Source organism: Callorhinchus milii, unplaced genomic scaffold, assembly GCF_018977255.1.
Source record: "Callorhinchus milii isolate IMCB2004 unplaced genomic scaffold, IMCB_Cmil_1.0 Scaffold6, whole genome shotgun sequence".
Taxonomy (NCBI): domain Eukaryota; kingdom Metazoa; phylum Chordata; class Chondrichthyes; order Chimaeriformes; family Callorhinchidae; genus Callorhinchus; species Callorhinchus milii.
This window is the reverse complement of record NW_024704747.1, coordinates 16,008,090-16,079,056: the sequence shown is the minus strand read 5'-3', so window position 1 is coordinate 16,079,056 and position 70,967 is coordinate 16,008,090. Positions and strand designations below refer to the sequence as shown.

At 46.7% G+C, this 70,967-nt stretch overlaps 3 protein-coding genes and 1 non-coding gene across 5 annotated transcripts; 3 read left to right on the top strand and 1 right to left on the bottom strand.

Annotated features, from left to right (window-relative positions):
- Positions 1 to 5,331: 5,331 nt before the first annotated feature.
- Positions 5,332 to 8,493, top strand: LOC103176843 (frizzled-7-A; the record flags this gene model as incomplete). Its single annotated transcript, XM_007890631.2, has 1 exon — positions 5,332 to 8,493. A coding segment is annotated over one exon (1,794 nt), but the record flags the coding sequence as incomplete, so codon positions are not given.
- Positions 8,494 to 20,402: 11,909 nt separating this feature from the next.
- Positions 20,403 to 48,991, top strand: LOC103176844. The gene is made up of 20 exons (XM_042336224.1): positions 20,403 to 20,474; positions 22,248 to 22,441; positions 22,662 to 22,797; positions 23,314 to 23,468; positions 23,613 to 23,772; positions 24,364 to 24,582; positions 25,464 to 25,637; positions 28,417 to 28,545; positions 29,283 to 29,351; positions 30,712 to 30,800; positions 31,508 to 31,559; positions 34,004 to 34,117; positions 35,281 to 35,530; positions 39,174 to 39,336; positions 40,150 to 40,300; positions 40,516 to 40,796; positions 42,078 to 42,430; positions 45,678 to 45,838; positions 47,415 to 47,634; positions 48,161 to 48,991. Exons 2-20 carry the CDS (start codon positions 22,262 to 22,264, stop codon positions 48,315 to 48,317), a joined length of 3,213 nt encoding a protein of 1,070 aa, XP_042192158.1. The 5' UTR covers positions 20,403 to 20,474; positions 22,248 to 22,261; the 3' UTR covers positions 48,318 to 48,991.
- Positions 48,992 to 52,896: 3,905 nt separating this feature from the next.
- Positions 52,897 to 52,971, bottom strand: trnav-uac. The gene has a single exon. It is a non-coding gene; the product is annotated as a tRNA-Val (tRNA).
- A 603-nt stretch (positions 52,972 to 53,574) lies between these two features.
- Positions 53,575 to 68,979, top strand: sumo1 (small ubiquitin like modifier 1). Of its 2 annotated transcripts, none has more exons than XM_007890634.2 (5): positions 53,575 to 53,655; positions 65,475 to 65,549; positions 65,632 to 65,709; positions 66,796 to 66,867; positions 67,733 to 68,979. In XM_007890634.2, the coding sequence occupies exons 1-5, from the start codon at positions 53,644 to 53,646 to the stop codon at positions 67,799 to 67,801; spliced, it is 306 nt and encodes a 101-aa protein (XP_007888825.1). In that variant the 5' UTR covers positions 53,575 to 53,643; the 3' UTR covers positions 67,802 to 68,979. The 2 variants fall into 2 exon arrangements, with proteins under 2 accessions (XP_007888825.1, XP_007888824.1); XM_007890633.2 differs by lacking the exon at positions 53,575 to 53,655 and adding an exon at positions 60,713 to 60,784.
- Positions 68,980 to 70,967: the final 1,988 nt, after the last annotated feature.

Here is a 70,967-nt window from a genome sequence, read left to right as displayed (position 1 = left end):
GACTTCACAGCCTCTCTTGTCTGTTGCACAGAGGCTCCCGAGGGCTCCGAGTGCTCTCTACTCCAAAAAGCAGCCGCCAGTCCTCGGGAGAGCTTAATTGCACCAATTTAAGGCTGCCGATGAAGTGAGAGGGGTGGAAAAGACTAATGATTCTGTGCCCTTCAGCCAAGATGGACTTCAATTGCTGGGGAACAGCGGAGAGGAACAAGGTTTTGATGAAAGAATGATAGACGGAGCAGAGCTGCTGTGGACACAACTGGAATGAACAAGTGAAATCCTGCGAAGAGCTTTGAGATATCTCGACGAGTTGATCAGGCACTGCATCAAAATGCAAGGACTATTATTGTTAACAAAATGCAGCAGAAGAATGGCTTGGTGAATACACAGCACTCCTTAAAAACAACAAGGAGATCAACAAACTTCCAAGATCCCAGAGGACCCTTGCGGCAGATGATATAGAGCTTGGCTGGGAGGGGGGGGTGGGGGGGTGGGGTTCCGGCTCATTATTTTGCTATCTTTATTGCCAGTTTTTCTGCATTGTTCTATTAATTAACAGGTCAGTCTGCCTGACATGCTGAAGGGTACTCAAACCAAACCAAACTACCCAAAATTCAGAATTCCACCCACACATAGAAATTTCCATTTTCTGGAATGGTGTGCGCTCTCTCTTACTCTCCCTCCCCCCATTCCCCCCCGCTCTCTCTCCCTGCTCACCTAATACCAGAAAGTATTGAGCTAGAAGCCAAGGTGTGGAAAACCCAGAGTATGCGTTAGGGTACTGCTGGGGTTAAACCAGCTAAAATCGCTTCCAATTGCAAACTTCCTGGTGCTTTTCCAGCTGGTACTGCTCTTAGGGCTTTGACCTGCAGGGTTAACAGGAGATGAATAGGTTCGCTGTCTCGAGTGAATGGTCTGCTCCTTCAATGAGCCAGGTGGACTGGTCTACCAGCAACAGTGCCCGGGAGAACTACGGTTATGCCTGCCTCAGAAACCAAAATATTGAGACTGCGGGGTGGAGTGGGTGGGGGGAGAGTTTCAAGATTGCTGTGTACCAGATCAGATGATGCATTTGATATAATTTCTTTCACATAATTTCTTTCACATAAGGAGGACGTCTCAATGCACTCTACAAGTTTCACTTGAATTGTAGTAATTTGGGATTTTTTTTTAGGTGAAATTGGTATCAATTGCATACAGCAATGTTTTAGAAACACCGACAAAATTACCAACTTTTTTCTGGAAGGGCAAATAGTATCTTTAACGTCCACCTAAATTTGCAGATGGGCCCTTGGTTTATAATATCTCATCCAAATGATGGCATCTCTAACAATGCAGCACACCTCTAGCACTACCCTGGAGTGCCAGCCTAGACTATGACACACTCATTCTGGCACCAATTAAATGCTGGAATAATAAATTATTTAATGGAATAAAGCTCTGTCTGTCTTGGCAGCTGTGTGTGAGAAGTGACCTTGCCCAAAATTGACTACTGCGTTCGCCTGGAAAATCCTCTTTATTTCTGTGAAGCGCTTTGAGACATCCTCCTAATGTGAAAGATGCTATATCAAATGTAAAGATTATTATTATTTAACTGTAGTGCTTTGTTTAAGCACTCCGAGGTGCCATCCAGCATGAAGGGCGTTCTATAAATGCAAGATGTTTTAGTTGTGTTTTTAAGTAGCACTGTGCTACAACTATAAGCCTCTGCCCTCTTTACTCCAATACAGTCACCTGAGTGTTTTACTCAAATCTATTAACACACTATGGCAGTTCATTTAATACACAGTGCCTGAAATCAGCATGCTACTAGCTGGAGCTTGCATCCTCTCGCTATCATTGGTTCTATCATGCAGGTCCGTGTTCTGAGAGAACTATGACTAACATTGGGAACCTGCTGAGTATTGGTCAGGGTTTCTAACCCTTTTCACATTGGTCATAAATTGGTCACTTCAATTCAAGACTGTTTGTGTACGCTGCTGTGTGCAATTGGCTGCTGTGTTTTGCCTACAAATATACAGTCAATTCACTTTACAGTATATTCCGTGAAGCGCTTTGAGACGTCTAGAAGACGTGAAAAGTGTTATATCAAAATGCAAGGAAGGATTATTTTATTATTCTCACCTCACTAAACTGGCTGCTTTTTAAGCAGCCCAGTGCCCGGGCCTCTACTGCCTTTCTTGATAACTTGTTCCAATAGTTGATAACCATCTAATTAAAGCTGAGTCTAATCCTGGACTGGACAGGGTTCCACGCCTTCATGAAGACCGACTGGCAGTGCAATTTTCCAGATGTACTCACCCCTTTCCTATCTTTCCCCTCCAACCACCTTTGGTTTCCATGGGTGCCCAGCCAACAGTGCCCAGCATTTTGAGACATCCTCCTGGCTCGAAAGGTACCTGCTACATACATATATCAAATGTAAATTGCATTGCACTAAATGTATGGTGGGTGCTTGTCCCATTCTCTTTTTTTTTTGCCGGTGCGTCAGTCTGGCGCACTCTCACTTCTGTGTCAGTAGGTTGTGGGTTCAAGCCCCAGTTCAGGACTTGGAATCACAAGCTCTGAGATGACACTCCAATGCAGTGCTGTGGGTGTGTGTTGCGCTATTCGAAAAAGAGTTTTTCCTGGTGCCCTGGCCAATAAGTGCCCCAAATAAAATTGGTCACTCACCCCACCACTGTTTGTGGGACATTGCTATGCGCAAATTGGCTGCCGCATCTTGCCCACAAAATACACAGTCAATCCATTTGAAAGTACATCCTGTGAAGCGCTTTTGAGACCTCTCGGCGACGTGATAAGGCGCTGTATCAAATGCAAGGATTATTATTATTATAAATTGCTTTGCGTTGTATGGACAGCGGCGGGGGCTTACCCCCTCGCGTCTCTCTCTCTCTCTCTCTCTCTGTGTGTGTCTCTGTCTCTCTCTCCCTCTCTCTCTCTCTGTCTCTCTCTCTCTCTCTAAGTGTCTCTCTCTCTCTCCCTCTCTGTCTCTCCCTCTCTCTTTGTGTCTCTGTCTCTCTCTCTGTCTCTCTCTCTGTCTCTCTCTCTCTCTCTCTGTCTCTGTCTCTGTGTCTCCCTCTCTCTCTCTCTGTGTGATGGAGTCCGATTGCCCTTTAAAGAAAAACTTTTTGCTGCAAAGAAAAGTTTTCAAAAAGTTGTTGAACGGGTTCAGTGACGTCACGGCTCCGCGGCCAATCAGAGCGGCGCGAGGGAACACACCGTGCGATTGGTTACAGCGGGCGGTGTCTGGGCCCCCCCTCCCGCCACAGTTTTGCGGACCGGGCGGTGGGGGGGCGCCTGGAAACAGCGGGTGTAATAACCCCCGCGGGGATCGCGACCCCGCCTCTAGCCCCGCCCCCTCCCCGCGGCCCCGCCCTCCGCCCCGCGGCCCCGCCCCTCACTGTCAATCACCCGGAAACCCCTCACTGCCTTTGAAAGGTGATCGGCGCTGCAGTAACTTTTTCCTTTGCGATTTGTGACAGCCCTCCCCCCCCCCCCCCCGGATACCCCCCCACACCCCCCAACACCCCCCCCCCAACCCCCCCCCCACCCCCACACCACACCCCCCCCACCCCCCACACCCCCCCCCCCACACACAACCCCCACCACACACACACACACACCCCACCCCACACACTCCCAACACCCCCACCCCACACACAACCCCCCCCACACACACACACCCACACAACCCCCCCCACACACTCCCCCAACACCCCCCACCCCACACCCACACACACCCCCCCACACCCCCCACCCCCCCCCACACACCCCCACCCCCCCACCCACACACCCCCCACCCCACACCCCCCCCCACACCCCCCCACACACACCCCCCCACACACACCCCCCCCACACACACACCGACACACCCCCACACCCACTCACACACACACAACCCCCACACCTCCCCCCCATACACACACACAACCCCCCCCACACCACCCCCCCCCACACACACACACACATCATCCCTCACCCCCTCTCACACACACACACACACACACCCGCACACACACTCTTACACACCCCAACCTTTACACAGCCCCCCCCGCCCCCCCCACACACACACCCTCACACATACACCCCCACCCTTACACCCCCCCACACACACACCCTTACACCCCCCACACACACACCCTCACACATACACCCCCACCCTTACACCCCCCCACACACACACCCTTACACCCCCACCACACACACACCCTTACACACCCACACCCTTACACATCCCCCTCCACCCCCACACACACGACCCACCCCAACACCCCCACACCCCCACACCTCCCCCACACACACACCACGAATCGGATGCAGTTACTCCCCCCCCTCTCTCTTGCAGTTATTTAAGGTCTCCCCCTCTCCCCTCTCCCCCCCTTCTCCCCCTCTCCCCCCCCCCCCTCCCCCCCCCTCTCCCCCCCTCTTCCCCCCCCTCTCCCCCCCCCTCTCCCCCTGGGATGGCCCACACTCTGTCCATCTCTCTCCGCCTTCGGTCCGTCACTAAAAAACATACCGCGCGGATCGTGTGTTTTTTAAGGATTTGAATGTTTTCCCCCCAAAAAATCGGGCGATTTAACTTTCTGCGCCTCCCCCCCACCCCCTCCCCCCCCCCCCCCCTCTCTCTCTCTCTCTCCTCCTCCGTCTCTTTCTCCTTCTTCCTCTCCTTTCCCTCTCTCCCTCTCCCTCTCCTCTCTCTTTCGCTCGAGTTATTTTATCGTTTGATCCGCAACAAATTCTGGGGCTGCGATTTATTTTGTTCGGATTGTTCGCGAGTGCGAAATCCTCGGCTTCACTACTCCACTGAGAGAGAGAGAGAGAGAGAGAGGGATAGAAAGAGAGAGAGAGAGAAAGAGAGAGAGATAGAAAGAGAGAGAGAGATAGAAAGAGGGAGAGAGGCGAGAGAGAGAAAGAGGGATAGAAAGAGAGAGAGATAGAAAGAGAGAGAGACAGAAAGAGGGAGAGACAGAAAGAGGGAGAGAGGCGAGAGAGAGAAAGAGGGATAGAAAGAGAGAGGGAGAGAGAGAGATAGAAAGAGGAGGAGAGAGAGAAAGAGGGATAGAAAGAGAGAGGGAGAGAGAGAGATAGAAAGAGAGAGGGAGAGAGATAGAAAGAGGGAGAGAGAGAGGAGAGAGAGAGAGAAAGAGGGATAGAAAGAGAGAGGAGAGAGATAGAGGGGGAGAGAGAGAGGAGAGAGAGAGAGAAAGAGGGATAGAGAGAGGAGAGAGAGAGAGAGATAGAAAGAGGGATAGAGAGAGGAGAGAGAGAGAGATAGAAAGAGGGATAGAGAGAGGAGAGAGAGGGATAGAGAGAGGAGAGAGAGAGTGATAGAAGAAGAGGGATAGAAAGAGAGAGAGAGAAGAAAAAGAGAGAGAGAGAGAGAGGAAAGAACAGATCTGCACGGAAAACGGGAGAGCAAAGTTGATCGCTCGGGTCCGGGGCTCCGCCGGGGACGGCGGGAGGAGAGCGGCGATGGGTCGGGCGGAGCGGCTGCTGGTGTCCGGGTTGGTGCTCGCACTGACCGGCGGCGCCGCGGGGCAGTACCGGGGCGAGAAGGGCATCTCGGTGCCCGACCACGGCTTCTGCCAACCCATCTCCATCCCCCTGTGCACCGACATCGCCTACAACCAGACCATCCTCCCCAACCTCCTGGGCCACACCAACCAGGAGGACGCGGGGTTGGAGGTCCACCAGTTCTACCCTCTGGTCAAGGTCCAGTGCTCCCCGGACCTCCGCTTCTTCCTGTGCTCCATGTACGCCCCGGTGTGCACGGTGCTGGAACAGGCCATCCCGCCCTGCAGGTCCCTGTGTGAGAGGGCGAGACAGGGCTGCGAGGCTCTGATGAACAAGTTTGGCTTCCAGTGGCCGGAGCGGCTTCGCTGCGAGAACTTCCCGGTCCACGGCGCTGGCGAGATCTGCGTGGGGCAGAACAACTCGGACCTGGGCAGCCCCACCGCTGCCCACCCCACCCCTGCGGGGGACCCGGAGCCGGTGACCCGAGGGCGCCCCACCCAGGCGTTCCGGTGCCCTCGCCAGCTGCGGGTGCCGTCCTACCTCAACTACCATTTCTTGGGCGAGAAGAACTGCGGGGCGCCCTGCGAGCACACCAAGCCCAACGGCCTCATGTACTTTGGCCAAGAGGAGCTGACCTTTGCCAGGCTCTGGGTTGGCATGTGGGCCTTCCTGTGCTGCATCTCCACCTTCTTCACGGTGCTGACCTACCTGGTGGACATGAAGCGTTTCAGGTACCCGGAGAGGCCCATTGTGTTCCTGTCTGGCTGTTACCTCATGGTGTCCCTGGCCTACGTAGCCGGCTTCTTCCTGCAGGACCAGGCGGTGTGCGTGGAACGTTTTGCGGAGGACGGGTACAAGACGGTGGCGCAGGGCACCAAGAAGGAGGGCTGCACCATCTTGTTCATGGTCCTCTACTTCTTCGGCATGGCCAGCTCCATCTGGTGGGTGGTCCTCTCCCTGACCTGGTTCCTCTCGGCCGGCATGAAATGGGGCCACGAGGCCATCGAGGCCAATGCTCAGTATTTCCACCTGGCGGCCTGGGCGGTGCCCGCCGTCAAGACCATTACCATCTTGGCCATGGGGCAGGTAGACGGGGATGTGCTGAGCGGAGTCTGCTTCGTGGGCATCAGCAGCGTGGACTCACTTCGGGGCTTCGTGCTGGCCCCGCTCTTCGTCTACCTCTTCATCGGGACCTCCTTCCTCCTGGCTGGCTTCGTCTCGCTCTTCAGGATCAGGACAATCATGAAGCTGGACGGCACCAAGACGGAGAAGCTAGAGAAGCTGATGGTGAGGATCGGGATCTTCAGTGTGCTCTACACCGTGCCGGCCACCATCGTCATCGCCTGCTACTTCTATGAGCAAGCCTTCAGGGACCAGTGGCAAACCACCTGGCTCAGGCGCACTTGCAAATCTTACGCCGTGCCCTGCCCGGCCAACCTAAACCTTGCACCCATGACGCCGGACTTCACCGTCTTCATGATTAAGTACCTGATGACCATGATCGTGGGCATCACCTCCAGCTTCTGGATCTGGTCGGGAAAGACGCTGCATTCCTGGCGGAAATTTTACACAAAAATTTTCAGCGGCAAGCAGGGTGAAACGACCGTGTGATTCTTATAATTGCCATGTGTGCGTGCGATGCGTGTTTTTGTGGGTTGCTTGTGTGATTTTATAGGGAAAAANTGCAGTGTTACCTCCTCCCTACTCCCCCTCCAAGGGGTTGAACTTTTTACATCACCTAATTGATGTCTGGAGACACCTAGTCCTCTGGTCCTTTCTTGCCCGTGCGGTTCTGCCATTGGAGATCTGTCAACATTGGGGTGGTATTTGCAACTTTCTTTTTTAGTCGAGACGTCTTAATAATAATAATAATCAACCTTGCATTTGATATAGCGCCTTATCACATCTTGAGAGAGAAAGCCACGGGGATGGGCTTGTCTGTGTGTTGGCTGCCAGTTTGTATGTGGTATTTCCAGACACTGCTGGTCTAGGAACAGGAGTAGGCCAATCAGCCCCTCAAGCCTGTTCTACCATCCTATAAGATGATGGCTGGTCTGTACCTCAACTCCAATCACCCATCCTTGCCCCGTATCCCTTGATACCCTGACCTAACAAATGTCTATCCACCCCAGTCTTGAAAAATTAAGTAGACTTTGCTTTCTGACCGATGCTTTGTTATGTGAGGGAATGAAGTTGGTTCAGCACCAAACTGTACAGGAAGGGGGGGGGGGGGGGTGTTAGTCGGATATCTGACACAAGCTGAAACCCATCGCCATGCTTAAGAGTATCCAAACCAAACAGAGTTCCATGCATCCCACCTATACATGGAAATTCCAAACAAGACTGACCAACGGTTAACCCAAGATTTAACTACTGGCCAACTGACTATCCTGTTCCATGTTACACCCCTGTCCCCTGCTCTCCCCCACATGCACCTCATTTACCTGATCTGAGAGGAGAAATTAAATTTCAACCTTAAGAATTGAATAGAAGTTAAACTCTTGCCTTATAATTGTATTTCTAAAAAAAACAGTTCTGTCCCTTGGGCATGAGATAAGGAGTCCTATCCCAGCTCAGTATGATATTGCCTAAACTCCCTCAACCCCTGAAACTATCTTCCTCAAGCCCTCCGTTTCCCCCCACCCATCTGTATTCAAATCCTACCTCTTCGACTGTGCCTATGGTCACCTCCCCCCACCCCCCCGGCACCGCCTTGCCACTCTAAAACGCTCCAAGACATTACTCTGTGTGAAAGTCGCTGTATAAATGTAAGCTGTTGTTGTTTAAAGAGAGCTCCTCAGCCATATGGTCAGACCCTGCCTTTCAATGATCAGCAATTGCTCTCAAACAGTTTTAAACTCTGTAGTGTGACCTGTGTGCAGGGATCACTATGCAGTCTCAGCCCTTTTAAACACGAGTGTCTGGTGGATCTCTGGAATGCACACACTCTCGCTGGACGGAGGCATCCTTCTTACCTAATTCTGGGAAATATTAGGTGCAGGTTTGCGAGAACCAAAGTTTGGGGACCTCAGAGAATGTTTTGGGGTAACTGCTGGAGTCTCACCAGCTAAAACCACATAGCCTGCCATTGATATTGCTGTCAGGCAAGCTTTGCAATTGCAGTGAGAATAGACATTTCTGTGGTGGGAGGGGAGGTGGAGATTCATTTTGATGCGTGTGTGTGTGTGGTGGGGGTGGATGTCAAGACATTTCTCGCTCCCCCACAGAAAGTGTAGATTTTCGGCACTTTATTGGGTGCATTTTTCCACCTTTTTAGATCGATTTTTATGCGTGTGTCTATATCTATATATGTGTAAATATTTTATGCTATGTATATTCCTTGCTATGGCTTAGGTCAGTATGAATTTCAAAGAATAAGAACCCACTGCTCCAGGCAGGAAATAACTTAGTGGTGAATCATGCATGATTTGATGGTTGTTTAGTGGAATAATCTACTTTCAGTTATTTTTTACATGGTCATGAGATGGTAACGGTGAGACAAGGGCCCTCCTTCCTTTTTTGGCCATTAGTATCGCTTTGGTCGGTCTGACACAGGCAGAAAGTCATCTCCATTCTTCAGAGTATCCACCTACACTGGTGAGGGCTCTCACGTGCAGGGTTAACAGGAGCTGAGTGGGAAAACCCCAGCTCCCAGAGAATGGTCTGTACCTCCAAGTCCTGCCAATGAGCTAGACCGGCTGGTCAGTCACCAGCAGTGCCCTGAAGTACTGTGAACTCGCCTGGCTCAGGCACCAGACAACAGAGACTGTCACAGAAGGTTGGCTCAATTCTAGTATTCCATTGCCAGGCACATCAACTTGGAGCCATCTCAGCCTTCAAGGAGATTCTCCCCCGTCCACACCACCGGCCATCCCCATCCCCAAGGAGAATAGTCACTAGTTGGTCACTCCCGCTCGCCCCTGCCCCCCTCCTCCAGCCTCCATAACCGCTTTCCCCCTTTTACCACAAATCCATCTCACTGGTCTGGTCCTGGTCTTTGCTAGTTGGCTGAGGGAAAGCACTCGGCTGCCTGCCCAGAAGCTGGGAGTGATGGACAACTGTTTGGACCCACATCTTACACATCACAAGTTTATCTTCCATTGGGAGTTTGCTGTCAGTCAGTGACCCAGTGGGGTTACTAGGTTTGGGGCCGGGGTTGATTTTTCTCTCCTCTTTCCTTGCCCAGGAGCACTGAGGCTTATAGTTTGGGATCGGATAATTCATCACAGGCCAGGAATGATAGTCTGCATGGCTCAGTTTTACATTGAGGAATGAGTTTAGCAACAGAGCCATGGGAGGAGAGGTGGGTGGTGGGGCAGGAGCTCATCTCCACTCATTCAGCTAATGCCAGTTGCAGCTAGTGGGATGACTGCTGCTGCCTTGCTCTGCTCTCACTGCAGATTCTTTTTAACAGCCTCCAATTTCCCGCTTGCAAGCAAGAAACTGGATGAGCGGTGGACTTTAGCACTGTCCATTCCAGCCCATGTCTTGCAATCAGTGTGTGACTTCCCTGTGAGCTTGAGAAAAGGCCCATTTGACACTGCAAGGCACGACATTACTTTTAAAGTTCACCGTTGGTATTTGGCTGTTTTAAATTTTTAAATCTTAAAGGGGCGTTGTCGCCTTATTTGGGTAGGGAGAAGGCGAAAGAAAAAGTTGATCTCAGTACCTGGCTTTGGACACACATTTTTGACCCTTCAATGTGGAAAGAAAGCGTAATCGCATTGCAATGTGCTGTAACCACTCAAAGTTCCAGGGTCATATCGGTCATATCTTTTATGTAATATTATATTTGTGTAAGTCACTGGCTGAAGGAAAGCTCTCCGCTGCTTGGCCCGGAGCTGTGGAGTGTGGGTTTTCTACCCCGAATAATAATAAGCCTCGCTTTGATGTAGCACCTTTCACATTGTAGGGACATGTCAAAGTATTTCACAGAATACACTGTAAAGTGTAGTGGCTTGTGTGTGTGTGTGGGGGGTGGGGGGAAAAATGTGTTTTGTAGGCAAACACAGCAGTCAATTTACACACTGCAATCTCCCACAAACAGCCATGCAGCCAGGACATGAGGAGAAATCCCCTTGTGTGTCTCAAAGCACTTCACAGAATATATTGTAAAGTGGATTGACTGCATTTTGTGGGCGAAACGCGGCAGCCAATTGCGCACAGCAGTGTTGTACAGTCGTGGAATGACACCAATTTTTGGAGGGAGGGATTATTACCCCCGAAAAGTAATCCACCCAATGGACTAACAACTGGGTGCCTACTTATTTCTAGGTAAACAGAGGCAAATGCAGTAAGGAAACTTGCCTAAGTTTCACCCTGCCCGGGAATTGAACCTGGGTCCTCTCGTTTCCTTGGGAGTACTCTAACGACTGCGCTATAGGACTCCAATGGGACGATTGTCCATTTCACGAGATTAGAGGTGACTTACAGTGTTCTGTGTGTTGGAAAAAGGGCGGACATTTGGGGGGTGGGTGGGGGGTGGCGTTGGAAGCTTGAACCCCCGATGCAGTCAGAAGCATGTATATGTGGAATTGTGGGGGGGCAGGGGGGGGGGTTGGGGTGTTGGGGAGGAGGGACGGAAAGATGCAGCTACTTTCCTGTGTGAGTTGTATGCATGTGAATAGTTTGTAAAATACTGAACATAAAGTAAATTCTGTGAACCTACTTTGTAAATAATGCAACTTCCTGTAAAAATAACTCTTCTGTATTTAAAATGGACTGTTGATGTGTTTTTTCCCCTAACTCCTTTTTTATATATAAATGTGCGATGTATTCACAATGTGAGACGACCGCGCACGCTCTCCTCTTTATTTTTTAAATACAACGGCGTGGAATATAAAGGTTTAGCGTTTTAAACTGGCCTTTTTGTTTTTGCCTCTTTGTCTCCTGATTTCTTATGCTGCAGAACAGCCCAAGCACATCCGTTCCATCAGCCGCATCTGTAAATGATAACAACCTTAACATTTGATACAAGGTCTTTCAAGTCAGGAGGGCGTCTCAAAGTGCTTCACAGGATATACTGTAAGCTGTAGCGACTGTATTTTGTAGGCGAAACACGGCAGATATTTTGCTCACAGCAACATCTCACCAACAGCTGTGAAGTGAATGACTAATTTTACCTGGGACACTGGGAGAAACTCCCTGGTTTCAGTATAGCCGTGGGATCTTTTAACGTCCACCTGAACAAGCACAGACGGGATCTTGGTTTAGTGTCTCTGCAGCAGACACCTCTGACAATGCAACGCTCACTCAGGCACTGCACTGGAGTCTCAGCCTGGACTGAGTTTCAGGTCTCGACGGGCCTGAAATGAGAGTACATCCCAGCACCTGAAATACACTAAAATCGACGGCACTGCCCTTGGGGAGCACAAGCCACCCATAGAAATGCAGCAGCTAATTGTTTTAGGACAGGTTTTGGAGTAATTCAGAGTAGAGTAACAGGAGCTGTCCCTGAGACGAATTCTGGCAAACTTCAATGGGTTCAAGTTGGAACTTTAACATGTGGGTAGCATGCGCCGTCTAGTGTCCGTCTTGAGTAATACCATGTTCTAAAGCAAATCTGATCAACACGGGTTAGTACAATAAAAATTTGCATTATACAGCACCCTTCACGCGGAGCTACATCTTGGAACACTAAACAGTGGTGGAGCCTGAGGCTGAGCCAGTGAGGAGAGGGAAAGTGACCATAATAATAATCCTTGCCCTTGATTTAGCGCCTTATCACGTCTTTGAGACGTCTCAAAGCGCTTCACAGGATATACTGTAAAGTGAATTGACCATACTTTTTGAGCAAAACCCGGCTGCCAATTGGCAACAGCAGTGTCCCACAAACAGTCATGAATTGAAGTGACCAATTTTTTTTAATGAATTATTAACCCCAGAAACGCGATCAGCCAATCGACTAACAACTGGGTTCCTACTTACTACTAGGTAAACAGAAACGGTTGAAGGGGAAGGTCTTTAGGTGTGATCTGATTTGGAGGGGCAAGACAGAGGGATTGAGGCAGAGAGTTCCAAGATTTGGGGGTATAGTGGCTGAAAGCACAGCTGCTGCTGGTGGACTGGAGGGAATAAGGGATGTGCAGATGTCCGGAGCCAGCTGAGCAAAGGGGACAGGTAGTGGAGTAGGGTGTCAGCATGTCAAAGACATAGGGAGGTGCTAGGACATGAATTGATTAGTAAGTAAGTTTGAGAATCTCGAAATTTATCCATTCTGCAATAGGGAGCCAGTGGAGCCTGGCAAGGACTCGAGTGGGACAGGTGAGAATATGGACGGCAGAGTCTTAAATCAGTTGGAATTTATGGGTTGGGGAGCTGGAGAGACAGTCAAGGAGAACATTGGAAAGGGAGTGGATGAATGTGTGAATGAGACGTGCTATTACCAATAATAACAATCCTTGCATTTGTAGCACCTTACTCATCAGAAGGACGTCTCATAGGGCTTCATATGATTTCACTGTACAGCATTGGCAACTGTGTAATTTGTTGGCAAAATAGTGCAGTATGAACAGCATTACTCGAAGAGAATAACAGCAAAAGTGGCCATTTGTGGATAAAGGGCCAATCTGTGCTCTTTAGGGTTCAGCGGTTTCTCACGGGATTCCTTAATAAAGATCCAGATTTGTGGTAACTGGAGTGAGTATGTCACGCCGAACCACGGGAACTCTGGCCCGGATGTGGATTGAATTGAGTGGAGTTGGTGCAAAGTGCATCATAATAATAATTAGTAATAATAAGAAGAATATTGGCTTTTGGTATCGGGCCCTTCAGACAGGAGGACGTCTCAAAGCGTTTCAACGGATTTTACTGTGAAGTGAAGTGACTGTTATCTTGTAGGGGAACGCAGCAGCCAATTTGTGCTCCCAACGCCCCACAAACAATATCAACAATTTACACTTATATATCGCCCTTCATGTGGGGTAGCACCTTGGAATGTGGAACAATGTCGGAGTTTAACACCGAGTTGAGGAGGAGGTGACTATAGGCACAAAGAGAGAAGAAAGTCTTCAGATGCGATCTGAAGATGGGCAAAGAGGGGCAAGACAGAGGGATTGAAGCAGGGAGTTCCAGAGGTTGGGAAACAGCATGAAGGGGCATTTGGTTCCGATCCCTCTGGGTCTCTGAAGGATGATTCATTCGATACTCTGCCTGGTAGATGTAGATGTGAACAGAAGTGCAGGTGGTTGCAATGATTAAGACATCAGTCAGTGTGTAGGTGGGAGTTACACAGAAATACACAGCGTGATGGTGGGGGTGTGAGCAACACTGTTCCAAGCAGTAACATGGACACAATCTGCACTCGGAGGGGAGGGGTGGGGTTGAGAAACCCACAGTGAGGAGCAGCAGGAGTCTGTAGCTAGGAAACTGTGACCAAATTGCTTGACTCAGTTCAGCTCAGATAAGCTGAATGGAATGCTGCAGTCTGCTCTTTCCATTTAGCTGGAGACACAGACGTAGACCTTCCCCCCCCTCCCCCTCCCCTGGTCAAATGGATGATGACTTAGTGAGAAGCCACCCCCAATCCCTGTGGGTCACAGATTCAAAGAATAATAATAATAATAATCTTTGCATTCGATATAGCAGCTTATCACGTCGCTGAGACGTCTCAAAGCGCTTCCCAGGATATACTGTAAAGTGTAGTGACTGTGTATTTTGTGGCCGAAACGGGGCAGCTCATTTTTGCGCACAGCAATGTCCCGTAAACAGCCACGGAACTAGTGACCAATTTTATTTTTAGGGGTTTGGGGATTGTTGACCAGGGCATGGGGTGTGTTGGTGTGGGGGGTGGGGGTGGAGAGAGAGAGAGAGAGAGAGAGAGCGAGGGAGAGAAGGAAGGAAGATCTGGCTTTAAACAATGACAGTGAGGATCGATGGAGTGGATTTGGGGCTGAGAATTGCCGACGTTCTTTCCCTTCCATTGGTATCAACTAACCGCAAAGAGAGAAATCTGAGGCGGTCGCTTTAGGGTTGTTTCCTCGCCCCCTCCGCTCCTTTCTGTCTCTCTCTCTCTCTCGCTCTCTCTGCCTCTGCCTTTAAGTCTCTTGCTCCCAAGGCAACGGACTAACAATCTGAGTAATGAGCTGAGCTGCTGATCGCTGTGAGAGGAGATCCTCCCGAGAGAGGGATCTATCTCCCTGATCCTGGTGATCCACTGGATCTCTGAGGCTTCAGGGACATAACCCCAGCCACCGCCCCCACCCTCCCCCCCCCATACACACACACCCCACTTTGCTGCACAAATTCACAGCCAACAAGAGGAAGGAGGGAAGAGAAGGCAGGAGTCACTCATGCATCTCCTGTCCCTGTTGAGTCGGGGGTGCGGGGAAGTGGTAATTGATGCCCAACATGAGCGATTGGAGGTTTACTTTGAACCGCAGGTGAGTTTTTGTTTCATATCCCGAGGTCCATTCAGAAATCTTTCCTGCTCTGGTCTCCCCCCATCTTTGCCCCCTCTTTTACCCCCCAGCGGATCCACACTGAGACCCTCTCTCCACTTGTACCCCTTGCCCCCCCCCTTTCCTATCTCTGAGATCTCCCTCCCCACAGAACCTGCCTGCCCCCAACCACTTGTTCCGCTCCACCATCCTCATCCCCTGGTGGAAGAGCTTTCAGTCACTCAACAACAACAAAATTACATTTGTAGAGCGCCTTTCACGTTGAGAGGACATCCCGTGTTCCCCACCACAGTAATGCTCCCTCAAATCCCTCTGCCTCATGCCTTCCCTCCCCTCCCTCTCTGCATTTCAAAACCCATCACAAAACCTCTATCGTTAACTGTGCTTTGGCCACCCAGCACCCCTCACCTCTCATCCCTCACCCCGCTCGGAGACGGTCTGCGTGAAAGCCCAGATATAAATGGATCGTGTTTCTCTTCAAACTTGCTTTCGCTCTCCCTACTTCTGCGACCTAATTAAAACCTCACCAACCTGTCCTCTCCCTCCACTCTGCAGGCAAGGTCCTGCTCCATGTCCCCCGCCCTGATTAGCAGTCGAGCTTTCTACTTTCTGCCCCCATCCTCTGGAACTCCATCCTTGACTCCTTTTGCCGAGCCCTTGCCTCCTTCAAGGCCCGTCTTTTCGACCGTGCCTTCGGTCATTATCCTCCTCCACCCCGTTTGCCTTTGACCTCTCTGATCCCAACCTGCAGCTCGGGTACAAACCCTTCATTATCCAGCGCCTTGGAACAACCTCCCGGGGTAAAAGGCACTCTAGAAATGCAATTTGTTGTTGTTGTTGCCTTCAGCCATCTTTTCCCAGGCCTCCTCCACCCCTCCCCAAGCTGTTGAAGCGATGCGAAACATGCTGAATAAAAGTAAACTGTTATTGCACTGCTATGTGAGACGCTATCTAACCTAGCTGCAGGGCGTGATATAGAACTGCAAGTCTTGTTACTGCCATTTGAAACGCTATCCTCTGTGAACAGCGATAAGTACACATATCATTGTAAATTGTTGTCTGAACCATTCCTTTGGTTAGAGTTTAGTTTAAGACTTTTTTAAGTTTCACCATTGATATCATCATTCGAAGAGTCATTCACAAACACTATTATTTCCATTTTAATCGGCTGCAGGATTGCCTCCAAAACACACACACTTACTACACGTTACAGAATGTCCTGCGAAGCGCTTTGAGATTTCTTCCCTGTGCGAAAGAAGCCGTAAAGGGATATTGCTATTATTATTGTTATTATGTTATAACAGTCATGCCACGTTACATATGAATAGATTTTACTTTTCTTAATATATTTGAGCTTCCTAAAAGAGCTACCGTTTGCAGGAGGTTGATATATTGTTCACCAGGAATTATGTCAAGCTATTTTTGATGGCTCACGCCTCAGGCACTGGCAGCATCAGCATCCATGGATGCACACTCCACCTCACCAAGCCAGTCAGGAACCTGGGCCTCCTGTCCGATTCTCAACTATCCTTTCTTCTCCATATCCGTGCCAAGACCCGCTCTGCCTTCCCCCATCGCCACACATTACCAGACTCCGCCACTGCCTCACCCGTCAGGCTGCTGAAACCCTCATACATGCATTTGTCACCTAAAGGCTCAATTATGGAAACGTCCTCCTTGTCAGTCTCCCCGACTCTTCGCTCCACAAGCTGCAGATCATCCAGAACTCTGCAGCTCGTGTCCTCTTCCACACCAGGCTACATGACCCCATCAACCCCACCCTTGCCCGGCTCCACTGTCTCCCCATCTCTCAGAGGATAGAATTCAAAATCCTCATCCTCGTCCTCAAGGGCTACCTGCTACATTTCTGACCTACTGACCCCCTATCAACCTGCCCGCTCCCTCCGTTCACAAGGCTCCTGCCTGCTCTATGTCTCCGCCCAACCCACCCTACTATCAGCGGTCGGGCTTTCAGCCTCACCATCCCCACCCTTTAGAACTCCATTCAACGATCCCTTTGGCTTGCTCCCTTCCTTGCCTCCTTAAGGGCATGGCTCAAGACCCTCCTTTTCGACCATGCCTTCAGCCACCCTCCTACCTCTCTGCCCTCCCTCACGCCAACCCTGCCCCCACCCCATGCTCGGGTCCTGATCCCCGACTGTTCAGCACCTTGGGACATCCTCCCAACACGATAGGCGCTTTACAAATGTACTTTTGTTGTTGTTGTTGTTAACAGTTCCAGTTGCACCGATGATTATAGGAACTACGTTTGCTTTACATTGCCACATACGTCACATTCAATTTGTAGATGGATATATTTCCTGATTTTCTTATTTTTCACTTGTAATCACTTGGGATTGCCATAGCAATAATACTACATTATTATATTAGGATTACATTGTTATTATTTTATGTGATTCCACTTTAAATCATTCTGTAAAGGTAATTTCTAAATGGTTTTCTGTGATGGGTCAGCCAGACCAGTAACAGTGCCATTTTGCATATGAATGAATGTTACTTTACTTAATATATTTTCTTAGTATGTTGATTTTTTTTATTATATGATGTAAAGGAATATTGCTATATGCTTGGCAGCACTTTCATCTCTGAGTCAGAAGGTTGTGAGTCCAAGCCCCAAATTGGGACTTGGACTCACATAGTCTCAGCTGACACCGAATGCAGTGCATTGTCAGAGGTGCCGTTCTTCGGATGAGATGCTAAACATAGGTCCCAACTGTCTGTTCAGGTGGAATTTAAAGATTCCATGGTACTATTCAAAAAGAGGAGGGAATTTCTCCCGGACTATTTTGGCCAACAAAATAAAATTGGTCACTCAGTCCATGGCTGTTTGTAGGACACTGCTGTGCGCAACTACTGCGTTTTGCCCTCAAAATATACTTTACAGTGTATCTTGTGAAGTGCTTTGAGACGTCTTAACGATGTAATATGTTGCTATATCAAATGCAAGGATTGTTATTATGTATTATTCTTATTGTTATGTTAATCTTATGTTATATTATTCTTATGTTATATTATTATGATGGAAAATTAACTTATTCCTTTTCCTCTGCTCTTTTTCCAGGATTATTTTAATTGGAAGTCACCTCGGAACATCATGTGCGTTCCCCTAAAGCCGTCTAAATCCTGCGCTGTGGGCGCCAAGGGTCCCCCAAAGGGACATGGCATCCCGGCCCCTCCGAAGACCTTCAGCACTCGGAGAGGGGCCCTCATCCTCTACTCCGAGGACCTGGCCCATCAGTCCCGGTACCACAGGAACTGGACTAAGTGGTGGGATTGGGGTAAGATGGGGCTTCAGCGGATCAGCACACTGCGGGACTTGACCGGTGCCATCCTGTCCTATGGGAACGAACCGGTGAGTGGGCTGACATCACCAGGCCAGGCAGGTTCCCTCTACATGCTTACAATGAGAGGACATCTCACCATGAGTCCTGTAAAGTAGAGGTTAGAGCACTAGGCTCGCAAGTGAGAGTTTGATTCTCGGGCAGGGCGAAACAATAATAAATTCGTCATTTTCAATCTACGACTGTTTGTGGGACACTGCTGTGCGCAATTGGCTGCCACGTTTCACCCACAAATATACGGTCAATTCACTTTACAGTATATTCTGTGAAGCGCTTTGGGACGTCTAGAAGACGTGAAAAGCGCTATATCAAATGCAAGGATTATTATTATTATAACCTTAGTCAAGTTTTCTTACTTCACACGCCTCAGTGTGTTGAATCCTGGACTTGGGGACAGAAAGTGCTGGGTTCACATCCTGATAGATAATAATAATAATAATTATTATAATCCTTGCATTTGATAGCCAATTGCACACAGCAGTGTCCCACAAACAGCCATGGAGTGAATGACCAAATTTCTTATTTGGGGGATTTGTTGGCCAGGACACCGTAGATTCACTCAGAACAAGAGGCAGAGAACTGGGAACTCTCTGAGGCTGAGCTGGTTCCCAGTATATCCCTGGCATAAAGTGCTTGGGAAATGTGCGAGAGTAAACATGTTCTCAACGCCGCAATCTGGACAAGCATCACACGGCCTGAAGGGTAACAGTCAGTTCAGCTCAGGCAGTCGCGCTCTCATCTCTGGATCATGAAGTTGGGGGTTCAGGCCCCACTTCGGGTCTCAAGCAATCTTCCGTGTAAACCGGTCACTTCGTTTTATGTATGCGAATAGCTGCCGCGTTTACTTTCATATCCACAGTCACTACACACAGAGCATGCTGCCACTGCGCCAGGCTGAGACCCAGTGTAGGAGGTAACATCTTTTGCTTGGCTTTCAGAGCGGTGCAGGTGGGAATGAGCCCGGCCCCTACCTCCACTTCGTTGGACACAAAAGTTGCCAGGGAAACCGCAGGATACGTCCAGGGTACTCAGCCAAACGTTATTTGTCCTATCTGTCCAAGACCTGGGATCCCAACATGGTGCATCGGCTACAGCAGGCAGGTGAGGGAACTCTGCCCGAGTCTGTCACTCTCTATGGGTTGTCCTCTCTCTTCACTTCCCCGCACCCTCCACACACACGTCTCTCTCTCTGGATCACTGTCTCTGTGCCTCCTCTCCCAATCTATCTGTCTGCTGCATCGTGCATAGCCTGGCACACTCTCGCCTCACGGTCAGAAGTTTGTAGACTCAAGCCCCAGGTCAGGAATTGGAATCACACAGTCTAAGTTGACCCTCCAAAGCAGTAGTGGGGTGTGCTGCATTTTCGGAAGCACCCTCCTTCGAATGAGACATTAAATTACGGTCCCATCTGCCGGTTCACGTAAAAATCCCATGCCACTATTCGAAAAGAGAAGGCAGTTTCTCTCTGCTGATGTCCTGGCCAACAATCTCCCAAATAAAATTGATCACTCACTCCATGGCTGTTTGTGGGATATTGCTGTGCCGCGTTTCGCCTACAAAGTATACAGCCAATCCACTTTACACTGTATCCTGTGAAGCGCTTTGAGACGTCTCAATGACGTGATAAGGCTCTATATCAAATGCAACAAAAAAAATGCAAGGATTATTGTCCGTCCCTCTTTGTATCTACCTCCCTGTCTGTAGAGGGGCTGATGAGGAGATGGTCTGTACAGTACTGCACCACGGACTCTCCCCCTCCCCCCCCCCCCCCCCCCCCCCTCGTGGGCAGGGATTCCCTCCACTCCCACAGCATCCTTGTCCAGCTTTTACCACCGTTATCTGCATAATAACCTGATCCAGCTGACACCCCCGCGTCACCCCCCCCCCCACCCATAATCTCTCCTCCAAGACTGCTCCTCTCTCCCTCACTCCCCCCTTCCCTGCGAGGTACCCTGTGAACCTTGGTGCCTCTCCCTGTGTTAACCCTAAGCTTGCCATTTTGCCGCAGGCTATCTTAGCGACTCCATGCTGCCTCGGGAGAATCTGGAAGCGCAGTGGCAAGTGAAATCCGACCTGTCATCAGTGCCCAGACCCTACCGGCTCCTTCCCAATATTCCCAACGTTGGCTCGATTCCACTCTATCGTGCCTGCCTGGACTCCCCAGGGAAGGAGGGGGCCCAGGAGAGAGGACAGCAGCCAGGTACTTGTCTGGGAGAAAGTCGGAGGGGGGTGTTTGCTGGAGGCTTGATGGGAGGGCTCAGGGGAAGTGTTTTGGGGTCTCACTCCCCACTCCCACTCCCTCACCAGGGTACGGTGGGGGAGTGAGGAATATTAGAGGAAGGTGAGATTGATGGGATATCAGAGATAAAGCAGAGGAATGTGATCCCAGAAATGTGTGGAGCAGAGGAGATGGGTTCAACTCCAAATGAATTTGGGCCATCCTCTCTCTTCCGCTTATTATGTCTGAAATTCACAAGATGTCGAGAGAGTCAGACCGCAAAAACCCCTCGGCCCTCCTCGATCTCGTCCTCCAGAACACCCACTCCACCTTGTCCGGCTCAGTTGGTAGCACTCTCTCCTCTGAAGAAGAATGTTGTGAGTCAAGCCCCACATTAGGACTTTGAACTCAAGGTCTAAGTTGACCCTCCAGTGCAGTGCTAGGAGTGAGCTGTATTGTCAAAAAGTGCCGGCCTTCCGATGAGTCAAGCGGGGCGGGGGGCAAAGGTGGTGGTGCTAGGAAGATGACCAAAGGCGTGATTGAAGAGGAAAGTCTTGTGATGGACCTTGAAGGAGGCAAGGGATAGGGCGAGGCAGAGGGGCTCTGGGATGGAGTTCCAGAGGGTGGGGGCAGAAAGGCTAAAGGCCTGACCTCCAATAGTAGAGCAAGCAGGGCATGGAACGTGGAACGTGCATGTTGAGTGGAAAGAGCGGATGGGTTGGTAGGGTTTTAGGAGCGAGGGCAGAGCAAGACCGTGGAGGACAAGGATTGCAATTTATTGTTAGAAGAGTTAGCTGCTGCCGCAGTGCCCAGAGGAGTGGTGAATCTGCTCTGTGTACATACTCTACCCAGGTGTTGTCACACTGAGATGAGCCACAGGCTGTTGCTTTGCCTGAATGCTCCCTATTGTCTGAAGGGATTAAGCTGACCTCAGAACAACAGAGGCCTTAAATTATTGATGGGACGTCTCATACCAGTTTAAGGTGACACCAGTTCCTTTCACCCGGACCTAGCTGGCTGTCAGTCTCTGAACCACAGGGAGCGCGAGTTCCACCAGCTCGCCATCAACGTGCCAACCACCCAGCAACCCTCCATTCTGTGTAGCTGCCGCAAGACATTAACCACAATAATAATAATAACAATAAACCTTGTACATTCAAACCTGGTCAAGCAACCACCCGGTTCTCATTTCCATACACCAACACCCATACTCGGAGGCCACTCTTTTATAACGGCCACTTTGGTCCAATGCCTTGATCGGTTGTTTAGACAGGTTTGATCTGTATTTTAGATAGCACCTTCACTGTCTCAAATCTCCCTGTGCCTTGTCAGACTGGCTCCAGTTAACTCTCGCCCGTGAATCAGAAGCTTCTGGATTCAAACCTCAATTGGAAGCTCATAGTCTGAGTTGACATTCCATTACAGTGCTGGGAGGGTGCTGCATTGTTGGAGGTGCCATCTTTTGGATGAGACGTTAAACCGAGGATCCCTCTGCCTGTCCAGGTGGACGTTAAAGATCTCATCACACTATTCAAAAAGAGAAGGGAGTTTCTCCCAGTGTCCAGTCCAACAATCCCCCAGATAAAATTTGTCATTCATTTTATGGCTGTTTCTGGAATATTGCTGTGCACAAATTGGCTGCTGTGTTCAGCTACAAAATACACAGTCACTACACTTCACAGCAATGTCTGCAGTAAAAATGATGATTATTATTGTTGTTCAAATTTTTTTAACGTTCCTGCTTTCCATTGAAAGATGGGGCTATTGCAATGCCCAAATACAGGGAAGTGGGAAGAAATATTGTACGTTGGGGACCGGGGGGAATCCATAGTTGGCTGTACAGAGAGGCCGAGAGTGAACAGCTGGAAGTGGAGCGAGGCGCTGAACTCTACATGCTGATTGCTTTCCCACCAGACAACAAAGAGCTCCAACAGAGTCATGCCTATCAGGTACAGCCACCAGTGTTTGGGGGTGGGGCGGGGGGACAAGTACAGTATGTAACTCATGATATGTTGGAGGCAAACTCTCAGTGTGTTAGAGATTAACTTTTAGTGTGTTGGAGATTAACTCTCTGAGTGTTGGAGATTATCTCACTCTGACACTTGTGTATCTCGGAGCAGGTTTCTGAGAAAGCCATTGCCCCTATGTTCACCCTGGTTTCTCTCTCAGCCGCCGGATGGAGACTGTGTGAAGGAGGGTAGGAGGCTGGGCCAGGCTGCGATTGATTCCTCGCTCCTGGTCAGTGAAAAATCAAACCTCACCTATTACAGTGGCCCACTCGTCCGCGACAAGAAAGGCATCATTGGTGAGTAGAGGAATGCAGATCCGCACCCTACTGCACATCAACATGTCTCAGAGTTTTCAGAGAGCACAGATAATATAGATTAATAACAGAGAGTAACCCAGAGGATGACTGAGATTCTGGGAGACAGCACATTGAGATTGGTGAGGATCCCAGAGAGAGTTATAATAACAATAACTTGCATTTATATAGCACCTCAATCAGGGTAGCGCCTCAGAGTGTTTAACAGTGGCGGAGACTGGCGCTGAGCGAGGGGGAGGGAAAGAGGTGACCATAAGCAAAGTCGAAGGGGAAGGTCTTTAGGCGTGATCTGAAGATGGGGAAGGAGGGGGCAAGGCAGTGAGATTGAGAGCGTTCCAGAGTTTCCTACTTGAACTGGGATTGGTGAGTATCCCAGAGAGAGATACACTGGGATTAGTGAAGGTCTTGTGTAATGACTTTCTCGCTTTCGTTAAATTTTTTTTAATTAAAATTTTTTTAAAAAAATGTAATGTTTGTTGCCTTGCTGTGTGTTGGCAGTGAAAGCCGAGTGCGGCCAGGCCTGCAGTGGGAGTTCGGAGCTTGGACATCCAGCCACCATCCCTGGTGGTCTCCAACTGCCTTCCCTTTCGTTTGGAGTGCGTTCTCTTCAGGAAACATTTGGTGTCGACGTAAGGCTTGGGGCGATCAGAGAGGTAAGGTTTGGGGAGATAAGGGAGGTAAGGTGTGGTGAGATAAGACAGGTAAGGCTTGGGGAGATCAGGGAGTGAGGAGCCTGTCAGATATTCCTGTGGGCTCTGTGTAATTTTCTGCCTAATTTGTGTTTTGATCCTTCAAAGCCAGGAACACTGAAACTTCCAGTTATTGAGTTGGGTTCTGAGGAGAGCTCCCAGGAGACAGAGAGAGGCAGAGGAGAACCCTCAGAGGTGATGGAGATGGTTCTGCCCATGGTGAAAGGCATTGGTGACATTGGTGAAGCCCTCTGTGAGCCGGTGGCAGGTATGGTAAGCTGTTAAAGCTTAGTCTTGTTGTAGTTGCAGGCTTGTGCATAGACCTTGGGATTGACCTGTCAGTGCAAAATCAGCGGTGGAGCAACAAGTATCTAGCCTGTGCTCACCTGGGAGTGCTGTACCTAAACAGTACTCACCTGGGAGTGTTGTATCTAACCTGTACTGTCCTGGGAGTGCTGTATCTAACCTCTATTGTCTTCATCTGGATGCGCTGAAAGAGTAGATGGAGCTTTACGTTGTGTGTAGCTCACAATGAAATTGTCTGAGCTTAACATTGGCAATCCTTGCATTTGATACAGTGCTTAAATTGACCATCTCAAAGCGCTTCACAGGATATACTGAAAAGTAAATATACTTAAATACACTTAAATAAATATATTTATTTTTAAAATGCATATACTTAAATACACAAATCCATGTAGGTACTGTTGAATACACTTATCTACATACAGACAGTCGAAAAGGCTCAATTTTCAAGCGCTGCGATCGGCCGGTCACCTTAACAAATGTGAACGATTCCGGGCTGAGGTCAGGGCCCCTGTGTCCTTCAGCCTTTTCTTAACGTCCAAACGGTGCACAGAACAAGCCAAAACCTCGGGCCAAGCAAAAATCTCAGAGAATGAAGACGAGAGCCTGGCCGACTGCGAGAGCAGGAGGTGTGCTGCCGGCAGAGTGCGGACGATGGGGCTGGACGATAGAGCCGGTGGGGGCCAGATTGGAGCTCAGAAATTCAACGCGATGGAGGTGGAAGGGAAAAGGATGAGAATCAAGATGGATTTCAATGAGCGAACGGTGGAAGGTAAGGTTCAAAATAGGAGGGTGGAGAAGGAAAACCATTGGTATGGACTGGTTGAGCCGAATGGCCTATTTCCGTGCCTTCTCATCCTATGTAACTCCTTTGTGTGTTCAGGCCAGTTATTGCCTTGTCTTACCAAAAGCCTGTCGTTTTTGGCTGCACAAACTCACTTCTCCCATCCTACACGTCATCTTAAAATGCATTGCTTACAGTGAAGCAGGGGAGGTCGGCCGGAGACGTGATTCCAGTTATGCAGTGGGGGTTGCGGTGCAGGGGGTAAGGCCATGGCAGCAGTGGAGCAGTTGTGGGGCAGGTGTATGCAGGCCAGCAGGGACTACAGAAATTACTTACACTCTGTTGTTGGTATAACTTCCGAGTATAACCGGGACAACCCCATTCTCCAAGGGCGTTCATTGTCTTTGTGAACGCAGCTGATTCACATGGACAGAACAGCTGTCATCATGGATGCTCGTCTGAACTTCAGAATCTGTAGCATTTATAAAGCAACTGCTCCATCTGGTGGACCATTATCCCTTTTTTTTCCTGCAGTGCTAATCACAGCACAGGCTGGAGGGAGACCCTGTAATGTTGATACCGTGAGGGTCCATTTTCCTGAAGGGTTTATGTATATAGATCAAATAATGATATTAATTTATATTGATTGGAAGGTGCAGGGGTCAGCCTGGCTCAGAGACACCTCTGACAATGCATTGCAGTGTCAGTGTAGGTTGTGAGTTCAAAGTCCTGATTTGGGACTTGAACCCACAGCCCTCTGAACTCAGAGGTGAGAGTGCTACCAACTGAGCTAGGCTGACACCTGATGTATACACCTCTTTCTTCTCTCTGATAACCAGCTCATTAATCTCTGTCTATTTCCCATCCAGAGGGTTGTGAAGAGGGGCCAGTTTCGAGGCCGACCCTCCTGATATTGCCTCCAATAGTTGGAAGGAAGGGACCAGGCAACCAGAGCAGCATGGCCAGCTTCTGGACCCAGGCCACCAACGCAAAAGCTCCAGCCACAGGAATAGTGCGAGGCAGTTTGCCCCAGATCCTGCGAGGTAGAGTGCGGAACACCAGCCACCAGGGGCAGTCTTCCCAGTTCAGGACATTGAGTAGAGGTTTGGCCATCTCTAAACTCAGGGGACCCACTCAACACAAGACCAGGGTTGTCAACGTTAGGAGACGGAGATTTCACACCTGTCATCTCTTTAAGTAAAGATTTGCTAGTGCGCCAGGAACATTTAGGGCAACTTAGACTTGGATGTCTGACTTCAGTGTGATTTCAGTTAGATTCACCACTGGGTAAGGGACACAGAGTTAGACATACTGCTAGGTTAATCATAATGGCTGCCCTTCATATCCGAAGTTGTCCGTTCACACAATGTGAACACCTGGGTGCGTGAATTTGTTTACAATGTAGAAGCTGCTGCCCGCACAGAAACCACACTCTTAGGTAGCAAGCAGTGCAGTGTCAAGGAGTATCCAAAAACCTTGACTACAACAACAACAAAAAAAATTACATTTACAGAGCGCCTTTTACGTCGGAAGGACGTCCCAAAGCACTGAACAGTCAGGTGTCGGGGCCCGAGCATGGGGAAGGGGTGGTTAGGGGTGAGGGAAGGCAAAGAGGTGGGAGGGAGACCAAAGGCACGGTCAAAGAGAAGGGTCTTGAGACCGGCTTTGAAGGAGGCAAAGGAGAAAGCGAGGCGAAGGGACCGTGGGATGGAGTTCCAGAGTGTGGGGCCAGACAGGCTGAAAGCCCGGCTACCGATGGTAGGGTAGGTCGGGTGGGAGACATGGAGCAGGCTGGAGCCCGCTGAACGGAGGGAGCGAGCAGGTAGGTATGGAGTCAGCAGGTCAGAGAGGTAAGAAGGGGCAAGGCATGGATGGTCTTAAAGGTGAAGACGAGAATCTTGAACTCGATCCTCTGAGTGATGGGGAGCCAATGGAGTTGGGCGAGGGTGGGAGTGATGGAGTCACAGAGCCTTGTGCGTGGGAGTACACGAGCTGCATTGTTTTGGATGATCTGCAGCTTGTGAAGGGAAGAGTTGGGAAGGCCATAATCGAGCCTTGATGTGACGAATGCGTGGGTGAGGGTTTCGGCAGCCTGAGGGGTGAGGCAGTGGCGGAGTCTGGCAATGTTCCGGAGGTGGTGGTAGGCAGTGCCGGTCATGGCGCGGATGTGGGGGAGAAAGGACAGTTCAGGGTCAAACAAGATACCCAGGTTCCTGACTGGCTTAGTGAGGTTCAGTGTGCAGCTGTGAAGGCTGATGCTGCCAGCACCTGAGGTGTGGAGGCGCTGGCGCGAGCCAATCAGCAAGGCCTCGGTCTTGCTGACGTTGAATTGGAGAAAGTTGGCCCTCGTCCAGGATTTGATGTTGGAACAGGCAGTCGGTCAGGACCTCAGTAGTCTTGGAGTTCAGGATGGTGGCAGAAAGGTAGAGTTGGGTGTCATCCGCAGACATGTAGAAATTTACACCATGTCTGCGGATGATGTCCTTAAGGAGGAGCATGTAGAGGGTGAAGAGGAGGGGACCGAGGACAGAGCCCCGAGGAACACCGCACAAGACGATGCGGGGGGCTGGACGAGAAACTGTTTGCCGCGACAAAGCGGAGGCGGTGTGAAAGTTAGGACTACTTGCTAACTGCACTGGCAGAAACCATTACACCTGGAAAGCTAATCTCACAGTATGGCAGATAATTCACACACAACAGAAGATTCATCCTCGCTGAACTGGGAATCTGACAAGATCGAGTCTTCAACTCAGGGTGAGGAGCCTTGGTCATCTCTTCACCATGGCTACGTTCAAACCCAGGCCGGAGTTGAAAGTGGATTCTCAAAAGAGACAGATCTGAGATAAAGTGATTGGAAACTGGGTGTCAAAAAAAACATGGAAGCAGCTCATCCAGACCTGAAATTATTGCCTCCCCGAGACCATTTAGTCGCAACATTTAAGGTGGTGCAGAATTGTCGGACATTCTTCAAATTCAGTCTGATTATAATAATAATAATCCTTACTTTTGGTACAGTGTCTTTCACATTGGGAGGATGTCTCAAAATGCTTCACAGATATTATTGTGAAGTACAGTGACTATATTTTATGGGTAAACACTGGAGCCAATTTGCATATAGCAATACCCGCAAACAGCCACAAAGTGAAAGATCAGTTTTATCTGCGGGGTTGGTGGCCAGGTCACCGGGAGAAAGTCTCTTTTTTTTTAGAAATGCTATGGAGTCTTTAACATTCACCTGAGCTGGGAGATGGGATCTCAGTTTAACATCGCATCCAAAGGATGGCACCTCTGACAATGCAGCACACCCTAAGCACTGCATTGGAGATCAGCATAGACTGTGTGAGTTCCAAGACCTGATGTGGGGCTTGAACCTAAAACCTTCTGACTCAGAGGCAAGAGTGCTACCAACTAAGAAAGGCTGATTCATATTTTTGGAAGCCAGTTTCTTTTAAGAATCATGGAAAACGTGGCTACCTAATTAAGACAGAATCTTAAGAATTTTCCATAATTCTGCACTATATTTCCTTTGAAGAGCAAGATAGTGTCATGGGCTTAGTGAGACCTAGTGGGATCTCAGGCCTCTTCAGCCCAATGGCTTTGTTGAATGGAAGTGCAGTGTGTCCATTATAAGTTAATGAGTATGTGATGTGGGGTGGTCCCTCCGATGACTTTACAAGAGAACTGATAGTCATGGTCAATTCCGAGTCTAGCTCAGGCACCACAGAGCATGTGTCGCATCACAGGCACCTTCACACTTAAGTGCAATTTCCTATCAATTTGATACTAGCCTTACATTAACGCTGCTCTTTTTTAATGTCCTAGATGCTCACAAAGGCAGTTCAGTGGGTAGTCTGATCATGGGTCCTGATGGTCAAGTGGTTCAGCTCTCACTGTTGGGATCCATCCGAGGTCCCGGAGACACATCGCAAATTGTCTCTACTGGTACACAAGGTAAGGACTTGTCTCTTTCATGGTGAGCTGCAGGTCACATTCTCTCACTGGCCCTTTTCCCTCAGAACCCAACTCACCTACACAATCGCCGAGAGAGTTGTGCTTTTTGATTTAAAGGGGCACTGCCTTCGAGAAAGAGCATATGGCAAAACTCTTATTCTTTGGTGAGGAACAAGAGCCACAAGTATCTCTGTGAGTGAGGTGAGAATCAGTCCTCACTGTCTCTGGTACCAGTCTCGCTCCTCACTGTCTCTGATACCAGTCTAGCTCCTCACTGTCTCTGATACCAGTCTAACTCCTCACTGTCTCTGGTGCCAGTCTAGCTCCTCACTGTCTCTGGTGCCAGTCTAGCTCCTCACTGTCTCTGGTGCCAGTCTAGCTCCTCACTGTCTCTGGTACCAGTCTAGCTCCTCACTGTCTCTGGTGCCAGTCTCGCTCCTCACTGTCTCTGGTGCCAGTCTCGCTCCTCACTGTCTCTGGTACCAGTCTCGCTCCTCACTGTCTCTGGTACCAGTTTAGCTCCTCACTGTCTCTGATACCAGTCTAGCTCCTCACTGTCTCTGATACCAGTCTCGCTCCTCACTGTCTCTGGTACCAGTCTAGCTCCTCACTGTCTCTGGTACCAGTCTCGCTCCTCACTGTCTCTGGTACCAGTCTCGCTCTTCACATTCCCATCTCACCTGAGAGGTGGTCAGTTCTTTGAATGAGGCAGCAAAACCTGGTATTTTGCTTCACAGAGGACAAGCAGCAGCACTCTGGCCTCACACAAGAGGAGCCTTGGGCTGACTCAATGCAGGATCTGGAAGGTGAGAACGTCTGGCTTGGGGGCGGGTGGAGTGAGAGAGTGGATCGGGGGTGGGGGGGGGGGGGATTCTGCTGTCCACTGTCAATCAGTGCTGTAACAGTACAACAACAACGACAAATTACACTTGTATAGTTGGGGTCAGGAGGGGTTTGAGGGCAGGGCAGTGGGGGTGGAAGAGTGGACGAAAGCTCGGACAAAGAGGTATTAGCCCTCAATGGGCAGATGGCATTGTAATGGGCAGATGGCATTGTAAGCCTGCCTGCACGGCTGTAACAGTATGTCTATAGTGTGGAACCCGGGATGGTCGACGGTTAATGTTCACAATTTAACCACTGAATAACCTGTTTCCAGTTGACTTTATAGAGTGGGCTCTGTGCAGCTAAGTTTGTGTTCGTGTGCATAGATAATAACAATCCTTACATTTGATATAGCGCGTTTCACATCAGGAGGATGTTCCAAAGCATGTCCCAGGATATAACGTAAAGTGAAGTGATTTTGTTTTGTCGGTGAACATATATACAGTATTTACAATAGAATAATAGAAATTACAGCATAGGAGGAGTCATTCAGCCCATCACAGCTATGCTGGTAATAACCTATGAAGCTAAGGTAACTTACTCCAAATCTTAATTCCCTGTAACCTCAAAAGCCGAAAAGCATTCCATGTGCAAACAAACTCCTGCACGTTGAGAATGCACCTTGTTCCCTCTGCAGGCCTCTTCACTCCTCTTTATCCACCTGTAATTCCCACTTGCCGGTTCGACCACTCCTGTGGTCACTTCTCCCTTGCTTGAAGTCCGATCTCAAAGTAAAAGGTCTGAGACGCTCTCCTCCTGCCTGAAGGGCGTTATAAATGCAAGTTGTTGTTTTGGTCTGACACATGCGGAAACCCATCACCATGCTTAAAGGATCCAAACCAAACTGAGAATTCAATGCATTCCCTACAATTGGAAATTCCAGAGATAGATTGTTGGAATGCAATGCGCACTTTCTCCCTGGGGAAGCATCCTGCTTACCTAATTCCGGCAAGTATTAGACGCAGATTGGCAAGAGCCAAGGTCTGGGATTCCAGAGTGTGTGTTGGGGTACTCCTGGAGTCTAACCAGCTAAGACTAGCTGGCCATTGATATCACTGTCTTGCAAGCTTTCCCGCTGCATGTCCAGTTATGACCACCCTACCCGTTTGGGCTTCGGCTTGCAGGGTTAACAGGAGCTGAGTGTTGTTGCAACATCTGTCCTCATATACAAACTTTCCAGATGATATTTTCTTTGTAACACTATTTCCTTTATTTAATGATTCTGGGTGGCTCTCCATTGCCATGCCAACGATGACTTAGCTGATTTCCTATTCCCTTCTGCAGCCGACGCCAAAGCTTGTGGAGATAATGTAGCTCCTAACCTGTGCCGAGCACCCGAACTGCCGAACTCAGACAAAGGGTGTGAGAGGAAGGTTGGTAATGACACTGCTTCTCTGTGATACCATACGATACATTCAGCCATGATATGAATGCCCAAGTTACATGGATCGTTGTTGGTAAGGACATTGGAAATGGGATGGCGTTCCTAAGGCTGGGGGCAGAGAGGCTGACCTGCTCCACGTCCCCCGACCTGCCCATCCAATCCCACAGTGCAATGTATTTTTCCCTGGAAATAGAGACATGAACATCACAAGAGTGTGTGGGATGTGGGAGGGGAGGTATAGAGGGAATATAGGATGGACTTAAGCAGATATTTTTCTCACCCTTTGTCCTGTAATCTGAGCTGAGCTGAATCACAACTTGAGAATGTATCATGAATGTAAAACAAGAGGACACAGGTTTAACGTTGTAAAGAGCAATTTCAGGACAAACACCAGGAAGTTTTCCTTTACGTAGATGGTAATCAATGAGTGGAACAGTTTGCCAGGAAATGTGGTAGATGCCAGGATAATGGACTCAAAGCAGCTTGAAGCAATGATTGGGGGGGGAGGGGGGGGGTGAAGTGGATTTTTGAAAGAATGAGATTAAATAGGCCAAAGGCTTTCTTTACCTGGACCAATATTGTGATCTTATGACAGGTATTTGATGCTTAGCTTGTTGTCTGAAGCTGCATTGAAAGTTGAAGAAAGAAATGCTTTGACCTCCCACTGACTCCTTCAATTTCTGAATCATTCTGCAGGTGTTGAGGAAGAATGGCTCGAGACCTGTTATCCTTGATGGGGACACATCAGGTAAGGACCAGTAAAACCATCTGATTGTTCTCTGTTGTGCTTTGCTGATGAGAACATTGGAACCAAGCAAACATTTCATTTGATATTGCGCCTTATCACAGCGTTGCAATGTCTCGAAGTGCTTCACAAAATTTTACTTGCCCTGGTTAATCCTGGAACCAATGGGCAACCCCAGGCTCCTGTTCTCCACAACCAACTGGCCCCTCTGCCCTCCCCACCACACCTCGCAGATTCTTTCCTCTGACTCTCACTGCGAGAAAATACTGGACTTCCTCGAGTCCAAAATTGAGGGAATCCGTTCAGCTGCCACTGCCCTCCCAAATTCCACCCCTTCCCTACCCCCACCCCACACTCCGACAATTACCCATCCCTTCTTCCATACCTTTGAACCGGTCAACCCCTCCTCTGTCTTTACCACCATGTCCTCCATGAAGCCCACCACCTGCTCCCTGGACCCCATCCCCACCCCTCTCCTTAAATCCCAGCTCCACCTCCTTGCCCCACTACTTGGCAACATCATCAACTGCTCCCTGTCATCTGGCACTGTTCCTTCCCCCCTCAAAACAGCCATTATCACCCCCACCTTGAAGAAACCTTCCCTTGACCCATCACAGCTATCCAGCTACCGGCCCATCTCAAATCTTCCTTTCCTATCCAAGGTCCTTGAGAGAGTCGTTGCCTCTCAGCTTCGCTCTTTCCTCCCCTCCCACTCCCTCCATGAACCCCTCCAATCAGGTTTCCATGCTGCCCACAGCACGGAAACTGCTCTGGTCAAGGTCACAAACGACATCCTGACCATGTGCGACCATGGCTCCCTCTGTCTCCCATCCTCGTCGACCTTGGATCACTCAATCCTCATCCACCGCCTCCCCTCTCACCTCAACCTTCAAGGTTCTGTCCTTGACTGTTCAGGTCCTACCTTTCACACCGTCTCTACTTCGTCGCAGCAAACAGCTTCTCCTCCAGCCCCCGCATCATCTCATGCTGTGTTCCTCAGGGCTCTGTCCTTGGTCCCCTCCTCTTTACCCTCTACATGCTCCCTCTTGGTGACATCAGCCACAGACATGGGGTAAATTTCCACATGTATGCGGATGACACTCAACTCTATCTCTCTGCCTCCACCCTCAACTCCAGGACTACTGAGGTCCTGACGACTGCCTGTCTGACATCAAGTCCTGGATGAGGATCAACTTTCTCCAATTCAACATCAGCATGACCGAGGCCCTTCTGATTGGATCGCGTAGGCGCCTCCGCACCTCGGGAGCTGGCAGCATCAGCCTCCATCCCACGGTCCCTTCGTCTTGCTTCCTCCCTTGCCTCCTTCAAGGCTGGTCTCAAGACCCTTCTCTTCGATTGTGCCTTTGGTCGCCCTCCCACCTCTCTACCTTCCCTCACCCCTACACCACTCCTCCCCATGCTCGGGCCCCAACACCTGACTGTTCAGCGTTTTGCGACGTCCTCCCGACATGAAAGGTGCTCTATAAATGTCATTTTGTTGTGTACTCTAAAGTGCAGTGAGTGGATTTATAGGCCAATAGATATAATGGGCAGTGTAGTCCTCCCAATGTGGGTGGGCACAACCCTTTCCTTGCACATCAGGATTTAATTGGTAAATAAATCTCCTTGAACATTATCCACTCTCTTAAAGCATTCATTGTTCACCGATCACAATAACATCTGTCAGTGTAGCCTATTAGATGGCTGTGGTTACAAAATACTTCACAGTAAATGCACCTGATAAAATCAGTCACTCACTTCACGGTTATCTGTGGGACATTGCTGTGCACAAATTGGCTGCTGTGTTCGCCTGCAAAATAGTCACCACACCTACAGTAAAAATCCTGTGAAGCGCTTCAAGATGTCCTAATGACAGGATAAGGAGCTACATTAAATGTAAGTATTATTGTTGTTATTATGTTGTGTTCTTTGTGGGGGATTGTTTAGCAAGTGTTGATTTGACAGGAGAAGTATTGGGGTGTCAGCCAAAGGGACAAACGACAACTTGCACCAGCTGGAAATGTCAATCCATTCTGAAGTAGAATCATTTAGAGCAAAATCCCCGTCTTTGCTTTCAATGTCCTCCTACCTCTGTGACCTACTAACTCCATACTGACCCGTCCACTCCCTCTGACCTGCTCCACGTCCCCCGACCGGCCCACCCTATCGGCAGTCGGGCCTTCAGCCTCTCTGCCCCCAACCTTTGGAATTCCATCACACAGTCCCTCTGCCTCGCCCGATCCCTTGCCTCCTTCAAGGCCCATCTCAAGACCTTCCTCTTTGACCGCACCTTTGGTCTCCCTTCTACCCCTACACTCTGCCCTCCTACCCTCCTGATCCCAACTTCCAGCTTGGGTGCACATCCTTGACTGTTCAGCACTTTGAAACGTCCTCGTGATGTGAAAGGCACGATACAAACGTAATTTGTTGCTGTTGTTGTTGAATAGGGGCATTGGGTGAAGATCAAAAAGCCTCTCTGTTGCTGCAGTCCCATCAGAGTTCACATTCCAATGAAGGAAATGCAGAAGGTTCACCAGAGGAGGTGAAAGATGCTGTGGAAGGTAACCACAGGGGAGAGCAATGTCATCTTGTCACCACTCCATAACATCCTGGATTCCTACCATCTATGTCCCATTAACATGCTATTTGTGTTCTTAATGTAACATCATTTGGATGAAGGCTCAACCAGTTTGTGAATTGCGCCTGTTGCACTGACCACGCTCAGGGAGGCCATAAAGATGGTCAGAATAGAAAATGCTGGTTGACATAGTGTTCTGAGGTTGGCATTCCAGTGCATTGTTGGGGGCAGTGTAGATGGAGTTTGATGCTCCGTGTAAGTGCTTGCCGGGAGAAGATTTTAGTAAAGTGCTTGAAGGTTGAAGAAGCTTTAGTTACCTGTGGCACAATTGACCTGGGAACATATAATGGGCCTGGACTTGTATCGAGAGAAGAGAGGAGCAGAGCTTCTTTTCACACAAAGGGTAATGGAAATCTCGAACTCTCCCTCAAAAGACTGTGGATGCTGGATCAATTGAAATTTTCAAGCCTGAGGTTTATAGACATTTGTGAGATAAGGGTATTGTGGAGTCCTGTGGTTCAGTGGTTAGAGCACTCGCCTCACAAGTCAGAGACCTGGGTTTGATTCCCGGTAGAGCAAAACATTGTGCAAATTTCCTTATTCCACACTCCTCTGTTTACCTAACAGTAAATAGGAACCCAGTTGATAGTCAATTGGCGGATCGCTTTTCCGGGGGTAATAATTCCTTAAACAAAATTGGTCCCTCAATCCACGACTGTTTGTGGGACATTACTGTGTGCAATTGGCTGCTGCATTTCACCCACAAAATATACAGTCAACTCATTTTACAATATATTCTGTGAAGCACTTTGAGATAACTCGAAGGTGTGATAAGGAGTATATCAAATGCAAGGATTATTATTATCAAGGAATATGGAGCAAAGGTAGGTAGATGAAGTTGAGGTACAGATCAGCCATGATCTAATAAAATAGTGGAACAGGCTCGAGGGGCTGCATGGTCTATTTCTGTTCCTATGTAGAAAATGAATCTATTGAAAACTTGCTGTTATTTGGGTGTGGCTGTCTGATCTAGAGGCCATCTCCACTGTATAAATGTATGACCAAGTCTTGTTCTGTTGTCACACTGAAGCTTTGTAAAACAGATGAGGACTTGAGTTGCTAACGTTACTTGTTCTCTGTTCTCAGGTTTTTCTGAAGGGATGTCTAATCCACTATACACACCAACCGGTTCCACCCACACCACAGTGAGCCGGATCTCCTCCCCATTGAGCCCAGTTTACTCTCCAGCGAGCTCCCCAACTGGCTCGATCTATTCCAAGACCGACCCCTTCTCCACCCTGATTGAGCCAATCGACCCTCCAGCTGGCCAATCGCAGGGAGAAGCTGGCAAATCATCGGCAAATGCATTAGAGGTGTCGCCCACTCTCCATGAAGTGTGAGTGTGTGATTGATGCTGGTTTACCCAAGTTACTTTCAGAGGGTGAAGCTTTGGAACTCTCTCCCTCAATTCCTCCGCCTTGCCCCCTACTTCCCCTCTTTTAGATCACTACTGACCTTCCTCTTCAACTGTGCTATGGTCAACTCCTCCCTCCCCCCCGACTTGGCATCGGGCTCCACAAACTGTTAAGCATTCTGAGACGTTGCCCTGCGTGATATAACACAACTTATTGTTATTGCAAGGTGACACCCATTCACACTGATGTTTGTGAGCAATGCAGGAAGTGTGGTTCCGGTGAGCTACATTCAGTCATTCACTCTTGCACAGAGCAGTGATGGTTTGCCATACTACAATTCTGAAGATGACAGACATTTTCAGGGTAAACAGTGGCTTCCTTATCTGCTACCATCTTGATCCACAATGCTTCTTAATTGGCAGGATCGAGTGGCAAGAATTATTTTGTCATTACTGGATCATTCATTTGGTATCTACCTCCTTTTGGGGATGGGGGAAGGGGAAGAAACATGTCATGTGTTGTGATAATTGTCAAATGACGTATTGCATTTCTTTCCCTCTTGTCATAGTTAGATTAACCCAGCCAGGAGATACCATAAGGACATTGTCATTAGAAACATAGAAATCTACAACACAGAAGGAGGCCATTCGGCCTATCGAGTTTGCGTCGGCTCACAGGGCAAGGATATTGCTTCAGGCCCATTCTCCTGCCTTATCCCCACATTCCTTCAAGCCTTTCTCTTTCTTATGCCTATCTCCTTCCCTCCTGAAAGCTACAATGGACTCTGTCTCCACCACTCTACCTGGCAGGATGTCCCACATCCCAATTACTCTCTTGGTGAAGAAATTCCTCCTATGTTTTCGTTTCGCTGCTCATGTAATTCTCTTGTGACTATGGCCCCTGTCACTGATCAATGGAAATAACTGCTCCCTATTTACACTGTCAAAATCCTCGTACATTCGTACACCTCGATCAGGTCCCCACTCAATCTTCTCTGCTTCAATGAAAAGAGGTTTATAGACATTCAGAAGTTCAGAAATAAGAAGATTGTATCCACAGATGAACAGAGTTGTAGGACTGTGTTTATATTCTGTATCAACTGACTGGGAAACTCAGCCCAATGGACCAGGCCAGGACTTTCTTGATCTTTCTTTGGGACTTCTCTTGAGCTCCGTACAAAGCTTGCTTTCCTGGCCAAAATTCTGTCATAAAGCTCCTGTCCTTGGCTCTTTGCTGATGCTGATTGAGCTGCACTACCGGTAGAGGGTGCTAAAGAGGGACTAGTTCTTGTAAACCAATCTGATTTTAACTTCCTTTAACTAGGGCCAATTTGATCTCCCCTTGCAGCTTGAATGACACGAGCAAAATGAAATCGGGCTATGAACCAGTGAGGTCCGGGTCTGTAGCTCCACCAGCAGCTGAACTTTCAGCCTATCTACACAGCTTTCTAATCAAGGTCATCTCAAGACTTACCTGTTTGACCAAATCTTTGGTTATCTCTCCCCTCTCCCTGCCCCCAGCTCGGGTGCTAAACCAGGATTGATAAATTGATAAGTGCCTTGAATTACATATGTATAGTGCCTTTCATGTTGGGAGGATGCCCCAAGTGCTGTGAAAGGCCCTATACAAATGTAAATTCGTATTGAATTATAAGCTCGAGTTCTATCCTCTACACCAAGGTGGCCCAACCTTTTGGCTGCCGAGGACCGGATTCTCTATTTGAGAAAGGTCTGTGGGCCGCATGAGTAATATTTTGTGTTTCCCTTCCAGAAACATAACATTTACATAGCACCTTTTTTAAGTTGGAAGGTCATCTCAAAGCACTCGACGCTGTCGGCTGGGCACCTAAGCTGGGGGTGGCAGCCGAGAGGTGGAGGTGGGGAGAGGAAAAGATGACCGAAAGCGTGGTCAAAGAATTAGGTCTCGACTTTCCTTGAAAGATGGGAGAGGGGCAGCAAGTCGGATGGACGCCAGGAATGGAATTCCAGAGAGCAGGAACAAAATGATAATGGTGGGGCAGATGGGGTGGGACATGAAGCAAGCTGGTGTTTTCTGGATAAAGGGAATAGCTGGGTCGGGAGGTCGCAGAGGTAGGGTGGGGAGTGGAATGAAGGACGTAGAGGTGTTTCTCACTGGGGAAAAAGTGAGCTTTCTGGGAGGAAACTGCAGGGCATGTCACTCAGTGTCCGTTCTCGGTGCCCTCGTGGCGGCCGTGAGAAGCTCCGATTGTCTGTTCTGACAGTGAACCATGAAACACCGCCCTCAATTCTTTTTTCTCTTTCTGCTATCTCACTCTTTTCATTTCTCTCTCTCTCCCACTAGCCCTCATGCTCTCTCTCTCTCTCAATCACTCTCTCCCTCTCGCTCTGTCAATCACTCTCTCTACGTAATCTCTTGCACACTCTCTCAATTACTCTCACTCCCCTCTCTCTTCTCATGTTCTCACTCTCCCCTCTCTCTTTCTAACCTCTCATTCTCTCCTCTTCAATCCCTCTCTCCCTCTCAATTACTCTCTCTCTGCTCTCTCATTCTCATTCCCTCCCTCTCTCTTTCTTTCTCTCACCCTCTCCCTCAATTTTCTCTCAAACACTATCTCCATCCTCTCTGTCAATCACCTTCTCTCAATCTCTCCTCTCATTCACACTCTGACATATACTCTCCCCCTCTTTCAATCACTCTCCATCTCACTCAGTCCCTCTCCTCCCCCCACTTTCGTGACCTCTCACTCTTCTCTCTCTGTCTCTCTCTCTCTCTCTCATTACCCCCTGTCCCAATTCCTCTCTCTCCCAATCAGCCGCATGGTTCACCATTTGCAGCGTCAGGACTCGGCAGTTGCTAAGGTCGCGGTGGATAAGGAGACTCACTTGCTTTACTGACAGACTGCAGCAATGGCTGGTATTATTTCCACTGCGCTGCGTCCTCACAACCGCTGGCTCCTGCCGCTGCCATGGGTGAACGTTCACCAGGTAGGGACGGAGCGGAAGTTGGAATGTTGGAAATGGTCTCAGGCCGGATAAAATCACCCACCGGGCTGGGTGCGGCCTGTGGGCCACCTATTGGACCACTCTGCTCTACACCATCGGAGGTGGCCCTTCCCGTGCTGAACATTTTTGAATTGGGCTTTTCTTTGCGACGAAGCTCAATGGTGAGGAGGAAGCTTGTCTCCTCTGAGAGGACTCCTGGGATAAAAAGCACTGAAGCACTGATTGCCTGCTGTATGGTACTTATAGCAGAGGAAGGGGAGAGGGCCCTGCAATCTCCTCCACCAATTGACTTGGCTGAATATTATCTTATGTGAAGGGTAAACAACAGTGATTTATTCTGATGGATATGCGGGAGTTTTGGATATTAAATAGAATTATTTTATTACAATTTTAGCCCTGAGATGCTACCTCAAGTATAGAAAGTGTAGTAGAAATCTGGAATCCTCTCCCCCAGAAGGCTGTGGATGCTGGATCAATTGAAATTTGTAAGGCTGGGGTCAATAAATTTTTGTTAGGTAAAGGTATCAAGGGAGCAAAGGTGGGTAAATGGAGTTGAGGTACACATCAGCCATGATCTAATAGAATGGTGGAACAGGCTTGAAAGGCTGAATGACCTAATCCTGTTCCTACTTCATCCCAGCAATGGCAGCAGTGATCGGTGCGTCCAGCCTCCCAGTCAAAAGAGCAGCCAGCGGGTAAAGGACCAGGTGACGGCAGTGGAAGGTTGGACAGACACAAGCAGCCAGGACAAGGTGGTAGATTCAAAGGATCAACCTGGCAAAAGGACCACAGACATCAGTGCTGTAAGTTCAAGTACAATTCATTTTCCCCTCGCAAAACAAAAAATTACAACACTTATAAAAGGACTTTGTTACTGATATAAATAATGATTTGTAACTTTCGCAAAGACGGTTAAAAGAAGGGCAAGTTTAAATGTGTTGTGACGGACCATGCGTTCACTGCCCTAGTTCCTTTGGACATTGTTTCGCCCACAAATATACAGTCAATTCACTTTACAGCATACTCTGTGAAGCACTTTGAGACATCTAGAAGACACGAAAAGCTCTATATCAAATGCAAGGATTATTATTATTATTATGCCATTCTGATACCTTATACAGCACAGAAGGAGGCCATTCGGCCCATCGTGCCCATGCCGGCTCTTTGAAAGATATGTCCAAATTAATCCCACTCCCCCGCTCTCTCCCCATAGCCTTGCAAATTTGTCCTCCCCAACCTTATATGGGGAGAAATTCCACCTGGGTCGAGGTGTACTTTGTTCAGGTGGCTTTCACTGTGTCAAAAATTTGGCAAATTGTTGAATTCAGTTGCAACTTTGAAACTGATTTTCTGTAGTTTCTTACTTGCAAAAAATGGCTTCAAAAAATTAAGGCTGTGTATAAGAATTTGACAAATTCTGGATACTCTGAAATGCTACATAAGAATCGTGACCACGGTAGAATTTCTCCCCCATTAGGATTTTTTGGAGCCCGTAGTGCTGGTGTGCTTCCTTGTCTGCAAATGATGCGCGAAAGGGAGCACAAAAGAGAGAGTGAGAGAGAGAGAGGACACAAACAAAGAATAAATGGGAACATTAAACTGCTTTCATTCTATAGACAAAGAAAGACTATGGAGGGCACAAAACAATGAAGAAAGGGATAAAGGATTGGGATACCCCGAACAAGTCATCAGCTGTCAACAAGTTACCGAGGCAGCCAAGGGAGATCGAGAACAAGAAGCGCAATGACCGTGTGCAGTTTGTCGTGGGTAAGTGATATTGTCAATAATAATAATAATCCTTGTATTTGATATAGCAGCTTATCATGTTATTGAGATGTCTCAAAGCACTTCACAGAATATACTAAGTTGCGCGCAGCAATCTCTCACAAATAGCCATGGACGGAATGACCAATTTTATTTGGGGGATTGTTGGGTAGTACACCGTGAAATAACAATATTAAAAAAAATATATCTTTCTGCAGGAAAGCCCAAGGGCAAAAGAATGCAGAAACAATACCTGCTGAACATCAAAAAGCAGAAGAAGTCTTCAAAGAATGTATCCAGGGAGTTGGACGTACCTCAGGAGGAAGATGATGAAAATGGGAAGAGTATGCCTCGCAGCTCAGATGTGGATGGACTTCTAGACTCGAGTGACCAGATTGACTCTCCAACTACATCTGCTAACTTAATGTCACTCCTCTTTGACCAGTGCTCCATCTCCCAAATCGCTGTCGACATGCCTCACACAACAGTTCCAGCAATGGTAGGATCCCAGTTGTCAGAAGCAACAAAAGTAAACGTGGGGAACAAAGCACACATTGGGGTCTAAAATGCAGAATTTCTAAATGGATTCCCTGATAAGGAATCTCGTTGGAAATTCTGCAACCGAAAGCTTACATACAGGGCAAAGCTTTTACTGCTTCGCCCATTACCTACTTAAAGGACAACTACGTTAAGGACAAGCATAACGTAGGTTAAATGTAATGTAAAATTCTTACAAGTTATGTTTTGTTTTAATTCTGAACTGATATACGTAGTTTGAAATGACTACTTCTAATTTCCCCCTTGGATCAGAGAAAGGAACCTATGATCTCATCAGTCAGGGCTGTATTAAAGTTGGTTCTTGAGGTAAAAGATGAATGTTCCAACACACTGGATGTCTGACACATGGAAACTCATCACTGTGCTTAAAAGTATCCACATAGCAGATTTCCACATATGTATGGCAACCACACATGGAAATTTCCGTGACTGGAATGGAACGTGTACTCTCTCCCCGGAGGGTTGCACTTGCTTACCTAATTCTGAAGAGTATTAGGTGTAGGTTGGAAAGAACCAAGACTTGGGAACCCCAAGTGTGTTTTGGGTTACTGCTGGAGATTCACCAGATAAAGCCTCATAGCTTGCCATTGAAAGTATTGTCTGGCAAGCTTTCCCTTTGCCTGCCCAGCTTGGAGAACTCTACCGGTTAGTGCTTTGACTTGCATGGTTAACAAGAGATGGGTGGGAAGAATTGCTGCCCCATCTGCCCCTCCACGTCATGCTGATGAGCCAGGCTGGCTGGTCTGTCATCAGCTGTGCCCTGAACCAAACTGAAGCCCAGCACAAAGAGTTGACTTAAATCCAGCATTCCTTTGCCAACCATGCCACTTGAAGCAATCTCAGCTCCAAGGAGATGCTGTTTACCTCCCCATCCCTAACAAGGATAGTTATTAGGTAGACCTAATACAAAGTATTAAAGGGTAACAATAATCTTTGGGAATGCTTGCAATTGATATAGCACTTTATTGCATTGTCAAGTCATCTCAAAGTGCTTGGGAAAATGCAGAGGAATTGGATTAGAATAGATCGCTCCAGTGGAGGAGAGAGCACCAGCTCAGACAGTGGTTCAAATGAATGGCCTCTTTCTGTTCTTTGGACAGCTTTCTGCCAGGTACCTCAGGACAGTCATCTCTTATAGTTAATGCAATTGGATAACATGCCAGTATGTAGCCACATTAAGTATAACACAGGTTAAATATAGTGTAAAATTCTCTCCACTAAGGGAAGCACCACTGCCCCGACACTGGTTAAAAGCGAGAAGGTGGCAAAGCCGCAGGCTGAGAAGAGCAGCGTGAAAGGTGAGAAAAAGAAAAACATTTCTTCTGCAGAGGAGCAGAAGCTGAGAGAGCAGAAGCTGAGAGAGCAGAAAAAGAAAAACATTTCTTCTGCAGAGGAGCAGAAGCTGAGAGAGCAGAAGCTGAGAGAGCAGAAGCTGAGAGAGCAGAAGCGGAAAGAGCAGGAGCAGAGAGAACAGCAGCAGAGAGAACAGCAGAGAGAACAGGAGCAGCTAGAGAGACAGGAGCGAATTAAGAAAGAACTGGGGGATGATCTGCAGAAAAGAAAGGATAAAATCAGGTAACAACAAATTAAATTTATATAGTGCCTCTCACATCAGAAGGATGACTCAAGGGACTGGACAGTTAAGGGTTTGCACCAGAGCTGGGGGAGGGTAGGGGGATTGGGGGTGAAAGCACTGTCAAAGAGGAAAATAAGAACATACAAAGCAATGAAATGACGAAAAGGCCATCTAGCCCCGTTACTCCAACACACCAAACAATTCACTGGACATTTGCCACACTCCCCCACTCCTCACTTTATCTCCTGGGGCAAAACTCTATTCACCCACGACATAGACAGCTATTCCACTTTACAGTATGTCCTACGAAAACGCTTTGAATTGTCCTCCTGATATGAAAGGTCCAATATCAAATGTAAGAATTATCATTGCATATTTCTTGAATTTGAAAGATAACCAAGTATAATCTTCAGAAATACTCATCCATTGCCATTGACCTCCTTCCTTCACAGACAAGCTCTGTCTCATCTCCAGTGCAACCCATATCTTCCACTCTGTCCGCTTGTAGCTGTAAATCCAGCATTTATCCTCATTGTTCATCTCTGAACACTCTCCAATCTGTCAAATTTGGGTGCGTGAAACTGCTGCACACATTGGTCCAAATTTGGCCTCATCATAGGTGTGGCTGCAGAAAGCTTAGAGCACTCACCTCGCAAGTGAGAGATCTGGGTTTGATTCCCAGCAGGGCAAAATGTTGAGCAAGTTTCCTTACTCCACACACCTCTGTTTACCTAGTATTTAGTAGGAACACAGTTGTTAGTCGATTGGTGGATCGCTTTTCCCGGGGGTAATAATTCCTTCAAAAAAATAAATAAATTGGTCACTCAATCCATGACTGTTTGTGGGACACTGCTGAGCGCAATTGGCTTCCACGTTTCACTTACAGAATACAGTCAATTCACTTTACAAAGTCTGAAGCACTTTTGAGATGTCATAATGAATGATAAGACACTATATTAAGTGCAAGTATTGTTATTATCCTGTAAAGTAATAACAATCTTTGCATTTGATATAGCGTATTATCACTATCTCACTTTGTGACGTTCTCTCTGCTTGAAATACGCATGGAATCTGTGACAGCTGAATGTGACGTATTCAAAGCTTTGCTCTCTTCTCCCTTTAAAGGGTCTGTTCCCCAAGGTTGAAGTATTTTATGTCCTATTACAAGGTACTTGCGATTGGGCAGATGACTGCCGACCTCACTGTGCAGGCTTGTTAATTAAAGAAACTGTGGAAAGTTGAGCCCTGATTGTTAGGGCTGATGAGGGAGGTCAGCAGCTGTCTAAAAAGAGCTGTGCCCTGGCATGGGAGGTGTGACATCAAATTGGAGATTGAAAGAAAACACACTGTGGGATGCAACATATTTAATACATTTTGGTGTGTCCAGAATTTGTCAAATTCTTTTTTAAAAAGTTTTAATTTTAAAGCGGGGTTTCTGTACATTTCTTTAAAGCTTCAGAAAGCCAACTTCTAAATTAAGACAAAATTCAAAATTTGCTGTTTTCTGAACATTCTAAAATACTATAGAAATGGAGTATATCTAGATCCAGGTGGAATTTCTTGTGTGTGTATGCTTTGCTATAAGGGGCTTTTATGTTTTGCTATTATTCATTTGGTAGTGGTTTGTTTTAATTTGTGTGAAAAGGCTTAATTTTACTTCCAAAAGTCACTTCAGCTGTGTTTTTTTAATGGGCATAGACTGTAGCATTCTATCTTTGTTTATCTTTAATGTTTCTCTTGAATGATATCCCATTCTTTCCGTCTCTGTTCTGTTTTCTCCTAATCTGCCTTTCTCCCTTTCCGTCTGGCTGCTGCCTATTTTTCCATTTGCAGCCTGCCCTTCGCCTCACCCCCTCCCTTGCCTCCTTCAAGGCCTGATTCAAGATCTTTCTCTTCAGACGCGCCTTCATTCACCCTCCTACCCCACGCTCCCTACCCTCCACCTCTCCTGATCCTAACCTCTTGCTCGGGTCCAAATCCTTGACTGTCCAGGGCCATGGGATGTCCTCCCGATGTGAAAGGCCCTATATATATATGTCATTTGTTTTTGTCATTGTTGTTGCCACTTCCAATATTTCAAGTTCAGCAAGAGAATGCAGTATTGTAGCTAATGTGTAGTGGTGACCAGTGGCTACGAGACGAATGACCAACCCTTGTTCCCTCTGCCTCCTTGTCCTCCTGGACCTCTCTGCTGCGTTCGATAGTCGATCACGCCATCCTCCTCCACCGCCTTTCCTCCGTCATCCAACTCAGTGGGATCGCACTCGCCTGGTTCGAGTCCTACCTCACAAACCGCCAGCAGTACATGTGCACAAATGGCTTTTCCTCCGCTCTCATCCAGTTATCTGCGGGGTACCCCAAGGATCCATCCTTGGCCCCCTCCTCTTTCTGATCTACATGCTCCCTCTTGGGGATGTCATCCGCAGACATGGGGTACATTTCCACATGTATGCGGATGACACCCAACTCTATTTTTCCATCTCTCTTTGCGACCCCCAGTCCCCTGATGTTCTGTCATCCTGCCTGTCAGGCCTCAGGGGCTGGATGAGCGCAAATTTCCTTCAGCTGAACGTTGACAAGACGGCAGCCATACTCTTTGGCTCTCGTCAACATCTAAAATCTCACGGTTCTCACCTCCTCCACCTATCCGACCTCCCCCTAAAATTCCCCCTAAAACTCGTATGCAACCTAGGCGTCAGGTTTGACCCCCAATTATCCTTCCTCCACCACATCCGGTCCCTCACCAGCACCGCCTTCTTCCACCTCCGATGCATCGCCCGTCTCCCCAATACCTCACTCCAAAAGCCGCTGAAACCCTGGTCCATGCCTTTGTCACCTCTCGGCTGGACTATTCTAATCCCCTCCTCGCCAGCATCCCTCCACTATCATCCATAAAATCCAAATTATTCAAAACTCTGCTGCCCGCATTCTCACCCGCACCAAACTCCGCTCCCCGATCACCCCAGTCCTTGCCAGACTGCACTGGCTCCCTGTCCCAGAGAGGATCAACTTCAAGATCCTCACTCTTGTCTTCAAATCTCTTCCTCACTCCCTTCGCCTCGCTCCCTTTTCCTATTTTCAGGTCTCTGCTGAAGACCTTTTTTTCGACCGCAACTTTGGTCACCTTTCTCCCCCTCCCCCGGCTCGGCCCCGGGATCTGCTACCATGAAGTGCTCTGAGACGCTGTCCGGCGTGGAGGGCGCTATATAAATCCAAGTTGTTATTGTTGTTGTTGTTGATTCTCAGGCTTCAGAAGCTCCAGCAAGAGGAAGAGAGATCACAGCTCGAGGCGGAACAGAAGAGCCAGCAAAACCAGGAGCAACGGGAACGTAAACAACAAGAACAGTACAAAAGGAAACTGCAGGAAATGCAGCAGCAAAAGCAGCGAGACGTGACAGAGAGAGCAGGTGTGTGACAAACACTGACTGCTGGATTTCCTGATGTACTATTTTCTGTCACCTTTACACATTGTAGAGTGTCCACAAACTCCTGTTACTCCTTTTTAATATATAGTGCACTGACCAACAACTGAAACATGTGGAAGAATAATGCTGATTTTATTTGGAAGTATTTAATCGTATTCAGTATAACTGTTTAACTGTACTTAGACGTGCAGAAGCCCATAGGATCTGTGTGAGCGCCATCATTTTCATGGCAGATAATGATTCGTCGCCATGTTCAGTGCAACAGCTTTCGTAACATGATAGAGTGACGAGGTAAAATGCATCTCTGACAGCTTGTTTCACCTCATTCGTAGTCTCATATTGCTGTGGTGTAATAGGGGAGTAAAACGACTTTGTGGACAGCCTGTATGTAATTTACCTCTTTTATCTCCTTTATCTTTATCTCTGGGTCAAAACGCTGTGGGTTAGATTGGGATTGAAAAGAGAAGGGAGTTTCTCCTGGTGTTTTGGTTGACAATTCTCCACATAAAGTTGGATCATTTACTTTATGACTGTTGTGAGACTTCGCTGTGCTCAAAATATCGTGTTTATCTATAAATACAGTGATCTACACTTGACAGCAATACCTGATGTTATAGGTGCTGTATCAAATCAAATCAGGAGTATTACTTCACATAAATAAGATGGCACTGAAACATTTATTATGGGAGTTTGCAATGTATCATTCCTGTGTGTACTGTACACATACAGGAGCTGCCGCAGACACCCGCAAAGCATACAGCACGAAATAATTTTGAAACATTCCTTTTCTTAAAGTACTCTATGGTGGAGAAAGGAATACATCAAATGCAAGGCAATGATTATTATTTTGATTATTAGAGAGGGGAAATGTAGAGCAGTGGAGGCTCATTTGATCTATAAACACTATCAGAGATGAGTTGGGCCAAATGGCCTGTTTCTGTGCTGTAACGTTATATGAGTCAGTTGGTAGCTATGCGTTACCTCTGACTCAGAAGTGGTAGGTTCAAGCCTCATGTTGTGAATTTTAATTCATAGTCTAGACTGATATTCTAATGCAGTGGTAGGGATGTGCTGCATTGTCAGAGGTGCTGTCCTTCAGATGACATGTTAAACCGAGGTTCCCACTACCTGTTCAGGTGGACAAAGAGCAACTCTGAAAGAGAAGATAGTTTCTGCCCGTGTTCTGGCCACCAATCCCCCAAATACAAAATACACAGTCATGACACTGTGCAATAAAAGGGGCAGGAGACAGGTGTTTAATACGACCAAGAACACCAAACGTTGATGGATGTTTCAGTCAAGATTGAGCATGGTCTCTTCTGTGAATGTGTAATGTCAAATGGCAAATAGACAAATAATTCTAGTAATCATTCATTTTAAAATCTATGCTTGAAAAAAATTTGTTTGAAAGTGACTGCTGGACTCTTGTATGCTTTGTTCGCCCATGAAAACACATAGTTACTACACTTTACAATATATCCTGTGAAGCTCTTTGGGACGTCCTCCTGAAGTGAAATGTACGAAATGTAAGGATTATACTTATTATTGTTATTTTCAGTTGAGGCGGAGAGACGACGGAGTGCGGAGGATGCCTGGCTGGTGGAGGAGCAGCAGAGACAGATGGAAATGAGTGAACCAGATCATCTGGAATATCTGAGAAAGAAAAGGGAAGATGAAAACTGGATGCAGGAGCAACAGGTGGAGAGCTGGAAGGGGGAAGAGGAGACCACGAGACTGATGATGGAAAATGCCAAACAAGAAGCCATGATGTTAACACAGTGAGTAGAGTTGTTAGTGAGTGGAAGCCAGTCACACATTTATTTTGACGGGCATCCATATATAATACAATGTACAGTTGTGTAGTTAAAACCGCATAGCTTGCCATTGAAACTATTGTTTGGCAAGCTGCTTATCCAACTTGGACTACCCTACCCATTAGAATTTTGGTTTCCAGGGTTAACAGGAGCTGAGTAGGAAGAATTCTTGCCCCCAGTCTGCCTCTCCAAATCCTGCTGATGAGTCAGGCTGTCTGTGGACCCACCTGGCTCAAGAACCAGACTACCAGATGGCCACAGAGGGTTGAATCAATTCCAAAATTCCTTTGCCAAGTATGTCACCTTGGAGCCAGTTCAGCTCCAAGGAAACCGCACTTACCTTTTCCTCTCTGCCCTCCCCAAGAGGATGGCCATGATGGAACCTCTGTGTGTGTAGCCATCCATAAAACAGTAGGCTCTTCAGCCCATCAAGCTTGTTCTGCAATAATTATGACCATTTATTAACAATCTGCTGTTGTCTTGTTTACAGTCAGAGGGCTTTGATGGATCACCAGCTCCAGTTCAATAGGAATTTAATTGTGGAATCAAACGGCCTGGAGAGGATGCACGACATCACCAGGCCTTGGGTCTTCTCCTATTTTGGGCTGAAGAAGATCGTAGACGTGCAGCCATCACCAGAGGAATGAAGAAAAAGGAGATGAGCTTTTGAGAAATTAGAAATTGTGAGCAACAGGGCGCACTCCATAGAGATCTTTCCCGGTGGCTCTTAAAAAGTAAACTTGTAGCATTTACTTTTCGATAAAGTCAGATATTTGCTTTTCTCTCTGAGGCACGTAATGTTTAAGTGTAGCCATTATATAATATGCATCAGGAAGAATTTAAGTGAACCTGTGTACTGTGTGTGCCTCTTTTATGTAGCCCTTCTCATGCATTGTTTCTGCCTCGGAGGGAAAAGGGGACAAGCATGAGGTGGGGATATCTCTGTTCAAAATGTATTTACGAAACCAAAAAATGGTGCCAGTTTAGCCTTAAACCTTGACGTAGGTGAACTCATGTCCCACCATAACCCATCAGACAGCATGGAATTGATGATGGGTGCAGTGGTCTTTTAAGGTTGGTCTTATCCAGTTCTTAAGAACTGAAATTGCTGACCATCCAAAATGAAATGTGAATGTTGACTCAAAACAAACATGAAATCTCACTTGTAATGTTCGCCTGGAACAGATGCTCTCTCAGTATTACAGACTAGAGTTGAAGGAACATATAGAAGAGTGTCCTTTACTCAACTGACTTTTAAATTGTTACAAAGCGCAGAGGATTTCTGTGACGTGCCGGATTCATTTTTAAAATAAAATGTTAAAAGGAAAAAAAAGTTTGTGACTGGTTCATTTTTCAGACTAAACCACATAAAAACAATAATAATCCTTACTCCACACGCCTAATAATAATCCCTCCAAATCCAAAAACAATAATAAATTGGTCATTTTCAATCTACGACTGTTTGTGGGACATTGCTGTGCGCAATTGGCTTCCGCGTTCGCCCACAAATATACAGTCAATTCACTTTACAGTGTGTTCTGTGAAGCGCTTTGGGACGTCCTCCTGACGTGAAAAGCACTATATCAAATGCAAGGACTATTATTATTATTATTTGATATAGCGCCTTATCACATCTTTGAGATGTCTCAAAGTGCTTCACAGAATATACTGTAAAGTATAATTTACTGTATATTTTGTGGGCGAAACTCAGCAGCCAATTAAGTGACCAAATTATTGTTTAAAATTTTTTTTGAGGGGATTATTACTGCCAGAAAAGCTATCCGACAATCGACTAACAACCGGGTTCCCATTCAGTGCTAGGTAAACAGAGGCATGTGGAGTGAGGAAACTTGCCTAAGGTTCTGCCCTGCTAAGCCAGGTCCTCTCGCTTGTGAGACAAATGCTGTAACCAATATGCTACAGGACTCCACTTCCGAAAGGTTTAAGGTGCAATTGTTTTTTCAGTCGAACGATGGATTTTATTTGTCCTGGTATACCAAACCAGGGACTGACAAAAAAATTTAATTCATTATCCAGCCTCAGGTCCTGCCATCTAGTGGGCAATTCCAATTTGATGGTACAGACTGACAAAAAAGAAAACAACAAATTACATTTGTATAGCACCTTTCATGTCAGGAGGCCGTCCCAAGGCACTGGACAGTCAGGGATCCGCACCCAGGGTGGGGAGGGTAGGGGTAAGAGGGTGACTGAAGGTACAGTCGAAGAGGAGGGTCTTGAGATGGAGGTGGCAAGGGAGGGGGTGAGGCGGAGGGACTGTGGGTGGAGTTCCAGAGAATGGGAGCGGAGAGACTGAAGGCCCGCCTGCCAATAATGGGGCAGGCAAGGTGGGGGGACATGAAGCAGGCCAGCGGAGGGAGCAGACAGGTTGGTAGGGGATTAGCTCACAGAAGTAGGGGAAATAAGGTCATGGAGGGGTTTGAAGGTGAGGACTAGGGTCTTCAAGTGTATTCTCTGAGTGATAGTGGGCCAGTGGATCCGGGCGAGGATGGAGGTGATAGGTTCGCAGAGCCTGGTGTGGGAGAGGCTTCAGAGTTCTGGATGATCTGCAGTCTATGGAGGGAAGAGTTGGGGAGGCCGACAAGCAGGGAGTTTGCCAAGTCGAGCCTGGATGTGATGAATGCATGGATGAGTCTCGGCTGCCAGGGGTGCGAGACAGTGGCGGTGTCGGGCAATGTTGCGGAGGTGGAGAAAAGCAGAGCGGGACAGGGCACGGATGAGGGGAATGAAGGACAGTTGAGGGTTGAACAGGACTCCGAGGTTCTGTATTGGCTCCGTGAGTTGTAGAGTGTATCCATGAAGGGTGATGCTGTCAGCGCCCGAGGTTTGGAGGTGCTAACGAGAGACAAGCAGGAGGGCCTTGTTCTTACTGACATTCAACTGCAGGAAGTTAGCTCTCATGCAGGACTTGATGTCCAACAGACAGTCTGTGAGGACAGCAGTTGTCTTGGAATTGAGGGTAGAGGTGGACAGGTAGAATTGGGGAACATCCGCATACATGTGGAAGTTGATCCCATACCTACAGATGATGTCACCAAGAGGGAACATGTAAATGTTGGAAAGGAGGGGACCAAGGACAGAGCCCTAAGGGACGTCACACATAATGGTGTGGGGGCTGGAGGAGAAGCCATTGATGGAGGCAAAGTGGAAACGGCGGGAGAGGTAGGATTTGAACCAGGCAAGGGCAGGTTCGTGAAGGTTGAGCTGAGAAGAAAGGTGATGGAGGAGGATAGAATGGTCGACAGTGTCAAAGGCAGCAGAGAGGTCGAGGAGGACAAGGAGGCAGAGAGAGCCCTGGCCGCAGATGGACAGTGATTCTGACCAGGGCTATTTCCGTGCAGTGGGCAGCATGGAAAACTGATTGGAGAGGTTCATAGAGGGAATGGCGGGAGAGGAAAGAGCGAAGCTGGGACATGACAACTTGTTCCAGGCGGGGAAAGCAAGGTTGGAGATGGGGTGGTAGCTGGAGAGTAGTGATGGGTTCAGGGAAGGATTTTTCAGGATCAGGGTGATTTTTTAGAGGGGTGGGATCAGTGTCAATGGATAAGGAGAGGTTGATGATGCCAATTAAAAGAGATGCCAGGGAAGTAAGGAGGGATGGGCATGGGGTTGAGGGAGCAGGTAGTGGACTTCATTTTTGAGATGACAGAGATGAGGGAAGAGCAGGAGATGGGGTCAAAGGTGTGTAAGGAGGGGTGGGAAGGGGCTGGGGTGTGAGGGGAAGTGGGTAGTGGTAGACGGGAGATGTATTGTGTTGTGCTAATGGGCTGACAAAACAGCCTATCAGCAAAGGACGAGTTTAGGTAGGTGCAGTTTACACAATGTGCCATTCACGACACATTGTCAATATATTCAGCAACTATCACAATTTTCAGAAACAACATCAAAGTTACCGGAAAACAGAAATTCATGAATGAGTCAATTTGTTGGTCACCTTGATTCACTGAATGTGGGATGAGTTTCCTGAAAACTGAACATGGGAATTCTGAATGGACTTTTTATTTCAATCCTAATTCAATCCTAATAGTTAAGTGGAAAAGTACTGATAAACATCCTTCCATCTGATGTTCCATCCATTTATTGGGTGCATAGAGGAGGAAATTAATGCTCAAATACCTGTATTTGATGCTTGGCACTGTATGACTGAGAGGAACAGATGAAAACAGGAGACTCATTAAACCTGTTCCACTAGTTTTTAAGATGTTGTTAGATCTTCCAATCCCAATGCCCTGCCCTTTTACTACCCCCTTTTATACTTATACTGCCCAAGTCTTTTGTCCATTGCCCCTTATAACATCTGACTGATTCTGTCTCTAGTCTTTGAGCAAAATGTTCCACATCTTCACAACCCTTTGTGTGAAGAAATGCTTCCTGATCTTAATTCTAACTATCTTACTTCTGATTTTAAGGCTACACTCGGTTTATCTTACCAGCTTGGTCTATTTGGATAGCTGCTCTTTGTAATTGGTATGATGGTTGGCTCCTCTGGTAACTGGTGCTCATAGTTCTTTACTCAGTTTACTTGGTTTCTAGTTTGGAGAGTTGCTACTTTGGCTGATTTCCAGGTGGTTGGCAACTCAAGTTATCTGGTTACTAGGTGAATTGGTTGCTTTGGCCACTGATTTTGTCCTTTGTTGGTTAGGCTACTTAGAATTATTGGTTAGGCTGGCTAGGTGGGAGGTTGCCGGTTTGGCTGGCGGGAGGGTTGCCAGTAAGCTTGGTTATACAAGATAGCTTGGCTAGGTACAGTGGTTACAGGTTGGGTTGGTTATGCCAGTTAAATTGGTTAGGTGGGGTGGTTACCAGTTAGATTGGTTACACTATTGGGGCAATGGCTGGTTGGGTTGGTTACTCTGGTGGGGTGATGACTAGTTAGGTTGGTTACTCTGGTGGGGTGATGACTAGTTAGGTTGGCCTCTCTGGTGGGGTGATGGCTAGTTAGGTTGATTACTCTTGTGGGGTGAACAATAATAATAATCCTTGCATTTGATATAGCGATTTCACGTCTTCTAGACGTCTCAAAGCGCTTCACAGAATATACTGTAAAGTGAACTGACTGTGTATTTGTGGGCGAAATGCGGCAGCCAATTGCACACAGCAATGTCCCTCAAACAGTCGTGAATTGAGTGACCAAATTGTTATTGCTTTTTTTTCTTGAGGATTTATTGTCAGGTACGTAGAGTAAGGAAACTTGACCAAGGTTTCGCCCTCACCTGCCGGGAATCGAACCCAGGTGTCTCGCTTGTAAAGTGAGTGCTCTAACCACTGAGCTACAGGACTTGATGACTAGTTAAGATTGGTTACTCTGGCGGGGTGATGACTAGTTAGGTTGGTTACTCTGGCGGGGTGATGACTAGTTAGGTTGGTTACTCTGGCGGGGTGATGACTAGTTAGCTTGGTTACTCTGGCGGGGTGATGACTGGTTAGGTTGGTTACTCTGGCGGGGTGATGACTGGTTAGACTGGTTACTCTGGCGGGGTGATGACTGGTTAGGTTGGTTACTCTGGCGGGGTGATGGCTGGTTAGGTTGGTTACTCTGGCGGGGTGATGACTGGTTAGGTTGGTTACTCTGGCGGGGTGATGGCTGGTTAGGTTGGTTACTCTGGCGGGGTGCTGACTGGTTACTCTGGCGGGGTGATGGCTGGTTAGGTTGGTTACTCTGGCGGGGTGATGGCTGGTTAGGTTGGTTACTCTGGCGGGGTGATGGCTGGTTAGGTTGGTTACTCTGGCGGGGTGATGGCTGGTTAGGTTGGTTACTCTGGCGGGGTGCTGACTGGTTACTCTGGCGGGGTGATGGCTGGTACAGCTGGTTATACTGGTTGGAGTGGATGGTGACTTGTTCACTGGCTCCTCTTCCCCCTGAGGCGGTCGCTAGTTGCTGTGACGCTATTTCCGGCGGAAGTCAGGCCGGCTCCACACTGACTGTTGTTCTCGGCGGTGACTGACGGCAGCGGTATGTCTGACCAGGTGAGAGGCTGCGCGCGGCACTGGCCCCTCGGCCCGAGCACAGACTTCGGCCGCTTTCCGCAGCGGATGGGGCTGCGAGCGAGCGAGCGCCGTGTGTCGCATAACGCTGTCCGCGGCGCGTTCTCGGCGGCGTTGTGCGTAGGAAAGGCCGAGGATTTGCAGTGGGAGTTAGGCCCCGAATACAAGAGGCTCGAAAGCAGCTGCGGCCGTTCGAGCGGCTGTTGGGGAGTGAGTCAGAGTGAAACCCCAGCGAACGGTCAATATAACCCCCATCAGACAACCAAAGCCATCCGAGGAGTGGTGCTGCGAGGAAAGGGGGACCAGCCTTGGCGGAGGGCTGCGGTTAGAGCAGTCATTGATCATCAGAATTTATATATATATATAGAGAGAGAGAGACGAGACAGACCAAGTTTACACCATGAGACAGACAGTGAGGTAACACCATCAGCGACACTGATCGGGGTTACACCATGTCAGACAGACAGAGACTGTGTGGTTATACTGTGAGAGAGAGACAGACCCACTGGGGATACTCTGTGTGGGAGGGACGGAAACCGGGATTACATTGAGTTAGAGAGAGACACACACACACAGACTGGAGATACATTGTGGGAGACACAAACACGGACTGAAGTTACACTGTGAGGCACAGTGAGAGTTACAGACAGACGAGGATCAGACACAGTCGGACCAGCAGCCGTTACACCAGAGTGGGAAAGAGCCACAGACAAATGGGTTGCACAATGAGAGAGACACTGATGTGTGAGACAGATGCAGTCAGGTAACAAGGTATGATTGAGAAACGGACAAATCGGGATTGCAGAATATATGAGAGACCCACACAGACAGATTTGGGTCACAGTGTAAAATGTACCAGACATACAGTATTTGTTTCAAGAAATATGAAGTTAGACACAGACAATTTGAGACCCAGGCAGAGTAGGGTTATACAGACCTATTTATTTTTAGGTTATATGCCCCAGAGGCTGGCAGACATATGAGAGCTGGAGCATAAAATGATCTTGAGGGAGATGGACTATAATATTCCTTGCATTTGATATAGCAGTTTATCATGTAGTTGAGATGTTTCAAAGAGCTTCACATGATATACTGTAAAGTGAATTAACTGTTTTTTGTAGGCGAAATGTGGCATGACTAGAATGCTGACTGGGTTAAGGAGCAGTTGACAGGTTAACCAGCCCATTACCCCAGGCTTCACCTGTCTTCCAAAAAATCAACTTTCATCTCCAAATCTCTTCACAGCCTCCCTCCCACCTCCCTACCTCTGATCTTCTCCAGCCTCCTTTCTGATTGCCCCCTCCAGCTGTGTATTCCTTGTCTGCTCAGTCCCATCAGTGGTTGAGTCTTCAACCTCTTTACCACCCCCATCTCTGGACCTCCCCCCTGACTCCATCCTCTTGTTCTGACATTCATGCTGTGCAAAGGGTACCTTCACATACTTAAGTGCCTATATCTTTTGACTGAGTTTCAGGTTGAAAACGAGCATGGGCAGATTTGCTTTGATGAGTTTCTGAAACCTGATTCTCTTCAGCCGGGCAAAACTAGACTTGTCTGGAATGCTTTGATTTAAAGGGAAGCTGGCATCGTGGGAATGGGGGAGGAATCGAGGTGGAATCAGAGTCAATAGTATTTAATTGGGGGAGAGGGGGATTATAGGATTGGAAGCTAATGGATCTGACATTATGAGGAAACAGAGGAATGGGAGAGAAAAGAAGGTGAAGGTGACTGCTAGAATCATACAAGCAACATCAAGGGATTGTGGAGGACATCTGCCCTCTCCAGCTTCAGACTGTTTTACCAAAACTCAGATTGCAAAGTTATTTCACAAATATGAGAAGAATCTTGTCTATTTGCTGTGTCTTTAAATTCAATACTGGATATCAATCCTGCATCAATAACTGGAAATAGTGAGTCACAGAAGGATACTGATTCATAGATTTCATAGATTCATAGAATGTTACGGCACAGAAGGAGGCCATTCGGCCCATCGAGTCTGTGCCGGCTCTTTGACAGAGCAAGTCACTTTCACTAACCCCAATCACCAGCTTTCTCCCCATAACCCTGCAAACCCGTCTTCCCCAGATACCTATCCAGTTCTCTCTTAAAAGCTGTTATCGAATCGGACTTCACTACCCTTTCAGGCAGATCATTCCAAATTCGAACAACTCGCTGAGTGAAAACATTTCTTCTAACCTCCCCTCTGCTTCTTTTGGTAGATATCTTAAGACTGTGACCACGGGTCACAGACACACCTACCAGCGGAAACAGCTTTTCCTTATCTAGCCTGTCGAAACCTTTCATGATCTTGAAGACCTCTATCAGGTCCCCGCGTAACCTTCTCTGCTCTAATGGGAAAAGTCCTAACTTCTCCAGCCTGTCCTCATAGCTAAGGTTCCCCATTCCTGGTATCATTCTCGTGAATCTCCTCTGCACCCTTTCCAGTGCCTTAATGTCCTTCCTGAAGTAAGGTGCCCAGAACTGGACGCAGTACTCCAGCTGAGGCCTAACCAGTGTTTTGTATAGATTAACCATAACCTCCCTACTCTTATACTCTATGCCCCTACTAATAAAGCTCAGTACACCAAATGCCTTTTTTACTGCCTTATCTACCTGCCCTGCTACCTTTAATGATTCGCTTACTTGAACACCCAGATCTCTCTGTACGTTCACCCCCCTTAAGATTGAGCTACCAAGTCTATATTGCCTCCTATCATTTTTCCTACCTAAGTGTATCACCTCACACTTATCCACATTGAAATCCATCTGCCACATGTCAGCCCATTCCACCATTCTGTGTATGTCTGCTTGCAGTTGGTTACAGCCCTCCTCACTATTTACTAGCCTACCTAACTTTGTATCATCTGCAAACTTGGAAATAGTGCTCTCTATGCACAAGTCCAGATCATTAATATATATTAGAAAGAGCAGTGGTCCAGTGATGCTGGGAGCTTGCAAACCCGAGTGCAAGTGTGTGTTTATTTTGCCAGTTGAAAACCCCTCTACTTCTCTCTCCCCCACTCCCATTTCACTTGAGTTGATTTTATTACCATTAATCATTGCAATTTGACATCCAACAGAAATGATGGAAATCTACAGCAGGTCAGTTGGGATGTGACGAGAAAAATGTGTCAATAATGTGACCTTTCATCAGAACTCGAGGGAAGGGGCGGTAAAAGGGAAAATTAGTAAAATGCTTATAAAAATATGAGTGAACAACAGCAATTTATCATTATATAGCACCTTTTGTGCTTAGGGGAAAAAAATAATTTTACCATTGAGCTGGGTGGGAGATGAAGAGGGTAGGAAGTGATTGATAAAGGAGTTAATGGAGATGAATAAAATAATGACTAAGCAGGTGTGAAATTCCTGTTGAGCTAAGTTTACAACAAAAACAATTACATTGATAATGCACCTCAAAACACTTCACACAGGGAGCAGAGAGCTGAGAGGTTACTATGTGTGTTTGGTGGGGGAGGGGGAAGTTTAAGGAGAAGGAAAGTAGGAAAAATGGAGCAAAGACTGCTATGGCAGATGTTAATTGTCTGAGAGAAAAGAATAAGAACCTGATCCTGAAGGTTGAGGTAGGCTTGGTTAGAGCAGTGTCAGGCCAAGAGTGGAAGTGGCATGTGGGTTGGGGAGTGATAAACCACAGGATTGTGTTCTAGACAGAACTGAGACCTGGCAAAATTTTCCAACTCTGTTCTTCCCTTTTCACAAAAATGGACTTCACAGTAATGTTAATCACCAACTGATAGTCTTGTAATTAGAATAGTGATCCTTGCACTTGATCTAGCACCTTATCACATTATTTAAACATCTTGGAGTGCTTCACAGGATTTTACTGTGAGGTGAATGTAGGTGAATGTGGCAGTCAATTTGCACACAGCAATGTCTTAGAAACAGCTATGAAGTGGATTGTATAACCTAATCCCTAATTTTTTCTTGGCTTGGCTTCCTTGGTTCTTTCCTTCTCAATTCGGATGGAGAGTTGTGTCACAACATATTAGCCTATTTTTCTCTTTGAGATGCAACTTCACCTGCTTTGGATTTCTAGCAGTTTGATTTCAAGGTCCTCGCTGTCACCTGTAAATCCCTTCATGCCCTAGCACCTTCCTCTCTGATCTTCTACCCAATTCCTCTGCTCAGCTAACTTGAACTTGCTAATCATCCTTTGCCCTCTCTGTGCCACCATTGATGGTTGAAACCCCTGGTTGTCCAGCTCCCTGGAACGTCTTTCCAAAGTGAAGGGCACTAATTTGTTGTTTTTGTTGAGTCCCTATCTGGAGCTCTATCTCTCAGTTTCCCCCCACCTAACTGGCTGTCTAATTCATGTTTTAAAACCTACCCTTTTGACGGCGCAAATTGTCACCTCCCTTTTCCCTTTTTTTTTGGCCTTTGACCCCATTTTTATCAAGTGCTCTGATCTTATTTTTCACGAAGGGCGCTGTACAAGTGCAAGTTGTTCTATATTTCTCTCTGATTTCTGGTTACAATAGAAATATTTTCTGATGGGAATATAAGATAAGATTCTCAGATTTAACTCGAGGTGAAGTCGATCTCTTTTGCTTTCTCTTGTCCCCCATTAAACAAATTATACGGTGTACAATCTTAGTTGGTAGCATTGAAACCTCTGGGTCAGAAGGTTGTTGGGTTCAAGCCCCACTTCAAGAATTGAGTTCACAGTCTATGCTGACAGTCTTGTGCACTTTTTAGTCTCAGTCAAGAGATTGAAAGTTAAAATATAAAACGATATGGGGAAAGGGTGAGGCAATTGGATGAGATGGATTATGCTTTCAAGAGCTTTCAAGAGCTGTCTTGAGTAAAATGGTTTCTCTCTGTTCTGTAAATTTTGTGTGATCCTATTCCATGATAGTGATGGAAGCAAGTTGAAATGTTTGTGTTGACTTGTTGTGTTGGTGAAGCTAGCTCGCAAGCACAAGGTGTGAGTTAGTGCTGATCAAGATCCTATGTGACACCTGTGCTGAGCTTTCTTTTTTTTTTATGTGAGGGAAGGAAGGCATCAGATTTATTTGGGTGATCTGATGTATAATTACTGTATTACTGTACTCAGTCTTTTGGATCTTGGGGAGAGCATTGAAGGGCTTTGTGCTAAATCAGTGACCTGTTCCTGGAAAACAACTACTAACCTCTTATCTGCTCAGTCCACACCTTTGGAACTTTCAACTCACAGTCCAGGCTGATATTTCACTGCAGTATTGGGGCAGCGCTGCATTGTTGGACATGCTTTCCTTTGGATGAGACATTCAGGTTCCATCTGCCGGTTTAGGTGATGTTTAGGAGATCTTTCTTCAAAAGAAAAGGTAGTTTTTCCTGGTGTCCCGGCCAACACACTTCCGAATGAAATTGATCATGCACTTATACTTGTGGGACATTGCAGTTTGCAAATTGGTTGCCATGTTCATCATCATACTAAAAATAATCGTTGCATTTGGTGCAGCGCCTTATCGCGTCAGAAAGACGTTTTGAAGAGCTCCACAGGATTTACTGGAGTCCCGTAAGAGGTGCCATTAACATTACCTCTTTAGTGGGCCAATGCCATGCTGAGCATCCCCGCTGCCTTGCTGTCCTTCATAGTAGCCAGGGATACCAACTTTGATTCAGATTGTTTGAATCCTGCAAGCAGAAGATAGCTTATTTGCAATCCTGCTTGTGAAATTGAAACTATTACAATAATGGTACTGGCATTTTTCGGCACTAGTAAGTGTCGGTACCAGCATTGCATCATGAGACCACAAGCAAGAGACCTGAGTTCGATTCCTGACAGAGCGTTACCTTGGGCAGATTTTCTTACTCCACACGCCTGATAATGATCCATCAAGAAAAGAATAATAATAAAAAAAATTGGTTACTTCAATCCACGACTGTTTGTGGGACACTGCTGTGCGCAATTGGCTGCCGCGTTACCCCACAAATATACAGTTAATTCATTTTACTGTATATTCTATGAAGCGCTTTCAGATGTCTAGAAGCTATATCAAATGCAAGGATTATTATTATCTGGAAATTCTGGCTTGCCAGATTGTATTCGAAGCCTCGCCATCCACCACCACCATTTTTTTGGTTAGCCAGGATTTAAGTGTGTATCCTTTAAAGTACTTTGAGATGTTATATTGATGTGGAAAGTGCTTAAATACAAGGATTATTTTTATTTGTCCTATATCTGATAAATGGTTGTGGCTAACTTTAATGTAGAAGCGTGCAACCTAACAGAAGCAGGTTATGGAGCTGAGCCCTCTGATGGGTGGGGATGGGGCGGGGGGAGCAGGAGAGAGAAAAGTGATCTTTTGTGTTGTGTATCTAATCCACAGATTTACTCCCCAAGGGTTCATTTGGTACAGGCATGATGTAGCATTCTTCATGTGGGGAAGCATGAATCTGTTCGGGTGGTGTTTGGTTGCTACAATTGGCTTCAGTCGTGCTGGGCAAGTGAGGGAATACTATCCAGTAGTCATTTGTACAAAATCTGGACATGTGTTTATTTTGAGTGATGGAAACAGTGGGCTTGCTTTTTTTTCCTTCCCCTCAAGTCAGTTTGTTGAAGCCATCATGGCATAGGCATTGGAAAGAAAAGATGACTGACAGCTAAAGAGATACTCTTTATGTTGCATCTGTGCATTGGCTGCCGCGTTTCGCCCACAAACTATACAGTATATTCACTTTATAGTATATTCTGTGAAGTGCTTTGACATGTCTCGAAGACGTGAAAGGTGCTATATCAAATGCAAGGATTATTATTATGTCATGGTTCTCTCTGGCTTACTACCATTTAAGCTGGGTACGGGCATCCTGGGACTGAATACAGGTGAAATTCTGGAACAGACTCGAGCTGTCAAAATATACAGAAAGATCCGTTACATTGTGTTTCGAAACTGGTGGAGGTTGGAGAAGAGATGAAATAAAACTTTCCTTGCATTTGCCTTTCACGTCAGGATGGCGTCCCAAGGAGCTTCACTACATGTACTCTAAACAACAACAACAAATTACATTTGTATAGCCCCTTTCACATCAGGAGGACATCCCAAGGAATTTGAACCTGAGCTGGGGGATGGGATCTGGAGGGCTGGAGAACAAGGAGGGTTTACCAAAGGTGAGGTCAAACAGGAGGGTCTTGAAATGGACCGTGAAGGTGTAAAGTGTAGTGACTGTGTTTGTTGGCGAATGTTTTGACTTGTGTGTGATTTCAGTTGACTTATTTGTTAAAGAGTTAACGTTTCATTTGTTAGTGGACAAATTTGCGGAGGCTTATAACACTTCACCATCAGGGCTGGCCCACTGGTGTTAGCTTGGATGTGAAAAGGGGTCCTGTAGCTCTGTGGTTAGAGCACTTGCCTGGCGAGCACGAGAGCTGGGTTCGATTCCCGGCAGGGCGAAACCTTGGGCAAGTTTCCTTACTCCACACAACTGATAATAATCCCTCAAGAAAAGAAACAATAAAATTGGTCACTTCGATCCACGACTGTTTGTGGGACACTGCTGTGTGCAATTGGCTGCTGCATTTCACCCACAAATATACAGTCAGTTCACTTTACAGGATATTCTGTGAAGCGCTTTGAGATGTCTAGAAAACGTGAAAACCGCTATATGAAATGCAAGGATTATTATAAAAGCATTTGATAATGTGGATTGCTCTTTGGACACCATTCTTCAAGGTATACGCATTTTATAATAACATAATATAGACATTTCGTAATATAATAATAACTTTTGTAACAGTATTCGTGTTCTATGTCCTAAACCATAATAACAATAATCCTTGCATTTGATATAGCACCTTAATCATGTTTTGAGACTTCTCAAAGAGCTTCACGGTATATACTGTAAAGTGAATTCAGTCAGGACCTGGGTCAACAGAAAAGTGAGGAAATATTTTCCAAATATTGCAGGGAGATTTGGACATATTGCGGAGAAAGTTTTGCAGAAAGTGGCAGGGAGTTGATTCGTGCTATTGAGGTACATTTTACTGCCAACCTACTTTTTTTTCACTTTATTGATTAAACATGAGGAAATAATACATTAGATGTACACATTAAACTGGTTTTTTTTTTTGGTGGGGGGAAATCAGCGAGGTTCAGGAGCTCTCAGGGCCCAGCACCACACACAGACCCAGAGAGAGAGAGAGAGACACATGCGCGCGCGCGCCCGTACACACATGCACTCACAGACACAGAGAGAGACTCACAGACACAAAGACACATTCTCAGAAAGAGACGCACACTCACATAGTGACTCACAAACACAAAGAGGGACACAAACAGAGAGGAGAGGGAGACACAGACATACTCACAAGCAGAGAGAGAGACACACACACAAACATACACAGATGGTCATAAATGCATATAGAGAGACATACACACAGATAACCATACACACTCACAGATAAGCACAGAGACTCACAGATAATTACAACAGCGGGGCGTCCGAGTGAAACCCATTTGTCACTTGCGCCGCACTGGGCATTGGTGTCCGGAGCCGCCCCGCTCACAGTGACGCAAGGTAAACAGTATGGCTGCACTTTTCTATTGCCTCAGGTCATGATCCACCACATGTAACTCAGGAGCTTAGTGCCCCCATTTACTGTTTTGTGATGCTCTGCCCATAAGATTTACTTAGATAAGAATGAAGTCTGGGCAGGAACGCTTCTATGAGTATTTGTTCAAACGGATTTAGATGAGCATGTATCTGAGAATTAAAAGGATGCTGTTTCATAGAAGCCTCCACACCAATTACCTTCAATAGTCTGTACCAATTCCTGGGACTTCAGCAGTTGCGTGTTCCTTTGAATATGGTTCTTTAACGTATTTTGTTGATCAGAACCTTTTGCAGTTACACTAAGAGTCGCCACACTAGAGCTTGCAGAGATGCAAATGACTGTCGTGTTTAAATAACTACCACTATACTTGACATAAATACCTATGAGTTATTTAAGAGCATGTTGACATTCGTGTCCTTCAAACCAGTTTGCCAAGCTGTTTTGGTGACATTGTCCTGATTTTCATTGGGTGTGGTGAAGTTATGTCTGTCTTGGGTGTGCCAGTACCTCAAGCTGCTATTGGTGTTTGAATGAATTGTACAGCTACTTTATTAGTCACTGCACAATTTTAGGATTGAGAATACTGGACGAGGGCAGGAGAGATTGAGTTCCTCCACAACCCTGCCCATATCCCTTGCCCCCACATGATAATTGCCTTTAACTTCAAGCGGTTAGCAAATCATAAAAAAGAATCTACAGGTTCACTGAAGGATATGGATTAGCATTTCGGATGTGACCCTGCATGAGAGCCATTTTGGAACCACTCTAAAGAACTAGCCTCTTTAATAGAACATATCCTGGAGAATAGAAGCATGGCATTGCCCCTAATGCACTGCTGCATCACTTTAAATCTGCAGCAGTCGGATTGGTTTTCTGTTTCATTACAGCAGCAGCAACTGCCTACATTTATATAGTGCCCTTCACCTAGGATAATGTCTTGGGAGTGCTTCTTTACAAAGAAGTGGCTGTGCGCTGAGCACGAGAGAAACGGGGGCAAAGGAGATGACAAGGTCGATTTTTAGGCAGCATTTAAAGACCAAGAGGAGGGCGAGACAGAGAGGTAAAGCAAGTTAGAGGTCAGGGGCATTGTAGCTGAAGGCTTGGCCACCGATGATGGCATGGAGGGGGCAAGGGCTGGCAGGCTTGAGTTAGCTGTGCGAAGATTACAAGCAGAAGAGTGGGGTAGGAGAAGATCACAGAAATTAGGAGATGCTGGGGCGTGGAGGGACGAGCACTCTGCAGGTTTGTATTGAGAACAGTTGTTCCCATAATGTTTCTGTTCAGTCTATTAATAATTGAGATCTTAGCTTCAGAACCCGCTTTGAGCATGCATCATTTGTTTTTGGTTCCACATCTGCTGTGTATTGTGAGAGGCTTTGATGTGGAAGATCCTGAGCATAAAAATGCAAATTCCTAGTCTCTCCCCCCCCCCCCCCCCTGTTTGCTTGCTGTTTCGGGACATTTTTGCAGCATGGATAGGAGCTTGGTTCAGCTGCAGTGAACTCTTAAGACGTGAAGGAATAAAACTAAGAGGATGGCAGACTCTACAGATGATATGTAGTGAGATAGTGTTGGAGAGAAATAGGAACATTTTTGATGGCTGGGGGAGGGTACTTTTCCCTGGTATCATGCATTTTTGATACATTAGTCAGAATGTTCCAGTCAGTCTTCTCCATCCAAACTGTGTGGGGGGGCGGTGCGGGGGCTGAACACTGACCTGCGTTGGCACTCTGGGATACTATTCTGCGTAAGGGGCCCTATATAAATGCAAGTTGTTGTGTTTGAGCATTTTGTGTAAACATATTTGATTTAGGAAGGCGGAGGGAAATATGATCGATGCTTTTCGCAGTCTAACCTTGGTTTTAAAAAGAGCTGAGTTTTTTTGTGTGTGACCTGCAAGGAGCTAATTTTGAAGCAAGATTCCTGTGGGCATGTTCAGCAATGTTTTGGCACAATGAGTGCAGTCTTTTAAAAATGAATGTTCCATTCAGCGCTCTGCCTGAAATAAGAGCACAGAGCACTTCCCATTGCACATGTTCAAGAATGTTTCAGCAAAGTTACTCCATTCCTCCCTTTTTTATGGTCTGCATTGAATGGGTAAAGTGAGCAATAGAACCAGGAAAATCCAAAACACATGTCTCCTGGATTATTTTCCTCTAGACCCACTGGACCTTCCTTTACTGTATCCAAAATGATCCCCATCCCCCCAACTTTTTTCACTCTATTTCTGACCATTTCTGACAGAAGGTCATCAGCCTGAAATATTAACTCACTTTCCACTCTCCATACATACTGCCTGACCTGCTGAGTGATCCCAGCGACTTCTGTTTTTATTTCAGATTTCCAGCATCTGCAGTATTTTGCCTTTCGAGTTATAGGAGTTTTAAACTCTAAGTTAAGTCGTAAAAGTTGCTATTGCTTAAGTTGCAAGTGATTGCCCTCAATGTCTGAAAAAAGTTGATCTTCAGGAAATCTGATCAACTTTGGTCTTTTACTTTTCCTTCTCAAAGTGCTGTTGATTATTGTTTTTGAAACTTTGGTTAAATTATTTTGAAGGCTGAGGGAACGCTTTTCCTGCTGCTAGTTTCCACCATGTGGCTCCTGCAAAACAATTTTCTTGCTGCAAATTCTCCTGAAGTTTCTTGGAAAGATCAGAGGAGTAAACTTCTTTCCCCAATTCATAGACTGCATTCTTCTAGCACTAAAGCAGGAAGGGAATTCCAAGAAAGGAATTGTGCCAGGAATATCATCTATGTTTCTGCCTTCAAATTCTGGTTTGGGATGCTCACAGTGAACTTGCTGAATTAAGTTTGCCCCCTGGTGGGGACATTTTTACCACAACAATCTGCCGAGGAAGCAAAGGCTGTTGTCAGAGTGACTATAATTTAGTTCCTGAACTGTGTAAATGTAGTGTACATGTGACCTGAACATGTGCACCTGATTGATACTATCCTGGTGGTTGCCTTGATTTCCTACAGGTGGTAATGAGAACATAGACCTCTGAAGCAACAGTTGGTTTGGCACATCCTGCTCCTGGTCAGGAGAGCCCCAGTCCTTTGCTTCTGGGTGCTTTTCTGGCCGTGTTTGTCCAAACCTGTGCACAGCTTTAGTCAGAGCAACCATGTTCACTCAGAGTTGGTACCTGTCCTCTGTGGCACATTACTGTACCTGAGCAAGGCAGAAATGGAGGCTTATCAGAACTGATGATAACCGACTGACTAAATTCATACATCTTTAATTTGAACAGGAATCCAAACCGCCTGGCAATGACTCGGGGGACAGAAAGGATGGAGAATACATCAAACTCAAAGTGATAGGACAGGTGAGACCTGATGAATTTATACAATGATTTTTTTTCCATATCCTGCAGTGGATAACCTAGTTTTGTGCTTCTCTTCCCGCAGGATAACAGTGAAATCCACTTTAAAGTCAAGATGACTACACAATTGAAAAAGTTAAAGGAATCATATTGCCAGAGACAGGTAGGTTTGTGCAGAGTGAGTTACACCTGGGTGTCACTGTCATCTCTAACTAAAGGTATCACAATATTACAAACCAACCGCTCCGTGGGGGAGGGGGCAGAGAGGAAACTTTTTTCACAGTAACCTGAGCAAAATCTTATAGAATTGGCTTCAAAGAAGCCAATATTCTCTTTCTGTCATAATCTTCACCTCCCAAATGGTGGAATTCGTAATGATAAGAGTTGTTTCTTTCTTCCTCCCTCAACTCCGAGATGTGCAATTTTTTATTTTCTCCCAACCTCCTCAGGCAATGTTTAAGACAAAATACATGGAGTTGGGTGTTCCAATTGAGGAACCTGGTCTTGGCTGACACTCTGGTGCAGTGCTGGGAGAGCGTGGAATTGTCAGAGGTGCTGTCCTCTGGGTGGTATTAAACCAAGGTGAAAGTGTCCACTTGACTTTAACCCAGCAAGATTTTGTATGAGAGAGAATTTAAAGGTACAGTGTGACTTGTGAGAGGACAATTTCCAGTCTGTGATAAATCTACAGACTTGTATGAAAATAGATGATGTGGTAGTGACTGCCATACATACTTGTCACACACACCTGGTGTTTTCTTCAGGTTCTTTATGTATCAAATACTTCTCTCTTTTTGTTTTTGGTACATTTTATTTTTTACCTCTCAACATGTTCCTTTTCCACCCAGTCTCTCTATCTATATATCTCTGTAAGGCATTGATTCGTACTGGGATGTGCTCCACACATTCCCTCCATTACCTCACCCAAGAGACTATTTCTGTGTGAAATTAGAGAGAGGCAGGCTCTTTGGCTAGTGAAGTGGGGTCTAGTGTTAGAACCAAGCCTTATCCTGCAGCAGAGTAATTGAACAACAATTGGGAGTGGTGAAAATGGCGCTACAGGATGCTGAGGCCAGTTATCATGGCCTAGTACTGTTTCAGTTGAGATTATCAGAACAATGATAAAATTTGGGCCTTCCTGCATGTCTGTTTCACATCAGCAAGCAACTTTACCAGAATAGCTTTTTTGTCTTGTTACAAATAAAGCGTTGCCTGACCAGGCTCGAACTTTTTGTCTCTGCTTGTGTAGGGGGTTCCTATGAATTCTCTCAGGTTTCTGTTTGAGGGCCAGAGGATTGGAGACCACCAAACGCCAAAAGAGGTACAGTGAAAATTACAGCCCCATATTATCCCTATAAAGTACTTTGAAATATTATGCAATGTGAAAGGTGATTTACAGAACAATATAACTTACATTTATATCTATCACGCCTTTCACATCAGGGCTTTATAAGTACAAGCTGTTGTATCTTGTGCCTGTTGGGATAGTTTACAATTATATCGCCTTTTGCTGTTGAGCAGGCTGATTGCATTAGATGTTCTGTATTCTCACACAAGTCTTGTGGTTAATCGCTTGCAATGTTGCAACTGGATAGATGGGGGGGGAGGAGGAGAAAGAGAGAAGAAAGTATGTTCCATTTCAACAAAGAAAAAACCTACAAAAACAGTAACTAGAATTACTGCAAATCTCAGTGAAACATTTTGAGACATTCAAAGTTAGAGGGCTACATCAAATGCAAAGAATATTGTACTACCTCTAATGGAAAGCAATGGACAGTTCACAGCTTGGCTGAGCTGGTACACTACAAACTGTTACAAATTGAGTTGAAGCAAACCAGCTCAGCCAGGCCGTTAACTCTCCATTACAGTTTGTATTTATATAAGCCTTTCATGTCAGAAGGACGTCTCAAAGGGGCACTGGGAGGGGGAAAGTGCCCAAATTCAGAGATTCGTTTGCAACTTCTCTTGAACGAGGGGAGGGAGCAAGTCAGAGGGACACCTGCTTGGAGTTCCACAGAGCACGGGCTTTAGAGCTGAAAATTCATCTGGGAGCTCAGGAAACCCAAAAGTTAGATGGGAGGAAAGCATAAAAGTAGTAACTGAATATCATTTGTTGGAAAATAAATTTGTTTTTTGATGACTCTTATTCGTGATCCTTTTGATTCATGTTTTGTCTCTTTCGACAGCTGGGAATGGAAGATGAAGACGTCATTGAGGTTTATCAGGAACAGACGGGGGGCAAGACCTCGGTTTAGACGCCAATTTGTTTTCTTCTCTTCCCCCTTCCCTGCCCTCTTGTAAAGATGCAGCCATTTAGAAACCTAAACATGAACTGCTGTTTCTAGACACTGTATTGAAAGCGCCTTTCTGACACTGTGAATTTGATTCTGATTCAGAAGCAAAGCCCAGGCTCCTTTTACCCAAGCATTTCTCACAATTATTTTCGTTCTCCTCAGTGAAAAGAGATGGCGACCCATTTTCCATACCTGCAAGGGCCGGATTTTTTTTAAAAAAATTCGGAAAGAGTGGTGCTATGGATCCTGATTTTTATTTTTGACTGTGTTAATTATTTTACAAGGTGTCACGATCGCAATATTTTGTAACAATCTTGTTTGGTTTTGTGGTATCTCTGCGTAGAAATGGTTTCTTGTGCTCGTCTGGTTCAATGTTGCTGTTAAGGTTGACTTGATGCAGGGGGGAGCAGGATGCCATTGACGCAGAGTTTATGCATCATGATCTCTCGAAATATCATTGTTCTGGTACCACCAAGCCTGGTGGAGAAGAGATAGGGGCCTTGGCCCACAGGAGACACACAGGCTTGCAGAGTAAATTTTCCTTGCAAAAAATTCTCTCTTCAAAGAGAGATGTTTCACGACTGCACAGACACCTCCTCAGAGGGCCTGCTGAGAACATACGAAGTAGATCACAAGTGTGGCTGGTAAAGTGACCGGAGGTACAGGGTTTAGGTTCCAGTTATATGCTTGAGTGACCACAATCTTACCTAGCGTGTTCAGTCTATCTACCACACTTTGAGACAGTTTTATAGGTTCTCACTCAGTGCCCTTCAGTGGGAGCTCCTTGTTCTGTTAGCATGCTTTTTTAGTGGGTATGGGTGGGGGGGGGGGGTTAGAGAGTGGGGCGAGGAGGGGAAAAGGAAACTGATAATTAATGCAAAAGTACTTCCTGTTGGTCAGTTGTTGTGGAGTGATATTGGTAGTGCATCCAGACAGGCCTGTCATGTAGCACCCCCTGCACTCCCAGCTGAAGGAAGCTGGTATGATGGTGTATAGCACCTATCTGGAGCAGAGGCTTAGTTAGGACAGAATAAGCAAAGGACTAGAGTGAAAATGGCTTCCAGTGGTTGCAGGTTTATGATTCCAAGGCCTGACAATTGCTTGAACTCACCTACCCTCATTAAACAAATTGTCTTTCATCTTGGATGTCCAGCACTGAAATGAGACATTTCCTGGTGGGTAGCAGAGGGTGTTCAGGACATTACCTCATCTTGCTCTTAGGTTGCAGCATGGTGATGTTTGCCCACTGACACATGGGGAGGAAACTAAACAAATGGGGAGAAAGAAGTTGAGGGGGGGCAGAAACTGAAAGCAGGGAAACTAGGTAAAAATTGTGGACTGGAATCCTCCGAGCTCAAACATGCACGGCATACTACTCTTTTCCCTTCAGTTTCATATTAAGGTATCATTGTATTGGAAATATTTTATATCAAATGAGTTGGCCGATTTTCTTTTGAGGGTTTAAAAATTATTTAGCATTTAAAATAAATTTTTAATAAAACCATGCCAGGCTTTTAATGAAGTGTGGACTCTTTCGAGTGGCATTGCAATTGATCTGCTCACTATTCTCCTGAGTGTTTTTGACACACAAGGTAAACATTTGGATTTTACAGGGACAAGCTAACTTGCTGAACCAGCTCATCCAGGTAACCGACAATGTTCATGTTCCAACCAATGCAATCTATCATTCACAATCCAGGCGAATTCTAGATTCACACAGACTCCAATCATGGAATTCTATACAGTATTTGCATCCTTGCTATACAGAATTGGACATAAGAGTATTAAGATGCAATGTTAAACCTTATTGGAATGGGAAGATGGGCTGCTTTACCGTGAGCTAAAGATTTAAACATCCAATGGCACTATTCAAAAAGAGAAGGAAGTTTCTTCCATTGTCCTAACCAACAATCCCTCAAATAAAATTGGGGGATTCACTTTATGGCCATATGTGGGACATTGCTGTGTGCAAATTGGATGCTGCACTTGGTGCAACCAGGAACTCACCGTTGAGTGAAGGATTGACCATTCTTTTCACTGTACACGGAATGATTTGAGTTGCTATAGTTCTGCACCAGCCTGTGGTTAAAATTTCAATTTAGCATTAAAACTGCAGTATCTATCTCAAAATCAGAGCTGAAGACAGAAAACATGTCTTCCCACAAAGGCTTATGAAAATTTGGCGTGTACTTATGCAGAATCGATTGGGATGCTTAGGAACAGGACTAGGCCATTCAGCCCTTCAAGCCTGTTCCACCATTTAATTAGATCATGGCTGATCCGTACCTCAACCAATCCTTTCAATTCCGATTTCCCGCTTTCTCCCCATATCCCTTGATACCCTGACCTACCAAAAATCAATCAACCTCACTCTTGAAGGTGTGGATGGACCCAGCATCCACGGCCTTTTGGGGGAGAGAATTCCAGATTTCTACCACCCTTTGAGTGAAAAAATGCTTTCTGATTTCACTCTTAAATGGCCTGGTTCTAATTTTAAGACTATGCCCCTTGTTTTGGACTCCCCCACCAGAGGAAATAGCTTCTCTGTATCTACTCTATCGAATCCCTTTATCATCTTAAATACCTGAATCAAATCACCCATCAACCTTCTAAACTCAAGGGAATACAATCCTAAGTTTACGCAGCCTTTCCTCATAACTTAACCCTTTTAGGCCTGGTAACATTCTGGTGAACCTGCGCTGCACCTCCAGGGCCAATATATCCTGAGGTGTGATGCCCAAAACTGAACGCAGTACTCCAGATGGGGTCTGACTAAGGCTCTATTCAGCTGAAGCACCATTTTTCCCCTCTGTATTCCAGACCCCTCGAGATAAAGGCCAACATTCCATTCGCCTTTTTGATTACTTTCTGCAACTGGGAATTAGGTTTTAGAGGTTTGTTGATATGGACACCCAAATCTCTTTGCTCCTCCACAGTTTTTAATTTCTCCCCATTAAGAAGATATTCTGCTTTATCTTTTTTCAATCCGTACTGGATGACCTCGCACTTCCCTACATTGAACTCCATTTGCCACAGCTTTGCCCACTCACTTAATCCGTCTAAGTCCCTTTGTAACTTCCTACTCCCATCTACACAACTTACTGAGCCTCCTAGCTTAGTATTGTCT

Coding starts and splice junctions, on each gene's coding strand:
- LOC103176844 (XM_042336224.1), top strand. CDS start 22,262: ATGCCCAAATACAGGGAAGTGGGAAGAAATATTGTACGTTGGGGACCG. Junction 35,531..39,173: donor TCGCCCACTCTCCATGAAGT/GTGAGTGTGTGA, acceptor ACTTCATCCCAG/CAATGGCAGCAGTGATCGGT. Junction 45,839..47,414: donor AGACGTGACAGAGAGAGCAG/GTGTGTGACAAA, acceptor TGTTATTTTCAG/TTGAGGCGGAGAGACGACGG.
- sumo1 (XM_007890633.2), top strand. CDS start 60,743: ATGGGATCTGGAGGGCTGGAGAACAAGGAGGGTTTACCAAAG. Junction 60,785..65,474: donor ACAAGGAGGGTTTACCAAAG/GTGAGGTCAAAC, acceptor TAATTTGAACAG/GAATCCAAACCGCCTGGCAA. Junction 65,550..65,631: donor AACTCAAAGTGATAGGACAG/GTGAGACCTGAT, acceptor CTCTTCCCGCAG/GATAACAGTGAAATCCACTT.